The sequence below is a fragment of the Hordeum vulgare genome, chromosome 4H, assembly GCF_904849725.1.
Source record: "Hordeum vulgare subsp. vulgare chromosome 4H, MorexV3_pseudomolecules_assembly, whole genome shotgun sequence".
Lineage (NCBI taxonomy): Eukaryota > Viridiplantae > Streptophyta > Magnoliopsida > Poales > Poaceae > Hordeum > Hordeum vulgare.
The window spans coordinates 252,745,538-252,817,626 of record NC_058521.1 but is presented as its reverse complement, the minus strand read 5'-3'; the positions used below and the strand labels follow the sequence as shown (position 1 = coordinate 252,817,626).

General features: G+C 45.6%; 1 pseudogene; it reads right to left on the bottom strand.

The window, feature by feature from the left end:
- Window positions 1-36,314: 36,314 nt before the first annotated feature.
- LOC123450431 lies at window positions 36,315-49,623 on the bottom strand (annotated as a pseudogene).
- Between the last annotated feature and the right edge of the window lie 22,466 nt (window positions 49,624-72,089).

Genomic DNA, 72,089 nt, shown 5'->3' with positions numbered 1-72,089 from the left:
CATCTTTGATCAATGAGCTAGTCTAGTAGAGGCTCGCTAAGGACACAGTGTTGTTTATGTATCCACACATGTATCTAAGTTTCCAGTCAACACAATTCTAGCATGGATAATAAAGATTTATCATGAATAGGGAAATATGATAATAACCAATTTATTGTTGCCTCTAGGGCATATTTCCAGCACCATGATGTTGTGCGAGTAGTCTACCATAGACCTATGACTCCATAGCTAGTACCTAGAAGACTATCTATCTTTGTATGTTCTTCAATACAAAGTTCACTGTGATTCCCCTTCTGATCTATTCGATGTAGTCTTGTTTGTGGTGCATTTCTTGGGATCATATGAATTGTGGGTTTATGATCCGATTATTTAGGAAAATACATTAAGTCTTTGTTGGTTTCTTATATAAAAGATTGTTATAGCTTCGTATTTCTGTATGATCTATCGGTTTAGTTTGGCCAACTAGATTGGTTTATCTTCAGAGTCAGTGGTGCGTTGTGATGGGTTCGATCTTGCGGTGCTTATCCCATATTGGACATGTATTTGTATTGCTTCCATTAAGGCTAAAACGATGGGGTTAATTCATATTAGTTGAGTTTGCATTACTATATTTCATACATAACACTCTAGGTGCATGTTGGATAGCAATCGATGAGTGGAGTAATACTAGTAGATGCAGGCAGGAGTCAGTCTACTTGCTTATGGACATGATGCCTATATACAAGATCCTTGCTGTGAATAAATATTTCATAACTATGCGATATTCTCTCAATTGCCCAACATCAATTTATCTACCTATCGTATGCTATCTTTGAGAGAGACGCCACTAGCGAAAACTATGGCCCCCAGGTCAACATAAAATATATTACTAAAACCCTAAAACTATTGTTGCCATTTATATTTTTCAATTTTATTTTATATTTATCTTATCTATCGGTCACTATATAAAATTGCAAGTAATGAGTTCAAGGGGCTTGACAACCCTCTTGGGTGCAAGTGTTTCCTCTTTTATGTGTAGTTGTTGATGACAAGAGTTTGGATGATTCTCCTATTACTTATCTCTACTATATGCATCTTCCCTCCTCTTTACAAGTAGCAGGAAGAATTTTTGGCGCCGTTGTCGGGGAGACATCATCAAATTCTTATCAGGTCCCTTCATACAAATTATCATGCAGTTGTTCTACTTTTTACTTAACTTCATATTTGCTTGTATAAAATATTAAAAAACTAAATATTTGGCTTTGCTAGTTTATGTCGGAATCAGAGCTCTGCAGACCCGGAAAGGTTCGAACTCTAGTGTGATCTCGCCCTCCTACCTTATTCTACCTCTCAACTTCACTAATATTTTAAGGTGGCTTGAGCTAAGGGAAAAGAACAAGAACAGACAAGCAGTTTACCCACGTTCGGGCAAATTTGTGATGTAAAACCCTACTCTTGCTTGTGTGGATTGTTTGAGGTGGAAGACGAGTAGAAAGACGGGTTCTTGCCCTAGTGAAGATGGCGGGGATCCCTGCTACAAAGGTCGAGCCTCTCTTTTATACTAGCCTTGGTCCTCTTCCCCTCGAAAACACACTTGGTGGGAAGGGTCGCCACAACGGACATTTTGAAAGGGGCAGGATTGCGGCCTACCCTGACAAATGTGGTCTTCGCGTGCAAAAGCCCTCGCCATGACGTGCTGCTGGGCTCAGGGGTGACCTCCGTCCCACTAAGCCCCCAGCATTGGACCTCTTGCACCGATTGGGAAACCTTTGGCGGTTTCTTTGGGAACCCGCAGGCTGGCTCGGCTCCCAAAACACCAAAAGGGAAAGATTATCTCTCCGTGCCTGCCGGCACCGACCCTGGCGCAGTGCAGCGTGGCTCACGTCACCCACGTGAGGAAGTTGGACCATGTGACCCCGTCAGGCCACCCTTGCTAAGTCTGCCTCGCGGGGCGGCGTTAGGAGACGGCTTCTTGATGCGGGCCTTAGGGGGAATGACCTCGAGAGGGACTTTGTCGGTCCCCGACAACCTTCATTGGTCACAACCTCGCGAGGATGGGCCCTCGCGACGGTCTTACCCCTGGGCCTTGGCATGGAGCATTCACGGGCCCATAGCGCGCACCATGCCCTCGGCCACACGTAGGAGGGCGTGGATACCCTGGTCCGAGAGCCTCGATAGTAGCCCCCAAGCACGTGACGTGCACCACCTAGCAATCAGAGAGCGAGACAGTGCTGGCTCTCATCGTCTACGGTCGAGGGAGAACGTGTGGCGTGTGACGGGGCATAGGGCACCAAGCCTTTCCATAGTGCCTTGGCATCTGCCCCGACTGAAATAAAGTGGGCATGCAGGGTGAAGGCATCATTACCCAACTTCAAGCCACACCCACCTTTCTACATCTTCTTCCTCCGTGCAAGAACACGCCAGATCAAATCTCCAAGAGAGTCACCTTCTCGCTCCTCTTGCGGCTCGAGTCCATGGATGGCGCCTGCCTACAAGAAAGAGAATGTCGCGGCTTCTGCCACATGCCTTGCCGCCATTGGGCTAGCTCCCATGCCCTTCCGCATCTCCGAGGAGGAGGACTTGTCCTCGGTGCTCCCGCTGGTGGCCGGAGACACGAATGAGGGGGATCAACAAACATCTGGTCGGGCTAAGCACCGCGAAGCAGCACGGTGAAGACCGCCTACCCGTTATTCCTCCACGGCATTTATGCCGGACTCTTCCCTCCATTCTCGGATTTCTTCTACGCCATTCTTTCTCATTACCACATCCAAGCCCTACACCTTCAGTCCAACTCCTTCCTCCTCTCGTCCATACTCCCCTTTTACTCTGAGGCCTTCATGGGTGTGAGGCCCTCGGTACTGCTATTCTGTCACTTCTTCAGTTTGCGGTTCACAGCCCAGGGCCAGTGCTCCGTGTGTGTCTCCTTCGTTAATGTCGCGAGCACGGGCACCCGCGTGAAGGCCGGGAAGAAGATGGAAGGCTACCGGCACCACTGGGTCTTCATGGATGCGCGCCGGGAGAGCCCGCTCCTGGCGACCCCCTTGGGTCCGCCCAAGCAAATCTCCAAGTGGAGCCACAAGAAGCTCACTGACCCAAGGGCGGGGGCTGCCTTGGAGCAAATCTCCTCGCTCGCAGAGGCCTGCCTGACGGGAGCGATGATCATCAAGGAGTTCATTGGGCATCGCATCGCGTCGCTTCAAGGGCACTTGTGCCCCTTGTGGGAATTCGCCGATGGGGGGGCGATGCGTGTGCACGTCATTGGCCTGACGCACCATGTGCTAGATGGAGCCTTGGGGGCTCTTCTAGGACCCAGCCGTGAGGACCTCCCACAAACCACGCCGCCGATGTATGTGTGCGACGATGTGGAGGGACTAGTTACGGAGATGCCCCTCCTTGAGGAGTGAGGGTTCGTCGGGTCACACAAGGGCTCCCCCATTGCGATATCATCCTCGGGCGATGACGACAGCGACTAGGACTCGGAGGCGATGGAAGGGGAGGAGGACGCCAGCCGGATTCCATCGCCCAACCTCCATCTGACCTTTCGCGACCTCGGGGATGAGGTTGTTGTGGACGAGCGATGCTAGGTGATTCCCCCTGGGCCCGTGGCCTCAAGAGAAGGAATGGGGTCTGGGCCCGTGGTAGCAAACGCATCAGCGGCGGGAGCCTCTAACGATGGTGCGGTTCCTCCCCTAGCGACGGGCGTACCTCTTCGGGGGGCCACTCAGGCCCCCAGAGAGGAGGGAGGCCAGGGAGAACTTGTCGGGGATGGCGTCGAGCACCCCGGTGGTGGTGGCGGGGCGATGCGTGAAGGTGGCGATGACCGTCGCCCGCCATCGAGAAGAAGATGAAGTGGGTCGCCAAGGACGAGTAAGTACCTTAGCCCATCCTCATGCTACTCGCCCACGATCGAGGACATCCCTCCTTCGACGGAGGCACCCTGGCGGCGGGGTGGATAAGCAGAAGAAGGCCGCCATTGGGGCGAAGGTGACACGAGTCTAGAGGGCGCCCTCATCTCTTGGTCGTGGTCTCGGCGGGCGCTGAGGTGGCTCACGCCAGCCGGGCAATGCGCTCAGGCACACGAGTGCTACTACTACTCCAAGTGTCCCCTTCGTGCAGCGAGGGAGCGCGAACGTCAAGGTCGTGATGGCCCTGCCGCTAGTGCCACAGGCAAAGGATGCAGCGCTCCAGCCCTCAACACCAACCGTCGAGGCCACGGCAACCCCCCGGGGCCTAGAGGTTGATGCGGCGGCCTCCGCGAGTGCAACGCGGATGCCCAATGTGGGGTAGAACCCAGAGCCCCGTGTGCCTCAAGTAGAGGATGTTGGGGCTGCTCTAGCCATGGCAGCGGGCAACGCCAGTGCGGCGGCACCTCGGGAGGCCCTTGCCCTGGTGGTCCAGGATGCGTTGCTCATGCATGGGGCCCTGACCAACACCGTCGAAATTCTCGCCCAACTCGAGGTGGATTTCCGGGACGCCGTGGTATCCTGATCGTGGAGCGCGCGAGGTTGGCCGCGGGGTGACACCAACTTCGGGCCTCCTCCAATGAGGCCCAAGGCGAGGCCGAGGCCATTCATGTGGAGGGTTGGCGGGAGGCCGGCGAGGCAAAGTCCGCCCGTGCGAGCGCCCTTGCCGATAACGAGGCGCTCGCCAAGCGCTGAGAAGAAGCGGAGACCGGCTTCAAGGCACTTCAGGAGGCCGTCAAGGCTCGCGAGGCAAAGTTAGTGAAGGCGGTGGCCGAACAGGCGGCGGAGCGCAGGTGCCTGAAGGCATTACAATGTGAGGTGTCTGAGGCCCAGGACGCCCAAGCAAAGCAAGTCTCCGAGGCCAACGCCAAGCTGACCACCTGGGAGGAGGTGATCCGGGCCGCTGCCGATGCGATGGAGGCAGTGGACCATGTAACACTCCCCACTCTGGGTCTCAGGGGCCGCCAGGCCTTGATCACTGTTTGTAGGCTAGAGATCGAGTCTCCCTTCGCCCCTCAAGATGCCAGCTGCGCCCAGTTTTCCTCCGAACTCGTGAAGGATCTCGAGGGCATGTCCAAGAAGGTGGACGACATCCTTGAGGAGGAATTTCGCGACCTTTTCTCCATGGTGGCGACCCGCTTCTTCATCCATCTCCTCCTTCGTGATCCCCGCTTCGAGTTCGAGGGGGTGATGGGCCCCATGCCCGAAGAATCCTGTGGCGCCTTGGCAACTGCCATGGAGGGCCACGTGAGCATGCTGCTAGGGAAGTTCTTCTACGGCGATGGCATGAGGCCCGGTGAGGACCCCCTATTCCTGTCCTAAAATAGATTACTCTTGCCTCGACGAGGTGTCAGATGGCACCTTTATCGTATGAAACAATTTGAATTCTATAATAACTGTTTGTGATATGTAATTTCTATTTCCATGCTTGGTTTCCTCTTTCTTGCCTTTGTGCTCCGCGTCGGCAGGGCCTAGCCATGCGCGTCTCTGTGCCGCCACTAGAGGACCAGGAGGTGAGAGGCTACATGACTAGTGAAGGTTCCTGAGACGCGATGGTCAAGATCCCACCCTTAACGTGAAAGTGACTCGCTTGAGGGCCTTCGTGTTCACCGTCGGAAGCCTTCGCGCTCTGCGTCGGTAGGGTCAGCCCTACACGTATCTCAACCGCCAGTCAAACACCAGGGGGTGAGAGGCTACAGGAATAGTGAAGGTTCCTAAGACGCGATGCTCGGGATCCCCCCTTGACACACAAGCAGCTCGCATTCTGCAACAAGATCCTTTGTACTCTGCGTCGAGAGGGCCTGGCCTTGTGCATACCTCAGCCGTCACTCGAACGCTAACAGGTGAGGGGCTACAGGACCAGTGCAGTTTCCTGAGTCGTGCTACTCAAGAACCCCCCCCCTCTTGACACGCAAGCGGCCCTCATACGGACGAATTGGTCAGAGCACCATGCTCCCGCCTGCTTGTGCTTGGATGTCGCATGGGGAACTAGACAACAATGACCCCACAAGGTGACGTGCATGGGGGTGAGCCCGTGAGACAGAGCTCGACCGCTTAGATTTTTCAGCACTACAGGGACGAACCCGAGCACATGCACTGTGTCCTAGCCCCCGCTCGTGCAAGGTACAAGGGGAAGCTGGCGATCATGAGCTCTGACGATCCTCCCAAGTGTGATGTATAGGGCTTCCACTTGGGCGTGGGCGTAGTCGCAATTCTATAGTAATTCCACCAGCACGCAGCATGGGGACTTCCATTTGGGCATGGGCGGGAGACCTCCACCGAGGCCACGACGCGGCTTGTCGTGGGCTTCCAATTAGGAGGCTTCGAGGCATGTACTGCCGCAAACTCATTATTACATGAGAGTGTTATGGGTGGCGATTACAGAGGTTTCAGATACCATAGGCACAAGGACTAGGAGCTCCTAGTCTTAGTATTCAGCCGGGTTGCGCCTCATTCTTTGTGCATCAGCGTGCTTATAAGACCTGTGACACGGGGGCTATATGCGTCGGGTGATCGTCGTGAGGCCACCGCACGAAGATGTTTGGCACCGAGGGCCCGAGGAGGTAACGTATACGGGGGTAAAACCTTTAGACTCAGCTCAATCACTCAGATTTAGCAATGTTGCAGGGACGGACCCGAGCACAAATGTCGTGCGAGGTTCCTTCACGGAATGATCAGGGGAAAGTCACCCTCCGCATAGTGCATGAGGCGACGAAGTGCCAAACCAGTAGTGATGCATTTCAAGTGAACAACTAAAGTTTTGAAGGGAAATAACAGAGTTTACCACACGAAAAAAAGCAAGAACTTCGCGAGGGCGAGCCCTCACATATGAGGTTAACTCAGCCCGAAGAGTTCCCTCGATCTCGGACGAAATAGAATTTCACCTGGCGATCGCGTTGCCATGGGAGTTCCAGGTCGCTTGACGAAGCATGTCGTGAAGGACGGTCCCTCGGGGTTGGCTGCCTCCGACAGTCTTGGGGGCTCGCGAGGCCCCGGCGCCACACAAGGTGCCAGTGCGAGTTGTGCCGACCTTTGGAAGGTAGCAGCAGCGTTTTCTAGGCCAAAGGGCATGCGAACACGGTCGACAGCGGCGCCTCGGCCTAGCCCCATGCGCGAAGGCCAGAAGGAGCTTCGAGGGGGGACCCCATTGAGGCATCTGATGTCGACGCACATGCGCACCTCAACAGTCCTCCCGGGAGTGATGATCCTCCTGATGAATCGCCCAGGGCGATGCTCGTCATGCATGGCGTCTGCTTCCCGTAGCTTTTCGGTCTCCTCGGTGATGAACTCCTGTGCCTCCGGCGCCTGGCAACCTACCCTTGCTCGCGAGGGTGCGCATTCAGCCATGCCTCCAAGTGGTGCCCGAGCACCCCTCTTGATGCAACGGCCAGGTCAGATGCCTTCCAGGTGGAAGCCCTCGAGCCCGACCCGAGGGAGGCGTCGGGCGCACCTTCCTATGCCGGAAGAGGGAAATCACCCGCAGCATGCACGAGGCTTGCGGCCCTGGCCTCGTCCACCAGACCCTTCACCTTGGTGGAGTTGGAAGCGTGCAGCGACTGTTTCTTCCTTGGGGGCACGACCTCGCGAGGCACATCACCCCAGCATCATCAGAGCGCTCTGTAGCGGCGGCCCTGTAAGCGTGTTAGAGGGAGCAGACTGCATCCCTTTCATCGCAGGTGATGATGATAATGCCACTACAACCCTGACATATTGAGGATTTTGTAGCCGTGGTGGGTGCCTTCATGAACTTGGCCAGCTCTTGGTAGCCCAAGATGGCATTGTACGGGAGGCTGATGTGTGCCATGTCGAAGTCGATGTGCTTGGTGTTATAGTTGTCGTGCGTGCCGAAGGTGACCGGAAGGTAGACCTGCCTCAGCGGAATGGTGGAGCCATCGGTCACCCTAGAGAACGGCCTGGTCGGCATCAGCTGGTCGTACGGCACCTGGAGCATGTCGAAGGTTTTGAAAAAGATCATTTTGAGGCCCGCGCCTCCATCGATGAGAGTGTTGATGAACGCAACGTTCTTGATGGTGGGAGTGCACATCATGGGGAGTGTGCCCACCACGGCCGCGGACGTGAGGCTATCCCTGGTGTCAAAGCTAATGGCGTACTGGGACCACTTGAGGGGCTTTGTAGCCCCTGGCCTCAGGAGGGCAGCATTCACCTTGCGAGAGAGCTGCTTGAACTGGCGGTTTGATGAGGGAGTATGGGCTCCACCGAGAATGCAAGACACCACGCGAGGCTCCTTATAGGCCCCGACCTCCTTGTCGTGTTGGTTGTCATTGTTCCACCTCAGCGGCATTAACGCCATTGGTGAACACCACAATGACTACCTCGTCCGTGGCACGTGGGATCTTCTTGCGCACCTTGGTGAACTGCTGGATATAATTGCGGAGGGTCTCCCCAGGGTAATGCTTCACACGACACAGGTCATTAACGGAGAGGGGACGGCCGTGCGTGCCCTTGAAGTTGGCGACGAACAGCTCGTAGAGGTCACTCCACAAAGAGACCGAGTCCTCGGGCAGGTTCAGGAGCCAAGACCGTGCACCGTCTTTGAGGGCCATCAGAAGCCAGTTCGACGTGGCCTTGTCATCGCTGCCCTCCAATTTGATGCTCAGGGCGTAGAGTTGGAGGAACTCTACGGGGTCGAGGGAGCCGTTGTAGCATGGGGGCAGATCGGGCTTGAACTTGGCCGGCTAAACGACCCTGCATAGCTTGCGGGTGAAAGCCCGGCAACCCACGATGCTTGAGTAGCCGCTGCATGCGAGGACAGCCTAGTTGTGGCTCCCGGCCGCCGCGACATCCTGGGCGACCCGGTCCACGCGCTGACGTTGCTGCTCGAGGACCACGTGCACGTTAAATGGAGCCTCACATCGGACGATCTGGCGGTTGTCTCCTTCTACATGGGCATGCGGTTGTGGTTCGTGAGGCGGGTTCCTCGGGCGTGCTTCACGCCTGGGCTCAGTCTGGTCACTGCGTGCGGGAGAACGTGACGGTGCTCCCTGAGCCTCCTCTCCATCGCTAGACAGAGGGGCCCAGAGCGAGCGAGAGGGTGCCTGGGCCTCTCCGGCAGCGTGCCAACGTCGGTGATGCGGCCTAGCCACGAGTCATAGCCGGCATCTGCCGGGCGAGCGAAGCACCTCGTGCACCATCAGCAGCGCCGCCTGCGCGTTCACCCATTTGAGACAGTCGTCAGAGGAGGAAGTCATGGTGGTGCGGCCCTCCCACTGCATGGAGAGGTGCATGGAGGAAGCTTGTTGATCGCGGGCGACTAGGCAAGTGGCCGCCGCCTCGGCCCCGGCAGAGTGACGGAGGGCTCCAGGGCCCATAGGCGATCACGACAACCCGCACAGCTCTGTGCTGAGCGCGCACACGGCGAGTGTCGTCCATGGGGTGGGTGAAGCCGGAAGCAAAACTGGAGCTGAAGAAAGGCTGCACATCCCGATGTGGTGCGCTAAATGTACGAATTGGGGCTCCACAGACCCAGAAAGATTTGAACTCTAGGGTGCGCTCGCCCTCCCGCCATGTTCTACCTCTCAACTTTGTTGTGACTCTACGATGGCTCGAGCTAAGGGAAACGTACAAGAACACACGAGCAGTTTACCCAAGTTCGGTCCACCTTGCGATGTAAAAACCTACTAGTTCTTGTCTAGATTGCTTGAGGTGGAAGACGAGTACAAAGGCGGGTTCTTTCCCTGGTGAAGATGGTGGGGAACCCTGCTATAGAGGCTGGGTCTCTCTTTTATACTTGCATTTGTCTTATTCCCCCCAAAAACAAATTTGGCGGGAAGGGTCACCACAATGGCCATTTTGAAAGGCGACAGGACTGCGACCTGCCATGACAAAGGTGGTCTTCACGTGAAAATGCCCTTCGCCATGACGTGTTGGTGGGCTTGGGGGTGACCTCCATCCTACCGAGTTGCCATCCTTGGACCTCTTGCACCGTTTAGGAAACCTTTTGGGGGTTACTTTGGGAACCCATAGGCTCGCTTGGCTCCCTTCGCATTACAAGGGAAAGCTTATTTGTTCGTCCGGCTCGCATAGACCGTGGCGAAGTGCAGCGTGGCTCACGTCACCCATGTTAGGAAGTTGGACCGTGTGACCCCAACAAGACACCCGTGGTAAGTCCGACCCGTGCGGGCGGCATCGGGAGGCGGCTTCTTGATGCGGGCCTTAGTGGGGAACGGCCTCGAGGGGACTCCGTCGGTCCTCGACAACCTTTAATGATCAGTACCTCGTGAGGGTCGGACTCCTCGACCTTGGCAGGGAGCATTCCCGGGCCCACAACATGCACTGTGTCGTGGGCCGCAGGCAGGCGGGCATGGATACTCCCAGTCCCAGAGCCCCGACGGTTCACTTTCTTGCTATTATGGCTAGTTCTTCTCTTGTTCCGTGTACCCCCAAGAATGAAGTTCTTAATTTTAACAAAGGGGAGGAGAGAATTTAAACGATGCTTGGTATAGGATTTGCGATGCTCAAAATAGATCAACTCATAACAGATCAACTAATGTTCTTGTTCGTAATTTCTATGTGGGTTTCACTACTTGGTATAGATTTTTAACTCATACTATTACCGGTGCGAGTTTCTTAATGAGCCGTCCTTCGGATGTTTTAAATGGCATGGGAAATTTAGTAGGCTCACCACCTACCACTTTTAATGAAACAACTTTGACCTTGGAACATGTTATGCAAAGTGTAGAAATCACTAAAAACAAAGTATGTACCATAGGTAACATTGAGGATTTGAATAAAAAGATTGATAATCATATCATGCAATTTGGGTCAAAGTAGGAATTGCTTTGAAAACGTTAAAATAAGGAAACAATAATTAATGAGAGAACTGACCAAAGTCCCGTTAGGATTGATAAGTTGGAAGAAGTGATTAATAAAATGGGTTCCAATTTTTCCTCCACGAAAACTAATGAAAATACTTCTCCCAGTAAGAGTACTAAGTCTATGTATGTTTCTAAGCATGTGAGTGTCACACCTAGTAAAAGAAACAAAGATCTCAAAATGACTAGTGTGCACCCCAACTTCATAAACATAATAATGGGGCATATTGTCAAGCCTCCTTTTTTGTTCCTAGGAGTGTGGTCATTAATAACATATGCACTAAAAGTCCTAAGAAACATGGTTTGATTATTGAGGAGCTAGATGATATCACTTGATACTATGCATTATGCCCAGCTCAGGGCATAAAACGATAGTTCTTGTTGGGAGGTAACCCAATAGTTATCTTAAATTTTTTGTTATACTTTCTGTTATTTTGAGTTGACATGATCATTCCTACTATAATTATTGGGTTTTATGTTTTAATTAGTCTTTGTTCCAAGTAAAGCCTTTGGGATTGATTTGTATGATAATTCGTACGGTGCAAAAACACAAACATTTAAGTCGAGTGCGGAATTTTTCTGGTTTTTCAAGAAAGTCTTTTTGTTCTGAATTTTTTACACTCCATTGATATATAAATTTCCCATATTTTCCTAATATTTCAGAATTTTCGAAAGTTACAGAAGTATGGTTTCAGTGTTGATCATTATAGGTTGTTGTGTTTTAGACATATTCTGTTCTTTGCTTGCATAGTTTGCTTGTTTTGAAGATGCTATGGATAGCTTTCCACCATACCTACATATCATTGCATTTCCATAGCCATTCTGAGATATATGAACATCCAACTTCCACCGTTACATCACATGACTTGTGTGTTCTCTATCATATTGCTTTGCATGATCATGTAGGTGACATAGTATTCATAGCAAAGCCACCGCTCATCATTATTTACATGTTATGTTAGATCACTTCACATCCTGGTACACTGCCAGAGGCATTCATAGAGTCATTTATTTTATATCATCATTGAGTTGTTATATTGAGTTATAAGTGGATAAAAGTGTCATGTTCCTCAGTATTAGAGCATTGTCTCAGCGAGAAAAGGATGATGGAGACTATCATTCCCCCACAAGTAGGGATGAGACTCCAGACAAAAAATAAAAGAAAAAAAGAGAAATAAAAAAAGGAAAAAAGAAAAATAAAAAAGGAAAAGAAAAGGCGAAAATAGAGAAGGGATAGTGCTACTATCTTCTTTTTCCACACTTGTGCTTAAAGGGATCACCATGTTCTTCATATCGAGAGTCTCATGAATTGTCATTTTCATATGCTAGTGAGAATTTTTTTCATTATATAACTTGGCATTTATCCCATGACGGGCTTCCTCAAATGCTCGAGGTCTTCGTGTGCAAGCACGGATGCACACCCACTTAGCTTCATTTGAGCTTTCAGATATTTATAGCTCTAGTGCATCAGTTGCATGGCAATCCCTATTCCACATATTGGTATCGATCGTTGGGCATCTCCATGGCCCGTTGGTTTTCCTAGTTGATGTGAGACTTTCTTCCCATTTTGACTCATTTTCATCCCTACCACCGTACTCTATTCCACCCATATGCCAGATCCATGGTTCATGCTCATGTATTGAGTGAGGTTGAAAATGTTGAAGTGTGTTAGAACTACCATCCCATTACCTGACTTAACACTCAGGTGCTCATGATTGGTACTTACATGGTGTGGACGGAGTTGTGCCATGCTTATATCATAAAATGACTAGGGAATAACATTCTTTAAGGATCATTTATTTTGAATATGAATGATAATGCTATTTGTGTTTATGGCTATTATTATGTCGATGTTTATTAGTTCATCGTTCCTCAAAGATCATACCTAAAATATATTACATGTTGGGTAGCATGTCACATCGAAAATTATGTTTTTATCATTTACCTACTCGAGCACGCACAGGAATTAAGCTTGGGGATGTTGATACTTCTCCAACGTATTTATAATGTTTGATTGTTCCATGCAATTATATTATCATTCTTGGGTGCTTTAAATGCATTTATATGATGTTCTATATCATTTTTGGGAACTAACCTATTAACTAGTGTGTAGTGCCAGTTGTTGTTTTCTGCGTGTTTTTGGCTCTTCGGGAAACCATTACCAAATGAGGTCCAAAGGCCACTAAACTTACTGATGATTTTTTATGGACAAAAATTAGATCTGGAAGCTTTGGAGGGAGGTCATACACCACACGAGGTGGTGCCAAGGCAACAGACCGTGCCTTGGGACCACCCCTTGCTCTGTTTACCTTAACTCCACCTCTATATATTCTCTAAAATCGGGAAAACACTAGAGAGACACCCAAAATACTTTTTCCACCGCCGCAAGTCTCTATTATGTCGTGATCCCATCTGAAGCCATATTATGGTGCCCTGTCAAAGGGGGGTCAATTGCGGACGGACTCTACATCAACCTTTTTGCTCACATGATGTTGTGTGAGTAGTCTACTAGAGACCTACGGGTCCATATCTAGTACCTAGATGGATCTCTCTCTATGTTCTTCAATACAAAGTTCATCGTGATTCCCGTAGTGATCTATTCAATGTAATCTACTTTGCGGTGTGTTTCTTGGGATCCAATGAATTGTGGGTTTCTGATCAAATTATTCATGAAAATATATTGAGTCTTTGTTGGTTTCTTATATGCATGATTGTTATAGCTTCATATTTCTCTCCGAGCTATCGGATTAGTTTGGTCACCTAGATTGGTTTATCTTGAGTGTGAGGGGTGCATGTTGTGATGGGTTCAATCTTGCATGCTCAATCTTGCTCCAAGCATTACTCTGTTTCATACTTATTACTCGAGATGCATGAAGGATAGCGGTCGATGAGTGGAGTAATAGTAGAGGATGCAAGCACTCGTCGGTCCACTTGCTTATGGACTTGATCCCTATATACATAATTGTTGTTGTGAATAAATATTTCATAAGTGTGCACTATTCTAGAAATTTCTCAAGAGTAGTTTTGTTGGAGATATGCTCTAGAGGCAATCATGTATGATGATATTTCCTATGTTTTTATGAATAAATCTAGTCCTTGGACATTATCAATGATGTCTATTAACAAGTACGTGACTTGTTTGTGAGACTATGCATGGTATGTCGACTATCCTAAATGGTCCCTAGTCGAAAGAGTTGTGTGGACGCACAACAAATTAGACTAGCATATGATATGGTGGATGGTTCGGTCTCACTAACCATGTAGCAGTGGATGCTAGCCCGATAATATGGACCCAAAAAGATCTAGTCGGATTCGACATAGTCAGATCCGAGTCGACATAAGGTTTGAGTTTGACAGACCCAACTATGAGATGCAGCGATAGGTCCTTTGTGAATCTCTAATACAACATACGTTCTATGTCCTAAGACGTGAGTTGGCGCATGTACTCGGGATGGTGATAGACCTGCTTTGGCCAATCAAATGCTACTCCATTACTATGCAGTTACAAAGGTTGGTTACGGCTTGTCCAGACCCATGATGTGAGACATGGTCAAGCAAGATGCGATTCGCCTCCCCAATCAAAAGAGATATACTCTGGGGCCCTCGGATGATCCGACCTGCAAAAGAATGGCCATGCGATGAGGATTATGTGATAATCTGAAATGTTGGTTGGATTCACCAAAACAAGAAAGAGGTCGTGCTAAAACAAGGATGACCATGTTGCCTTGAGAACGACAACATATATCGTGTGGCAAAGGGAACATAAGTGTGAAGTACAAGTTCACCTAACCAGCTTCATTGGACTCTTGGAGTTCGCGCACTTTGCTAGAGGCCGCTACCGACTAGTCGAGACGGATATGATCTCACCCGCGACCAAGTGAATGAGAACCTAAGGGGTCGCTCCCTTAAGGAAAGGAACACGTGGGATTTAGGATCCGTGCGAGGCCCATGAGTTGAGACCGTGATGGATGCATGTATATAGTGTTGGTGCGTCACACTTATTCAGTTGATCGCTTCAGCGTCGTCATTAAGGCTTTGCATGTGTTGCAACTAGACACCTCCACTTGTTGTCGACTATGTGACCAGACCTGGCAGTCCACTGCATGGTGTTCCTCCTGCACGCACAGATACCGTTAGAGGCGGTGTGCTTGCGCTGCTCCGACGAACCTGTGCGTGTGATCTGGCGACCGGCTGTTCGAGGGAGATCGGACGAGGAGGATATGTACCTCGTGGATGTGCTACCACAACTCTACTTCCGCTACATGGCAGTGTGCGTCTAGTGGTAACAATCTGTGATCCATCTTCATAGCATGTTCTTGGTTCTTCTACACGTAGGAAATTTTTAATTTGCATGTGATGCACCTACGGTAGATCCCAACAAATTTTTCTACCCACTATATGCTATCTTCGAGAGACATGCCACTAGCGAAAACTATGGCCCATGGGTCTACATAAAATATATTACTAAAAGCCTAAAATTATTTCTTCCATTTATCTTCTACTATTTTATTTTATATTTATATTATCTATCTATCACTATTTAATGCTTAAAAGTAACGAGTTCAAGGGGCTTGACAATCATGTTGTCCGCGTTGGGTGCAAGTGTTTGCTCTTTTGTGTGTAGGTGTTGACGACGAGAGTTTGCATGATTCTCCTATTGGTTCGATAACCTTGGCTCTCACGTAGGTAAATAGTTATCTCTATTGTGCTACATCTCCCCTCCTCTTCGGGGAAAACCCAACGCAGTTTACAAGTAGCAAGTAGCAAGCTACCTCGCTCGTATCCGACGTGCTCAATGGTGCGACTATTGCCTGGTGTCTGGTCTCATTTAAAAATAGGGTGGACGGCAAGAGATTTCCCGGCATTGCGTTTAATACCGGACCACTTGTGATTAGATGTGTGGTTGGAGTAGGTTCTTCAGCTTCCACGTGGGTTTAATGAAAGCTTTTGAATGTTGCGATGAGGCATATTCTGATAGGCATGCATCGAGCGGCGCCCTCGGTCGGCGTGCTACTTCACTGGAGGAGGCAGTGAGAGGTCATGTTCGCCCTAAGCCGTTTTTGATGTGGAGCAGCATGCTCTACGGCGGCATGAATGTGGGCAGCTCGTGCGGGCAGGAACACGCGCGGGTGAGAGAAGAGGGGTTTGGGTGGGCCAAGGCGGTCACACGAGCGTGTGAGCGGTCCAAACTCCAGCAACCCCCCCCACCCACCCACACACATGTTTGTCTCTCATTTGCGGGACGAAGTACGATAGGACCAAGCCATGTATCGATTCACAAATGCGTTGGATGGCTTGTGCAGTCCGAACACATGTGGAAGGTTTGTGGGTCAACGTTGGAGATGCCCTAATATTGGCTCTAAGTCTAGTGATTTTTTTACATTCACTTTTATCTCATTTACACATTTTACCTAGGAGCACATGTACAGGCTAGAGACCACTTCCTTTCGATGGGCCTTCTTCATGGGGTTTAAGACTAAGCAGCTCTGAAGATTATTCACGCTACCCACCACTAATCTCAATCATGCCATGTAGGAGAAACGCCTAGCACTGGAACAATGAGGTCCACTAGGTCTAGCACATCCTAACTGTGAGGTAAAACTTGCATTCTTGTACTCCCTCCGTCTCGGTTTATAAGTCATCTTGGGTATTGCTCCGTGACCAAGACGGAGAGAAAAACTAGAGCAATTAATGTTAATTTGCTAATTAATACCATTGCATGCATTAAATTGACCACTGCATGTCGTGCTAGTTAGTCTCAAGTTATTAAAAACATACACGCCCCACGTCTTTTACTGGTTGATTTCTTTATTCATGTCAATAAACAAGAAACAAGATGGAAGTTCATGCACTGCGCCTAAGTGTTTTGGGATTATTTCGTTTTCATATGATGACTTATAAACCGAGACGGAGGGAGTACAAGCCTTTTCTTAATAATAGTAGTACTATCCCCCGTTCTCATATAAGCTTCTCCTCTTTTGTGAGTTGAGGACTCATCAAAGTAGTAGTAGAAGTACTAGTAGTCCATAACTGATTACTTTCCGATTTGTACGGCTCAATTTGAAAATCTCTCTAACCTACGTAGATGGTGAGTTATGGAATAAATTTTCTAGTTTGCAAAGTACTTCTTTCGGTCTCCTATACGATACCTGATTTTTTTTCATAAAGTTGTATGGGTAACACTCTGCGCCAGCGCGCCGGCCCGATTGTTGGCCCGCTGAACCTGCAGCCGTCAGATCTGCCCCTACTCAACCGTCGGATCCTGTCGTCCCCCACCTCCAGCACGTGCACCGGGAAAAAGGAAAGAGGCCCGCCTCGCACGCGCCTACCACCTCACCTCGCCTCGCCTCCTCACCGTCGGTCCACACTGCCCGCCGCCCCGGCTGCCCCGCGCTTTGGGACTGAGCTCGCCCACCGTTCGATGCCCCGCCACTCGCCGGCGTACTCGCCGTTGCTAATGCCCGTCGGTCGCACCTCACCCCTGTGTTGCAAACGCTGGGAAAAAAAATTTCAACCGTGTATAGAAAAAGCTTCAACCATTAAGAAAAACAGCTTCAACCAAAAACTTCAACGAGGGAAAGTTGCAAACGTCGACAGAAAATGCTTCAACCGTATATGGAAAAAGTTTCAAACGCCGCTCCGGCTGCAGCATCTCGCATGGTCACTCCTCAAAAAGTTTCAACCTTGTATAGAAAAGCTTCAACCGTTAAGAAAAAAAGCTTCAACCAAATACTTCAACGAGCAAAAAAGTTAGAAACGTTGACAGAAAAAGCCTCAACCGTATATTAAAAAAGTTTCAACCATTGCCCCGCTACAGCATCTCGTGTGGCCACCTTCGGTCACCGCCATCAGGCGCAGCGGCTGCCGGTGGAGAAACCGCAGCGCTCGCCGACAACGCCTGAGGTTGTAGGGGGGAAAGGAGAGAGGAGGGAAGTAGAAGGAGGAGGAGGAGGAAGGAGAGAGGAAGGGGGAGAGGAAAGGAGGAGGTGGTGGGCACACAAGATCCCCACCGTTAGGTGCAGCGGCTTCCGCTGGAGAAGCCATAGCGCTCGCCGACAATGCCTGAGGTTGCAGGGGGGAAATGGGAGAGGAGAGAAGTAGAAGGAGTAGGAGGAGGAAGGAGATGGAGGAAAGGGGAGAGGAAAGGAGGAGGCGGTGGGCACGCGAGATCTATCGATCCAAGGCCAGCCACGCGACCGGCCAAACATTTCGGCTGGCGCGCTGGCGGAAAACGTTTCCCAAGTTGTATTTACCAATGCATTAACTACAACGCATGCATGCATTACCAAGAACTTCTACATGCATCGGTGAGATTAATTTTTTTGTTTGAAAAAATGTGAGTTTGAATTTGATCCTTGAATGTGTTGAGTTCATGCACCTTCAAGTCTGAACATGTGATGGTAAAACAAAAAAATTGAGATGCTTTGTAAACCTGGAAAGGAGGGAGTACGACACTAGTACTAGTATAGTTCTTTTGCAAGGGTAGGAGTAGTCCCTCCCATTCACATGTTCACCATTCCAGCTTCACTAAAATAACGCACGCAAGAATTAATATTATACTAACCAATGCATCTATTCCCTCAACCCATATAGGGTCTAATGCATTTTTGAGGCTAACTTTAAGGACATGTTAGATCAAATATATGACATGCCACTTACACAAATCATGCAATCAAATTCGTACGTCGTCATTTTACTGTTAACACATGCATGCGTTGCAATTAATAGATGATAGTAAACACCATCTACTAGTTCATTGCTTTGTCTAGATTTTTGAAATGAACCCCATAAACCAGAAGAGAGGGAATATTATTTTCTGGAACCATCCCTAGACTTGATGTTTCGGGAAGGGTCATATGCTGATACGTCTCCAACGTATCAATAATTTTTTATTGCTCCATGCTATTATATTATCATTCTGATATGCTTTTTAGGCGTTTACTTGCTATTTTATATTATTTTTCAGCACTCACCTATTAACCCAGTGGCAAGTCCGAGTTGTTGTTTTCTGCATGTTTTTGACTTTTCGGATTTACAGTACCAAACGAAGTACAAATACCCCAAAACTTTCTGATGATTTTTTTCTAGACCAAAAAAAGACATGGAAGCTTCAGGAGAAGACTAGAGGTTGCACGTGGGCCCCACAAGCCAACAGGGCGTGCCCAGGGAGGGTGGTCGCACCCTGATGGCTAGTAGTCACCTTCCTCGGCCTCCGATACCCCTCTCAGTCCTATAAATCTAATGAATCCTAAAAACCTTAGAGGCACTCTTGAAACACTTTTTCCGCTGTCGCAAGTCTCTATTTTGTCGTGTGTCCATCTGGAGCCCTGTCCTTGTGCCTTGTCGGAGGGGGTCGGTCGTGGAGGGCCTCTACATTAACTTTTATGCTAGCATGGTGATGTGTGGATAGTTCACGTGAGACCTACATGGATGTCTCTCTCTCTATGTTCTTCATTTCCAAGATCATTGCGATTCCCATGGTGATCTATCTTATGTAATCACTTTATGTGATGTGTTTGTTGGGATCCGATGAATTGTGGGTTAATTATCAGATTATTTATGAAAAAGATTTAGTTCTCCTATGAATTAATATTTCCTTGTTATTTGCATGATCATTATAGCTTCATACTTTTCTTTGATCTATCTATTTTGTTTTGCCAAATGATTGGTTTATCTTCAGTAAGAGAGGTGTGTTGTAGTGGTTGCGATCTTGTGGTGCACTATATCCCACTGACAAAGTAGGGGACAAGACACGTATTTGTATTTCTGCCATTAAGGATAAAACAATGAGGTTCATTAATATTTTTTTGTATTTGCTTTTTCTACATCATGTCATCATTGTCCAAGCATTACTTTGTCTTACTTAATACTCTAGATGCATGCTGGATAGGGGTCGATGGGTGGAGTAATATTAGTAGATACAGGGAGGAGTCGGTTTACTTGTTTATGGATGTGATGCCTATATACACATGGTCATTGTCATGAATAAATATTGCATAAGTACGTGCTTTTCTATCAATTTCCCAACTGTCATTTTTTACCCACTGTATACCTTGTTCGAGAGATAAGCCTGTGGCGAACATTATGGCCCTCGGGTCTATTCAAATATATATTTACAAACGCCATTATTTCTTTGCTGTCATTATTCACTTTTTATTTATTTTCCAATTTATATTTATCCAACTATCGCATACACTACTCATTTGCTTGCAAGTAATGAGTTCAAGGGTGTTGACAACCCTCTTGTCCACGTTGGGTGCAAGTGTGTGCTCTTCCGTGTGTAGGTGTTGAAGATTGGAAGTTGTGTAAACCTACTATTGGTTCGATAACCTTGGTTCTCACTAAGGAAAATACATATCTATGATATGCTGCATCATCACCTCCTCTTCGGGTAAAAACCCAACGGAGATCACAAGTATAAGGAAGAATTTCTCGCATCGTTGTCGGGGAGTATCGTCTACTTACTATCAAGTATATTCTCATAAATTATCATTCACTTGTTATGCTTTTTATTTGCTGTTATATTTTTCTTTCTACAAAAAATCAAAAACTCAAAAGTATTTACCCGTGCTAGTTTACTTGTTCTGCTTGTTACAATGTCTACACCTTCAATTAATGTATCGCCTGATTTCTAAGTAATTTATTTTAAACAAAAAAGGTGAGAGTATGAAGGATGCTTGGTGCCATATAATTGAGTCTCAATGCAATGATTCTATAAGTAATGATATGAAGATCCGTCTTCATGATTTTTATATAGGACTAGGGATGTCCAATAGACAAATTCTTGAGTTCGCTGCAAAAGGAAATTTTATTGAATTGGATCCCAGTGTCACTTATGAAATAGTAAAAGGGATGGTAGGAACTCCTCCATTACCTAAAATATATTCATTTACAAATTAGCGAATCCAAATATTATAAAAGTAGGGGGATTTGCAGAAAAGTATTACTGCAATACAACAGGTTAACGAACCAATCAAAACTTTGGGCCCTAACCTTCATCGCACCTCCATTAAAAAACTTGAGTCACTTGAGAAATTGGTGACTTCACTTTCAGATGTTATGAATAAAATGAAGAGCCTCCGAGATCCAATATGGGTCCCGCTAAAGTTGCTAAAGTGGATGATATCACTTGAAACAATGCAACATGCCTAGCTAGGGGCGTAAAAGAGTAGCTCTAGTTGGGAGGCAACCCAATAGTTATCTTATTTTTCTTGTTATACTTTCTATTTGTGTGATATAACATGATTAGTTATACAGTAGTTATTGTGTTTCTATGTTTTATTGGTGTTTGTGCCAAGTAAATCCTTTGGGATGATTTGAATGATACGTAGAACATGGTTCAAAAATAGAAACTTTTGCATCCAGTGCAGAATTTCTCTGATTTTACTGGAATGTCTTTTTAATATGAATTTCTTACACAGTATTTACATACAAACTCCTCAAGTTAACCTAATTTTTAAGAATTGTTTGAGTTTCAGAACTATAGATTTTACGCACATCAGTACATATTGTTCTGTTTTAGACAGATTTGTTTTCTTGCATAGTTTGCTTGTTTTGACGATGCTATGGATTATATAGGGGGTATAAGTCGTGGAGAGTTACAATACAGTACCTTATGAAATAATAAAATATTAATAAATTTACAACAGTACCTAATGTGTATGGTTCGGCTATCCTACTAATGGATCTCACGAAGGTTTCTGTTGAGTTTTGTGTGCTGAAGTTTTCAAGTTTTGGGTATTATCACGATGGATGAAGGAACAAGGAGTGGCAAGAGCCTAAGCTTAGATATGGACAAGCCGCCCCAATCAAATTACTAGGAAGACCCAAGTGTCTAAGCTTGGGGATGCGACCGAAGGCATCCCCTCTTTTAACTCAATCCACGGTATGTCACTTGGAGCTATATTGTTATTCATCGCATGATATGAGTTTTGCTAGGAATGTCGTTCGTTTTAGTTTGGTTTTGTTTTACTTTCCACAATCAATGTTTGTTGTACACACCTACTTGAGAGAGACATATGTTAACCATGATTTGTTAGAACAATCTTTGTGCTTCACTTATATCTTTTGACCTAAGCAGTTGCTCTAGTACTTCACTTATATCTTTTAGACCACGGTGGCGTATATATTTTATAAAAATAATTGCACTCTATTTCTTCACTTAAATTTGTTTGAGATTTAATAAATAGTCATGTTAATTTGCATGGGTTATAAGACTAGTCCAATAATAATAGGTATTCAGGGAGTGCATAATCAAAACCACATGTAGCACATAAATGAGAAATTGTGGGTTAATGATATTGATGTGGTAATATGAAAAGGTGTGAGTGCATGGTTGTTGGTTAGTAAAAATATCGATAGTTAAAGGGTGTTAATTTTCTGTTCGTACAAATATTTGTTATGGCATGGTGATGATGTGTGAGCATCTTATTCCTTGTTGCAATCATGTGTCGATTAGGTCGGGGTGTGATGGTTAACTCCTACCAACCTCCGTCCTAGGTGCGTGCGAGTAGTACTTTGCTTCAAGAGAGCTAAAAAAACTTTGAAATAAGTATGTGAGTTCTTTATGACTAATGTGAATCCATGGATGTACGCACTCTCACAACCTCATATTTTCTAGCCTCTTCGGTATCGTGCATTGCCTATTCTCACCTCGAGGATCGGTGCATCCAAACCCGCGACATGATAAGCTTTGTTGCACATAAGCCACCTTATATATTCCTGAAAACAGCCACCATACCTACCTATCATGGCATTTCAATAGCCATAATGAGACATATTGCCATGCAACTTCCACCTTTATGTCTCATGACTTGTGTGTTAACAGTCAAATTGCTTTGCATGATCATATAGCTGACATAGTATTTGTGGTAAAGCCACCGTTCATCATTATTTACATGTTATGCTAGATCATTGCATATCCTGGTACACTGCTTGAGGCATTCATATAGAGTCATAATGTTTAGTAGTTTCTCATATCGAGTTGTAGTAAATAGAAGTGTGATGTTCTTCATTACTAGGATAGTGCCTCACAGAGAATAGGATGATGGAGACATTGATTGATGGGGTTGTACATTAGGGGTAGGCCTACGGACCTGCTTCCCTAGGCCCATCTAGGACCCCTTACGAACATTAGTGTCCTTAAAGTCACCGTTGTAGCCTCGACCTCACTCAGTTTAGCAACCATCACTCAGCCTGCCTGGAGTAACTCGGATCACCTTGTGTGAGTCGAACGCATTTTGGCACATGCACCACAGCAAGATTAAGGCACCGAAGAGGCTGCAATGGCTAAGGACTTAATCCATCACATGAAGTGTAGTGAAGGACCGCGTTACTAGTAACGCGGGAAGTTATAGCTGCTGTTTCTAGTAACTTCCATGTTTATTAGCATTAATTAGCTTGTAATGAAGCTAGGCTAGTCGTGGCAGCAACTATATAAGCCACTCTCGGGCTCTAGCTCAAGGGTCCAGCACCTTGTAATTTTCCACACCCCATAAGAAAACATCAGCCTCAAGGCTCGAGATGTAGAGATGTTACCACTTCCGAGTGGGGCCTGAACTCGTACATCCGAGTATATTCGCTGCGCATAGTTTCCCCCCTTCATTCGAAACCCTAGGTACTATTGTGAGGGTCATTCCTACGACAGTTGGCGCCCACCGTGGGGCTGTGCGTCCAGCAAATCCAGCTCAGTTGGAGATTTATAGCATTTTTTGTCAACATGATGACACTCGGCGGAGAGATCCTCTTCGGTTCCCTCAGCTTCATCATCGACGACTCGGCGTCGCTGCATGATGCGCCACTGGACACCGACGCCCTCCCTGCACAAGGTACGTCACATTTCAGCGAACTCGCGCACGGAGTTCTGATCCGGCAGCCGCCGGTGCCGTATCACTCGGCACCCCCACGTCCTGCTGATGTTCGCCGCAAGCGTTGTGGGAGCTCGCGGATGCAGTGGTGGATCAAGCACGCTATGGACAACCAGGCCATTTCTTGGAAGGTGGCCATGCTCAGCTCTCATGAGCCTACCGTCAGCCTCTTCCCTTCATCAAGCCAGGAGTCACTCAGCGACTCCGACTGCGAAAGCAGCAAGGGTGACTCCGAGATCTTGATGGCCGACACCAACAGGAGAGGCAAGACTGGTTACACCATGGAGAATTCTCTCATGCGTGAATGTGGAGAGCGTTACCATGGCGACAGCAGCCACCACGTTCCTCAGCCGCTCACTGAGTAGCAGGGGGAACTTCGATGGAGGAGCGATCAAGCTCTACGCACCCCCATCGCCGGGAACACCCGGGGGAGATCGCGCTGGAGAACGCGCTTTTGACCAATCTGGCCGAACGCGAGCGACTCCAGTTGACGCTCGAAGATCGGGCCTCGTGGGATTAGCCGAGCTCCAGCTGCAGTCATACGCAGTTGTTTCCAAACGACCGCCAGCAGCACATCGAGGTAATGCGGACAACTCTGTTGAAACTAGCCGCAACCACTCGGATTGCTGATTCAATTCAGCTGAGTGACAGCGCGACCGGAGAAGGCAGTCGACAGATTCAGGCTCTGCTGAAGACTATCATGCAGCAGAATTCCGCACTGTCGTAATTGCGGCATCGCATTCACAAAAAGTTTGTCCAGGCGGACACCATGCAGTTGGCTCATAGCCCGCATGTGCAGAGGCGACACCAAAGGTTTCCTCCTCATCTGAGAGGCCCGCATGGAGACTCGAGGGAAGGACACCGAGACCGAAGCAGGTCAACCCCTAGGGGAGTGGCTCACTCGGTCGCCATCCTCACGAACACAGGCCAATCCTCAATCGGTGTCGGGGTAATGAGGGCGATGACTATCGGTCCCCTGAGTTCAATTCTCAGTCTATAATCACGCAACACGTGGTTGATCAATCGCGAGTTGGCCGAGGAGTGTCCGGCCTCGAGTGCTTCGGCCGAGACATCTGCAAAGCAGAAATCCCCTCCAACTACCCGTTAACCACGGGGATCGGAAAGTTCAATGGAAGGTCGAAGCTAGGGACCTGGCTAGAAGACTACCGAGTGGCCGTCCAGATCGGCGGTGACGACGATTATGTCGCTATGAAGCATAATGCCCTCATGTTGGAGGGGTCTGCGAGGAGTTGTCTTAATCAGCTACCCTCGAGCAGCATCCACAACTAGGGCGATCTTGCCCGAGTGTTTGTCACGACCTTCAAGGGCACATACAAGCGCCTAGGCGGCCTGACAGAGTCGCAACATTGTGTCTAAAAGAGCAATGCGGCTCTTAGGGAGTACATCCAGCGGTGGACCACACTTCACAACACTGTTGATAACGTCACTAAGCACCATGTCGTGTGCGTCTTCAAAGTGGGCACTTGGTATCGGGTTCTCAAGTTTGGCCGATCAGGGGACCTGTCCCTCAATTGGGCCAAGGAGATCGCCAATCGGTATGCAAATGGCAAAGAAGAAGACCACCTCCGTAGCGGCAAAGGCCGAGCCAACAAAACCCCTCAGTTGGGCAACGCTGGGAAGAAGCAGAAGCGAAAAAGCAACCAATCGGGCAAAGACGAAGTAGCTGTTGTCCAAGGGCAGAGCCAAAAAATCCAAGAATAAGAAAAAGGACTAGGATGGCAAAAAGAAGCCCGAGTCCAAGAGCAGCGTTTTGGACCAGCCATATCCGATTCGTTCTCGCAAGGACGAGGAGGGCGAGACCATCCCCGCCAAGCACACATCTCACGACTGCCATCTGCTCCACAATGAGATGGGCGGAGAGCCCTCCGGGGACAAGCAGGATGAGGACGACCCAGCGGACGCCTCCGGGTACCCCGAACATTGAGGCGACCCTCATGATCTTCATTGACGTGGAGAGCAAGAGCCGATTGAAGGTTATCAATTGGGAGGTGAACATGGCAGCCCGGCTGTCACGAAGTACCTCGATAGGCGAACACACCCGTCACATTCGACCAGTCGGACCACCCCGCCAACATAGCCATCCCCGGGAGGCAGGCGTTGGTGGTCGATCCTGCGGTAAATCGGTTCCGACTGCGGAAAGTCCTCATGGACGGATGCAGGAGCCTCAACATCATCTACGTGGACACTCTCAAAGTCGTGGACATCCCGTTGTCCCAGCTGAGCAAGAGTAACATGCAGTTTCGCAGGGTCATCCCCGGGAAGAAGGCTGAATCACTTGGCCAGATCACTTTGAATGTCGTTTTTGGCACCGAGAAGAATTATCGGAAGGAGAGGATGACCTTTGAAGTGGTCGATTTTCACAGCACCTATCACGCCATCCTGGGTGGGCCGGCCTACGCATGTTTCATGGCTCATCCATGTTACGTGTATCTTAAGCTTAAGATGCCAGGGCTGAAAGGCATGATCACGGTGACTGGCAATCGGAAGGTTGCCGAAGAGTGCCTCCAGCAAGGCTCTAGGATCTCCAACGAGCAGGAACTTGCACTCGAGCTTGATAGGTACAAGAAGGAAGTGGACACCGCAGATCTACTCAAGTCGAAGTGGTCGGCTACTGAGTGTGCTTTTCATTCGGCCGGTGAGATGAAGCAGGTTCACATCCAGCCCACCGATCCGAGTGCTTGTGCGACCAACATCTCCCACTCACTCGAAGAGAAATAGGAAGCCGAGCTCATCTAGTTCCTCCGTTAGAACTGGGATATCTTCGCATGGAAGTCGTTGATACATCTCCATCGTAACTACTTTTCCAAACTCTTTTGCCCTTGTTTTGGACTCTCATTTGCATGATTTGAATGGAACTAACCCGGAGTAATGTTGTTTTGCAGCAGAATTGCCATGGTGTTGTTTTTGCGTAGAAATAAAAGTTCTCGGAATGACCTGGAAATTTACGGGGATTTTTTGTGGAATATATAAAAAATACTGGCGCAAGAATCAACCGGAGGCGTGGAGCAAGGAGCCCACAAGCCCAGGAGGCGTGGGCCCCCCTGGCCGCCCCTAGCAGGCTTGTGGGGCCCTCGGGGCTCCGCCGCCTCCAACTCCGGCTCTATATAGAACCTTTCGTCCGGAAAAAAATAAAGGAGGAGAGTTCATCGCGTTTTATGATACGGAGGCGCCGCCACCACCTGTTCTTCCTCTGGAGGGCAGATCTGGAGTCCATTCTAGGCTTCGAAGAGGGGATATCGTCGCCATCGTCATCACCAACCTTCCTTCATCGCCAATTCCATGATGCTCTTCACCGTCCGTGAGTAATCTCATCGTAGGCTTGATGGACAGTGATGGGTTGGATGAGATCTATCATGTAAGCGAGTTAGTTTTGATGGGGATTGATCCCTAGTATCCACTATGTTCTGAGATTGATGTTGCTACTACTTTGCCATGCTTAATGCTTGTCACTAGGGCCCGAGTGCCATGATTTCAGATCTGAACCTATTATGTTCTCGTCAATATATGTGTGTTCTTCATCCTATCTTGCAAGTTGTAGTCACCTACTATGTGTTATGACCCAGCAATTTCGGAGTGACAATAGTCGGAACCGCTCCCGGAGATGACCATAGTATGAGGAGTTCATGTATTCACTAAGTGCTAATGCTTCGTTCCGGTTCTCGATTAAAAGGAGAACCTTAATATCCCGTAGTTTCCATTAGGACCCCACTGCCACGGGAGGGATGGACAATAGATGTCATGCAAGTTCCTTTCCCTAAGCACGTATGACTATATACGGAATACATGCCTACATTACATTGATGAAGTTGAGCTAGTTTCATATCTCTCAGTGTTATAACTGTTGCATGATGAATGTCATCCGGCATAATTATCCATCACCGATCCAATGCCGAGTCTTTTCCTACTGGTCCTTGCTATGTTACTTTGCCGCTACTGTTGTCACTGTTGTCACTGCTGCTATTGTTACCGCTACTGCTGTCACTGCTGCTACTGTTACCATTGATACTGTTACTATCACACAACTTTGCTACTAATACCTTGCTGCAGATACTAACCCTTTCAGGTGTGGTTGAATTGACAACTCAACTGCTAATACTCGAGAATATTCTTTGGCTTCCCCTTGTGTCGAATCAACAAATTTGGGTTGAATACTCTACCCTCGAAAACTGTTGCGATCCCCTATACTTGTGGGTTATCAAGACTATTTTCTGGCGCCGTTGCCGGGGAGGCCTAGCTCTATTCTCTGAGTCACTTGGGATTTACGTCTGCTGATCACTATGAGGAATCCGAGAGATCGAAAAACTAAAGTCTTGCCCTCAACTACGAGGACAGGTAAGGAACTGCCATCTAGCTCTGCACTTGATCCACCTTCAGTTATGAGTAAGTTTGCGACACCACCTCCTGCTAGAAGTTTTTTGATGTGTCGCCTGCGCTTGATGATGCTACTTCTGCTATCCATAATGCTTGTGATGATGCTTTGCTTGATACTGCTTTGCCACTAGGTGCATTCCTTGATGCACACATTTCTAGAGTTGCTGCTGAATATGATGATACTTCTAAAACTGCTGAGATTATTGAAGTAGAACCTGCTATTTCACCTGTTAGAACTAGCTCTCCTAGATATGAATTGCCTGATATACCTGAGGGTTATGTTATGGAGGGAGAGATAGGTGAGGACTTTCTTGATTGTAAGGACAGCTATGATCTTGAGAAATTACTTCGCAAGTGGAAAGAAAAATCTTTGAACGCTAGGATGAAATACGACCCGAAGTTTACTACTTCGCCTATCTTTGTGACCGATAAGGATTCTGAATTCTCTGTCGACCCTGAGTTAATCACTTTGGTCGATTCTGATCCTTTTCATGGTTATGAGTCTGAAACGGTTGTAGCACATCTTACTAAGCTGCACGATATAGCCACCCTATTCACGAGCCATCACTACTATATCCTTAAGCTGTTTCCTTTCTCGCTAAAGGATGATGCTAAGACTTGGTTCACTTATCTTGCTCCTGGTTGTGTGCGTAGTCCCCAGGATATGATCTACTACTTCTCTGAGAAATATTTTCCTGCCCATAAGAAACAAGCTGCCTTGCAGGAAATATATAACTTTGTGCAAGTTCAAGAAGAGAGTCTCCCACAAGCTTGGGGGAGGCTTGTCCAGCTGTTGAATGCCTTGCATGATCACCCTCTTGAGAAAAATGAAATACTTGATATCTTCTATAATGGACTAACCGATGCTTCTAGGGACCACCTTGATAGTTGTGTTGGTTGTGTTTTCAGGGAACGAACTATGCAACAAGCTGAGATTCTATTGAATAATATCTTGTGCAATGAGAATGCTTGGACTATTCCCGAACCACATGTGAAGCCAACTCTGAAGAAAAGAGGTATTCTATTCCTCAGTCCTAAAGATATGCAAGAAGCTAAGAAATCTATGAAAGAGAAAGGCATTAAATCTGGAGATGTCAAAAATCTACCACCTATCGAAGAGATCCATGGTCTTGATAACCCGACACAGGTAGTAGAGATAAATTCTCTTTGTAGATTCAATGAGAGTGATATTCCTTTTGATCAACCTGCTAGCTTATGCCTAGATGAATTTGATAACTTCGTTGCCAAACAACAGAGTTTCAATGATTATGTTAGCAGACAATTGGAACAGAATGCTTGCATGCTTAGTATTTTAAGTGCTTCTGTGGGTAGAAATGTCAATGATCTTAAGCTCTTGAGTAAACATGCCTCTATGGTTACTACTCAGGTAGAACAACTACTTAAGGCTCAAAATGACTTGCTCAATGAGTTGAATGACAATTCTGTTAGAGTCGTCACTAGAGGTGGTAGAATGACTCAGGAACCTTTGTATCCTGAGGGCCATCCTAAGAGAATTGAACAAGACTCTCAATGAGATAGCACTGAGACACCTAGTCATCCTAGTAATAGGAAGAAAAATAAAGATGATAAGAACTTGCATGCCAGCAAACCTGCTGCTGTTACACCTGAGAATCCAAATGATATCTCTGTTTCTGATGCCGAAACACAATCTGGTGATGAACATGAGCCTAGTGATAATATTGATAGTGGTGTTCATGATGATGCTCAACCTAGCAATGATAAGGATGTGGAGATTGAACCAGTTGATCTTCATAACCCACAACCTAAGAATAGGAGATACGATAAGAACGATTTCAATGCTAAGAAGCATGGTAAAGAAAGGGAACCATGGGTTCAGAAACCCATGCCCTTTCCTCCTAAACCATCCAAGAGAAAGGGATGATGAGGATTTTGAGCGCTTTGTTGAAATGATTAGACCTGTCTTTCTGCAAATGATATGCTCAAGATGTCTCCTTATGCTAAGTACTGAAGGATATTGTGACTAATAAGAGGAGGATACCTGAGGTTGAGATTTCCACCATGCTCGCTAATTACACCTTCAAGGGTGGAACTCCTAAGAAACTAGATGATCCGAGAGTGCCCACTATACCTTCCTCCATTAAAGGCAATTTTAGAACTACTTTATGCGATCTTGGAGCCGGTGTTAGTGTTATGCCTGTCTCTCTTTATCGTAGACTTGAATTGGATAAGTTGACACCCACTGAAATGTCCATGCAAATGGCCGACAAATCAACTGCTTTCCGTATCGGCATTTGCGAGGATGTGCCTGTTGTGGTTGCTAACGTTACTATCTTAATAGATTTTGTTATTCTGGATATTCCCGAGGATGATGCCATAGCAGTCATCCTTGGAAGACCCTTTTTAAAGACTGCAGGGGCTGTTATTGATTGCAACACATGCAATATCACTTTCTATGTCAATGGTAATGAGCATACGGTCCACTTTCCGAAGAAACAATATCGAGTACATTGCATCAGTGCTATTGAAAAAACTGCATCGATTCTTATTGGGAGCTTAGAATGCCCTATACCTACTGTTAAGATGAAGTATGATTTGCTTGTTGGGGATACGCACATCCCAATTGAGGTAACCTAGTGACTATTCGACAATTCTCCGTTTTTACGCGATTCAAAAAAAGTTTGTCAAGGAGACTTGATCAACCTCATTGACGGATTTCTTTTGATGACCATGAGATGCATGAATCTAGGAGTCACAGCCCTGTGTCCAGATCTTTTACTTTCGGTTGTATAGAAGGAAAATGATAGATTTAGCTTTAGTTTCTCCTGTTTTCTACTTTTTGCGTTCCGTAGAAAAGTGTCCTGAAAATAAAAGTTATTCAAATAACCTCAAAATCAAGTATTATTTTTTTGGAATTTTTGAAAAATTCTGAGACGGAGAGCTAGTCAGGGGGATGCACCAGTGGGCCACAAGACCAGGAGGCGCGGGCACCCCCTGGTCGCGCCTACAAGGCTTGTGGGGCCCACGTGTCCCCCCTCCACTTATTCCAGCTCCCATCTCCTTCTCCTACCTCCAGAAAAGTTCATTCTACAAATCAAACCCGTGTTCTTGCTCTTCTTGCTGCGATTTTCGATCTCCATGTGCAAAGCCCCATTCACCAAACTGTTTTGGGGAAATTGTTCCTTGGTATGTGACTCCTCCATTTGTCCAATTAGTTTTTGCTCTAGTGCCTTATTCGTTGCATATTTTTGCTGCCTTGGTGACCCTGCTCTAGTGCCTTATCAACTTTGGATGTTTTGTTTACATTTTATATCTTTTTTGGGACTAACCTATTAACTCAGTGCCAAGTGCCAGTTCCTGTTTTTCTGTGTGTTTGACTCTTTTCAGATCGGATTTTGGAACGGAGTCCAAACGGAATAAAATCCCCGAAATGATTTTTTCCAGAACGGAAGAAGATCGGGAGGCTTGAGGGCCAAGCAAGTGCGCCCACAGGGGGCCCACAAGCCCTGTTGCCGCGGCCATGGGGGGAGGCCGCGGCAACCAAGCTTGTGGCCCCCCTAGCGCTCCCCTCCCCTAGGTCTTTGGCCTATAAATTCCCTAAAAATCCAGAAAAAATCGGGGCATCCACGGAAACACTTTTCCGCCGCCGCAAGCTTCCGTTTCCGCGGGATCTCATCTGGAGACCCTTCCCGGTGCCCTGCCGGAGGGGACTTTGGAGTAGGAGGGCTTCTTCATCAACATCATCGCCCCTCCAATGATTCTGAGTAATTCACTTCAGACCTACGGGTCCGTAGTTAGTAGCTAGATCGCTTCTTCTCCTTGTTGGATCTTCAATACAAATGGAGATCTATCCGATGTAATCCTCTTTCGCGGTGTGTTTGTCGAGATCCGATGAATTGTGGGTTTGTGATCAGATTATCTATGATATATATTTGAGTCTTTGCTGATTTCTTATATGCATGATTTGATATCCTTGTAAGTCTCTCCAAGTCTTGGGTTTTGTTTGGCCAACTAGATCTATGATTCTTGCAATGGGAGAAGTGCTTGGTTTTGGGTTCATACCGTGTGGTGACCTTTCCAAGTGACAGAAGGGGAAGCAAGGCACGCATCGTGTTGTTGCCATCAAGGGTAACAAGATGGGCTTTTATCATAGATATGAGATTGTCCATCTACATCATGTCATCTTTCTTAAGGCGTTACTCTGTTCTCATGAACTTAATACACTAGATGCATGCTGGATAGCGGTCGACGTGTGGAATAATAGTAGTAGATGCAGAAAGTATCGGTCTACTTGTTTTGGACGTGATGCCTATAGATATAATCATTGCCATAGATAACGTCACGACTTTGCGCGGTTCTATCAATTGCTCGACAGTAATTCGTTCACCCACTGTCTACTTGCTTTCATGAGAGAAGCCACTAGTGAACACTACGGCCCCCGGGTCTATTCACACCTATCGTTTCCACTTTCGCTTTTACTTTGCTTGTTTACTTTGTTGCTTTCAGTTCTCACTTGGCAAACAATCTATAAGGGATTGACAACCCCTTCATAGCGTTGGGTGCAAGCTCTTTGTGTTTGTGCAGGTACTTGTGATAATCCTTCACTGGATCGATACCTTGGTTCTCAAAACTAAGGGAAATACTTACCACCGCTGTGCTACATCACCCTTTCCGCTTCGAGGGAACACCAACGCAAGGCTCTAAGGCCACGGGGAATCCTTTGCATATTTGCCAAGGAAGTCCCTAAAGGCGTAGCCGTAGCAGAAGGATTCCTGGTGCCGTTGCTGAGGAGTATCAAGACAAGAATAGTCTCTCGTCAGCACGCTTGTTTCTGGCACCGTTGGAAGGTCTTTTGTTGCAGTAGCAGAAGTATTTCTCGCGCCGTTGCCGGGGAAGGAGAGATCTATGCAAGTAGGTCTCACAAACTCATCTCTTGCGTTTACTTTTTTTGCTAGTTGCCTCTCGTTTTCCTCTCCCCCACTTCACATTTGTCGTTTTCATGTTCCTTTCTCCTTTGCCTTTTTATTTTGCCTTGTTGTCGTTTTCCTTTGCCGGTTTTCTTGCTTGCTTGTGTGCTTGTTTGTTTGTTGAAGTCATCATGGCTGAAAACACCAAACTTTGTGACTTCTCGAGTACCAATAATAACGATTTTATTAGTACTCCGATTGCTCCCGCCAGTAGTGCGGAATCGTATGAAATCAACGCAGCTTTGCTGAATCTTGTTATGAAAGAGCAATTCTCTGGCCTTCCTAGTGAAGATGCCGCATCCCATCTCAATACCTTCATTGAGCTTTGCGATATGCAAAAGAAAAGAGATGTGGATAATGACGTGATTAAGTTGAAGCTTTTTCCTTTCTCGTTGTGAGATCACGCAAAAACTTGGTTCTCTTCTTTGCCTAAAAATAGTATCGATTCTTGGGATAAGTGCAAAGATGCTTACATATCCAAGTATTTTCCGCCGGCTAAGATTATCTCCTTACGTAACGATGTCATGAATTTCAAACAACTTGATCATGAACACGTTGCACAATCTTGGGAGAGGTTGAAGTTAATGATTAGAAATTATCCCGCTCATGGCTTGAGTTTGTGGATGATTATACAAATATTTTACGCTGGTTTGAATTTCGCTTCTCGCAATATCTTGGACTCTGCCTTAGGTGGAACGTTCATGGAAATTACGTTAGGAGACGCTACAAAACTCCTAGACAATATCATGACTAACTACTCTCAGTGGCACACTGAAAGGTCACCTACTAGCAAAAAGGTACACGCTATAGAAGAAATTAACTCACTTAGTGCTAAGATGGACGAGTTGATGAATTTGGTTGCTAGTAGAAACGCTCCTTTAGATCCTAATGACATGCCACTATCTTCCTTGATTGAGAGTAGCAACGCTAGTTTGGACGTTAATTTTGTTGGTAGGAACAATTTTGGCAACAACAATGCTTTTAGAGGAAACTATGTTCCTAGGCCTTTTCCTATTAACTCCTCTAACAATTATGGCAATTCCTACAACAACACTTATGGAAATCACAACAAATTACCCTCTGATTTAGAGAGTAATATCAAAGAGTTCATCAACTCTCAAAAGATTTTGAATGCGTCCATAGAGGAAAAACTACTCAAAATTGACGATTTGGCTAAGAGCGTTGATAGGATGTCTTGTGATATTGATGCTTCGAAAGTTAGATGTGCTCCTCCCAAGGTCAACTTGGATGAAACTTTGAAAGCTATGCATGTCTCCATGAATGAGAGCAAAGAAAGAACCGCCCAAATTCACGCTAGGCATGAATGGTTTAAAAGGGTGCGTTCTAGTGATGCAAATCACGAAGATCTTAAAGTGCTTGGTGTGACTCCTCTTGAATCTTTGTTTTCGCGTGTCAAACCTATTGATGAAGGGGCTGGATATGAATCCATTTGGTTGAAAAACGCCCCAATGATTCGGAGTCCACCTATCTTGATGATAAACGTGTGGAGAATGGAGTAGAAGAAATAAAAATTTTGGGTAGTAATGAAACTCCCACTTTGGATTTCAAGGAATTCAATTATGACAGTCGCTCCTTGTTTGAATGCATTGATGCAATCCATTGCAAACTCTCCACATGCTTATAGCCAAAGCAAAGCCTTTATCGCGCATATCGTAGATGCTATGATGAAATCTCTTGAAGAGAAGCTCGAACTAGAAGTCTCTATACCTAGAAAACTTCGTGATGAGTGGGAACCTACTATCAAAATCAAGATCAAAAACTACGAGTGCAATGCTTTGTGTGATTTGGGTGCTAGTGTTTCCGCGATTCCAAAGTCTTCATGTGATAGTCTTGGTTTTCATGAGATTGAAGAGTGTTCTCTTAATTTGCATCTTGCGGATTCTACTGTCAAGAAATCCATGGGAAGGATCGAAGATGTTCTTATTGTTGCAAATAAGAACTATGTACCCCTGGATTTCATTGTACTTGACATAGATTGCAATCCTTCATGTCCCATTATTCCCTGTAGACCTTTCCTAAGGACTATTGGTGCTATCATCGATATGAAGGAAGGGAATATTAGATTTCAATTTCCCCTAAAGAAGGGCATGGAGCATTTTCCTAGAAAGAAAATAAGATTGCCTTATGAATCTATGATAGGGGCTGCTTATGGTTTGAGCACCAAAGATGACTATACGTGATTCCATCACCTTTTGCCTAGCTAAGGGCATTAAACAATAGTGCTTGTTGGGAGGCAACCCAACGAATCTATCATTTTTCTTTCTGTTTTGTGTTTTCCACACTTTCATAATTTTGTTATGATTGTGTTTTTTGTGTTTCTTTTTGCGTTTGTGCCAAGCAAAACCGTTATGATTAGTCTTGGGGATGATCGTTTGGTCATGCTGGAAAAGACAGAAACTTTCTGCTCACGAAAAGAATTTTCATTTTTTCTGTAAAAGCTTTTGAGTTGATTCTTTTTGTTGCTGATTGCTACGCAAATTCTTCAGACTATCGTAATTGTTCAGAAGTTTTGAAGTACCAGAAGTATACGAAGTATACAGATTGCTACAGACTGGTCTGCTGTTAACAGATTTTGTTTTTTTTGTGTTGGTTGCTTATTTTGATGAAACTATGGATAGTATCGGGGGTATTATCCATGGAAGATTGAAAATACAGTAACCTAACATCAACATAAGTACTCCCTCCGTCCCGAAATATCTGTCGCAGGTGACAGAATTTTTGAACAAAGTACAATTTTTCATTTACACCCTTTACATTTTAAATAGCTAGCAATCCAGTATTAACATCGTCGTGATCCCCAGACTCCCCCTTTCCCTTCCGTGATCCAGCTCGCCGTGATTCCAGCTCACCATGATCTCTGCACCTACCCATGATCCCACCTCCCCGTGATCTCCACACCTGCCCGCGATCCCACCTCCCCGTGATTTCCGCACCTGCCCGCGATCTCACGTGAGCTTCATGGTAAAGATCTCAATCCTCGCCGGATCTCCTGCTCGAGGCCCTCCGCCGGCGCCGGAGCCCCTGCTCGAGGCCCTCCGCCGCTGCCGACCGGAGCTCCTGCTCGAGGCCCGCCGCCGCTACCGACCGGAGCTCCTGCTCGAGGCCCGCCACCGCCGGCCGAAGCTCCTGCCCAGGCCCATCACCGTCGGCCCACCTCCGTCCCTCTGCTCCAGACACGTCGCCTCACCAAGCTCCTCGACCAGCGCCTGGCTGAGCTCCAGTGCCTCTCGAAGCTCCTTGAGCAGCGTGACTAGCCGAGCTGCAGCTCCTCGACCAGCACCTAGTCGACCTCCGGTGCCTCGCGGAGCTCCTTGACTAGCACCTAGGCTGCAGCGCCTCACCAATCTCCTCGTTCGGTGCCTCGCCAAGCTCCTCATACGGCGCCTCGCCGAGCTCCTTGTCCGGCAGAAACTGAAGAATAAGAACCTCATAAAAATGAACCTGAAGAGTAGTGTTAAACCAACAAGAACCTAAAGAAAGTCACTATTGAGGTGAGACTGCTGAAAGTACAGGTTTACAAATGTCATGTTTTGATTCTTGGATCATGCATATATTTTGCCATTCCAACTCAGTTTAGACTAATGTAGTCTTTTTGGCATGAACATTTTTGAAGTGTTGATAGAAATAGCATTGGCCAGAACTGAAAGATTATAGAGCCTACAGGACATGTATTTCCAGGAGTTCAATTGCTTCTACTACAGTTGCATTAAACTTGATTCTTGTATCATAGTGATGCCCAGGAAGAAGCGTCGGTGCAGAGACCACCAAGTATGCACAGTATTTCGACAGTTTTGTTGCAATACTAAAATGTATTTCGACAGGCTAAAGCAGAAGAGAAAGAGATGACGATTTGCGACTCACTAGTGGATAAGGAGCCTGGTGATCTGCGCCGTGGGATTGGGAAGCGTGGCAAGCCATGATCTGAAGCTTATGGCGCCCTATAGCGTTGTCCAGGATGATGTCCGCGACCGTGTAGTCTTCTTCCTGGTTTAATGACAAACTTCTCATGAGACATCACTAAAGATTGCAGCAATTCATGAGGTCGACAAGTTGTTCAGAAGTTTTGTGACCCTACAAGCGGTTATGGTTGAGGTCATGAGAAACAAAGGAGGAAATAATTACAACCTCCCACACTTGCACAAGGATCGGCGTCAGAACGAGGGAAGGCCAATAATCTTTCTATCTTGCAGTGCTGAGCTAGTTGCTGAGACTCGGGCCCTTATAGGAGAAGGGCAATAGAGGGGATGTTTATGTGTATGTCAACTCGAGTATGTGTGTGTGTGTCAACTCGAGTATGTGTGTATGTTTATGTGTATGTCTTGTGTAGAAAAGGAAAAGAAAGGAATTCGGATTAATTTGAATTTTTTCGTATTTATATGATTTTTTGGAACTTATTTGAAGTTGTTGGAATTTATTTGCATGTTTTTCTTCATTTTTTAAAACATCCTTAAGGTTTCTAGAGAGACTAGGCTGCGAATTTTCCTTTTCATCAATGTTCTGATCTGATCTACGGACATCTCTACACCTAGCGTAACTCTTTCCTAATGATTTTCTGCCCAACAACCAGTTTAGCTTCAGATCACCTTCTAGCATCTGTACAACAGGCATAATGCAAATACCAACTAGTTCTATTCAACTCCTTGAACAGATAACAGTCCATACAACTCCCAGCTCCTAACTGAACATTAGTAGCAGTTGCACAATACAACAGTTTTGGTAAACTCCTAACTGAAGATTAGCAGCAGTTGCAGAATACAACAGTTTCAGTAAACTCCTAAGTAAAGATTATCACTGTCTTCCAGCACAAGCTTATCAGTGCTCCATTAAAATAAATCCCAAAAGATCATGTCAATGCAACAAATAATATCGACCTGTGCATATGTTGCAAAATTCATTTCCTGCTGAATGACTGAAACTTAAAACGGCAGCGCTTACATCTAAGAGAAATGCACCCAGCAGCATCGAAGTAGCAGCAAGAATAAAACCACAACCATTACAAACTAATGCCATTGCAGTAATGAAATGTAAAGCAACTTAAGTTACTGCATTCTGCATAACACTAATGGAGTATTTGACCAAAACGAGAGCAGTGCAGTGTAGATGAAAGAAAAGAAGGTGACTTGCAGAAGGGAAGGGAGCAGAGGCACGACCTCGGGCTTGCAGGCCTTGCAGAGGGAGCCTAGGGAGTTGGCGAGCACGGAGGCATCCTCCCCGCGGGCGCCGCTGCCGTGCAGCAGGACGTGGAGCAGCGTGAGGAAGTGCCCCCGGTTGGCGACGTGGGTGAGCGCCCACATCATGGCGTGCTTGGCCCCGTAGCTCTGGTCCACCACCACCATCACCCGCTTCCTCCCAACCGGCGACCGCCGCGGCATCCTCCGGTGCCTGGCAGAACCCGCCGCCGCCGCAGCCGCGCCAGTGGCCCCTCGCCCGCACCTCCTTCCTCGACCACCTCCTCGACCCCCGCCTGCCGGTGCCGGTGCCGGCTCCGCACTCCCACTCCTCCGGATGGCGCGGCGCCGGTGCCAGCGTGCTGCCGCCGTCGCTGGAGCTCAGCTGGCGCAGGAAGGGCCGCACCCACGCCTCCAGCTTGTCGTCGTGCGGCAGCGCAAAGAAGATCCTGTCTCGCTGACGCCAGATCCGGCGATTCGTCGCCGGCTTGGAACAAAAGGTTCCATTTTTGGTGGAACGCAGAAGCAAAATTACCAGCTGCGATGTGGCGGAGAGGCAAGGGGAGAGGCAAGATCTGAGAGGAGGACGTCGGCCGGCGATGGAGAGGTGAGGGGAGAGGGGTAGCTGAGAGGAGCCCGGAGGCTGGTGACGGCGACGGCGAGGCGATAGCTGAGAGGGGTGAGGAGAGTGAATGCGGGGAGCTCAGTGACAGAGACGAGTCGGGAGTGCGGGTTGAATACGGAAAAAAGCGAGGTTGTTTCTACAAAATGACCAGATGCGACAGATATTTCAGGACGAAGGGAGTAGAATTTAAGTTTTCTACACTACCTAAGGAAGTGGTGGTTTGCTTTCTTATACTAATGTTATCACGAGTTTCTGTTTAAGTTTCGTGTTGTGAAGTTTGCAAGTTTTGGGTGAAGTTCTTATGGACAAAAGGATAAAGAGTGGCACGAGCTCAAGCTTGGGGATGCCCAAGGCACCCCAAGATGATTCAAGGATGCCATAAAATCCTAAGCTTGGGGATGCCCCGGGAAGGCATCCACTCTTTCGTCTTCAATCCATCGGTAACGTTACTTGGGGCTATATTTTTATTCACCACATGTTATGTGTTTTGCTTGGAGCATCTTGTATCGTAGGAGTCTTTTATTTTTGTTGTGTCACAATCATCCTTTCTGCACACCTAGAGAGAGATGCATGCACTCACCGTGATTTTTTCGAGCTTCACTTATATCCTTTGGTTAGACAATTCAGCTCACATGTGCTTCACTTATATCTTTTGAGCTAGTTGCTTTTGTTATATCTTCTAGAGGACGGTGGTGCGTGGCTTGGTAGTTGATCTATGCTTTGAAAGAAGTCTCAAAAGGGGTAGTTATTCAAAGGGATACGAAAACTTCCACCTTGATGTGCATTGAGTAGTTAGAGAAGTTTGATTCATCTCAACTAGTTTTGAGTTGTGGTTATGGTAATATTGAAGTTATATTAGTAAGGTGTTGTGGATCTAGAAATACTTGTGTTGAAGTTAGTGATTCCCGTAGCATGCACGTATGGTGAACCGCTATGTGATGAAGTCTGAGCATGATTAGTCTATTGATTGTCATCCTTTGTGTGGCGGTCGGGATCGCGCGATGGTTTATACCTACCAACCCTTCCCCTAGGAGTATGCGTTGAATGCTTTGTTTCGATTACTAATAAAACTTTTGCAACAAGTATATGAGTTCTTCATGACTAATGTTGAGTCCATGGTTTAGATGCACTTTCACATTCCACCATCACTATCTTCTTTACTTCCATGCAACTTTCGCCGGCGCACAAAACCCACCATTAGCCTCCCTCAAAACAGCCACCATACCTACCTACTATGGCTTTTTCAAAGTCGTTCCGAGATATATTGCCATGCAACTACCACCATGACATGTGCCACCACGTCTACATTGCCATTAAATGATCGTAAGATAGCTAGCATGATGTTTCCATTAATGTCCATGCCATGCTAGATCATTGTCACGGTACACTACCGAAGGCATTCCATATAGAGTCATCATTGCTCTAAGTTTTGAGTTGTAAGTGTGATGATCATCATTGATGGATCATTGTCCCATGTGAGTAAATAAAAGATGCCCACCAAAAAAACAGGCCAAAGAGCCCATCCAAAAAAAATGAGAGAAAAAGAGAGAAGGGACAATGCTACCACCTTTCCACACTTCTGCATATTAAGCACCATGATCTTCATGATTGAGAGTATCTCGTTTTGTCACCACCATATAGCTAGTGGGAAATTTTCATTACATAACTTGGCTTGTATATTCCATTGATAGGCTTTCTCAAATTTGCCTTAGGTCTTCGTGAGCAAGCAAGTTGGATGCACACCCACTAGTTTTCTTTAAGAGCTTTCACATACTCTTAGCTCTAGTGCATCATTTGTATGGCAATCTCTACTCATTCACATTGATATCTATTGATGAGCATCTCCACAGCTCATTGATATGCCTAGTTAATGTGACCATCTTCTCCTTGTTTGTCTTGCAACCTCCACCACACTCCACACCATTTATAGTGCTAAAACCATGGCTCATGCTCATAAATTGTGTGAGAGTTGAAAAAGTTTGAGAAAGTAAAGGTGTGAAAACAATTACTTGGCCAACACCGGGGTTGTGCATGATTTAAATTCGTTGTGCAATGATGATAGAGCATAGCCAGACTATATGATTTTGTAGGGATAACTTTCTTTTGGCCTTGTTATTTTGAAAGGTCATGATTACCTTGCTAGTTTGCTTGAAGTATTATTGTTTCCACGTCAATAGTAAACTATTATTTTGAATCTAATGGATCTGAACATTCACGTCACATAAGAGGAGTTACAAAGGACATCTATGTTAGACAGCATGAAAGCATCAAAAATTCATTCTTTATCACTTCCCTACTCCAAGACGAGCAGGAGTTAAGCTTGGGGATGCTTGATGGTTTCATGCTGTTATCTTGTCAACTTTGGATGTTTTGTTTACCTTTTATATCTTTTTTGGGACTAACTTATTAACTCAGTGCCAAGTGCCAGTTCTTGTTTTTTCTGTGTTTTTGACTCTTTTCAGATCTGATTTTGGAACGGAGTCCAAACGGAATAAAATCCCCAAAATGAATTTTTCCAAAGCGGAAGAAGATCGGGAGGCTTGAGGGCCAAGCAAGTGGGCCCAGAGGGGGCCCACAAGCCCTGTTGCCGCGGCCAGGGGGGAGGCCGCGGCAACCAAGCTTGTGGCCCCCCTGGTGTTCCCCTGCCCTAGGTCTTTGGCCTATAAATTCCCTACAAATCCAGAAAAAATCGGGGCATCCACGAAAACACTTTTCTGCCAACGCAAGCTTCCGTTTCCGCGATATCTCATCTGGAGACCCTTCCCGGTGCCCTACCGGAGGGGACTTTGGAGTTGGAGGGCTTCTTCATCAACATCATCGCCCCTCCAATGACTCGTGAGTAGTTCACTTCAGACCAACGGGTCCGTAGTTAGTAGCTAGATGGCTTCTTCTCTCTCTTCGATCTTCAATACAAAGTTCTCCATGATCTTCATGGAGATCTATCCGATGTAATCCTCTTTGGCGGTGTGTTTGTCCAGATCCGACCAATTGTGGATTTGTGATCAGATTATCTATGATATATATTTGAGTCTTTGCTGATTTCTTATATGCATGATTTGATATCCTTGTAAGTCTCTCCGAGTCTTGGGTTTTGTTTGGCCAACTAGATCTATGATGCTTGCAATGGGAGAAGTTCTTGGTTTTCGGTTCATACTGTGTGGTGACTGTTCCCAATGACAGAAGGGGCAGCAAGGCACGCATCGTGTTGTTGCCATCAAGGGTAACAAGATGGGCTTTTATCATAGATATGAGATTGTCCATCTACATCATGTCATCTTGCTTAAGGCGTTACTCTGTTCTCATGAACTTAATACAGTAGATGCATGCTGGATAGCGGTCGACGTGTGGAGTAATAGTAGTAGATGCAGACAGTATCGGTCTACTTGTTTTGGACGTGATGCCTATAGATATAATCATTGCAATAGATAATGTCACGACTTTGCGTTTCTAACAATTGCTCGACAGTAATTCGTTCACCCACCGTCTACTTGCTTTCATGAGAGAAGCCACTAGTGAACACTACGGCCCCCGGGTCTATTCACACCTATCGTTTCCACTTTCGCTTTTACTTTTCTTGTTTACTTTGTTGCTTTCAGTTCTCAATTGGCGAACAATCTATAAGGGATTGGCAACCCCATCATAGCGTTGGGTGCAAGCTCTTTGTGTTTGTGCAGGTACTTGTGATAATCCTTCACTGGATCGATACTTTGGTTCTCAAAACTGAGGGAAATACTTACCACCGCTGTGCTACATCACCCTTTCCGTTTCGAGGGAACACTAATGCAAGGCTCCAAGGCCACGGGGGAATCCTTTGCATATTTGCCAAGGAAGTCCCTAAAGGCGTAGCCGTAGCAGAAGGATTCCTGGTGCCGTTGCTGAGGAGTATCAAGACAAGAATAGTCTCCCGTCAGCACGCTTTTTTCTGGCACCGTTGGAAGGTCTTTTGTTGCAGTAGCAGCCGTGACACATCCATACTGTTTGATTTGTATGAAAAATTGTATACCGTGGATTTAGAGGATTTCAACAGAATTTGCAAAATACCTGATTGGGGTAGTCACAACGATCCTCCTAAGTCTTCGGTTAGAGATTTTAACTTTAGTATAATTGTCGGAGAAACTAGAGATCTTACGCAGGCTACCATGGGGAGCATTCATTCTCCTGCCTTGCATTACTTTGCCCTCTTCATAGGTAGATTCATTAACGACAAGATTGAGCATTGTCACCTCTGCGCACCTGACCTTAGTATCCTTAAGAGCGCAGTAACGGGTGATAGAAGTTTCAACATGAGAGCAATAATCGCGAGGAGGCTAAATAATAATGCTAATGAAGAGGATTTATTTGGTGGGATCTATGCCACTCGCATAGCAAATTTTCTTGGAGTACCCATCCCCGGAGGAGACCCCCCTCTCCATACAGCTTTCCTTGATCGCACCACTATGACACGCTATCAGTTCCTTGAGAGGGATAATGAATCCCTCCTATACCGATTAATATTTAACTGACAGCATGTTTTCCATATTACCCTTCCTATTCCTGCCTTCTTTGACTTTCAGGTAAAACGGGGATATTACATAACCAGAGGAGAGGCGGAGGAGTATGAGAGGGAGGCCAAGGTTGCTCGCCTCCATGAGGCAGCTATTCAGGCGGTAGCTGCCGCGCTCCCGTACAACCCCCATTATGATTTTGGATATCGCCGGACCAGCCATGGGAGTAGACCAACTTAGGCCAAAAGCCTAAGCTTGGGGGAGTACATGTTTCTCACCGACTTTATATTCATGCTCACACTTTCACTTTGTTAGTCGCTGTTCACACCTTGCCACTGTATCATCCATGCTAGTTTATTTCTTTTTCTCGCTTTCTTCTCGTGTGTTTGTCTAGTTTGAGAAAACCCAAAAATATTTCTCGTTCTTCTTTTGCTTGTTGGGAGCTTTCCCGTGTAAATAGTTTTCATTTTCTTTGGGTCAAGGTAGAAGACCATGGTTACAATGTTAGTGGCTCTCTCATGCATATTTGTTTATCTATCGAAGAGCCATATTACTTTGTCTTCTCCTTTGTGTTTGCTTGAAGATTCCAGCTTAGTCCAATGCACGAACACTCTTATTATTGTTCACATCATTCGGTCGTGCAAGTGAAAGGCAATAATGAAGATATATGATGAAGTGACTGAGCCTGGAAAAGCTGGTATGAACTCGATCTATTTTGTTTTTGTAAATATGACTAGCTCATCGTTCCTAATTCAGCTTTGTTGTGAGAGAAACATGTTTGCAATGACAACTTAGAGATCATAGTTTCTGATGCCATGCTTAATTAGCTAGGAGCTTATAATGGTTTGTCTTGGATGCCAACATGAATTTTGAGATGATTATGATGTAGTATGATAGGATGGTATCCTCCTTTGAATGATTCAAGTGGCTTGACTTGGCGCATGTTTACGCATGTAGTTGAAACAAATCAACATAGCCTCTATAATATTCATGTTTATGGTGATTTATGTCCTACTCATGCTTGCACTCAATGTTGGTTAATCTCAATGCATATTGATGACTGTTGTCACTCTCTAGTTGATCGCTTCCCAGCCTTTTGCTAGCATTCACTTGTACTAAGCGGGAATACTGCTTGTGCATCCACTTCCATAAACCCAAAGTTGTTCCATATGAGTCCACCATACATACCTATACGCGGTATCTACCTGCCGTTCCAAGTAAATTTGCATGTGCCACTCTCTAAACCTTCAAGAAATAATCTATTTTGCATGACCGAACCGCTCATGTGGCGACAAGGGGCGATCAGTATCTTCCATGCTAGGCGTGTTATCCTCGATGTGTGTTTATTCACTATCATTCACGAGAAAAGGGCTGGTAATTGGAATGCCCAGTTCCATTCTCAAATCGAAAAGATAATTGCAAACAAAACTCCCCCTCAATTGTTGTTGGTATGGATGGCACCCGAGTATTCGGCTAGCCGTGGAGTGTGATTGATCGGTGGTGGGGGAGTCAAAACTTTACTCTTCTGTTTGGGAACCGCCTATAGTATGTGTAGCATGGAAGATGGTGACAACTCTTGGTCATCGCATTGACAATGAAAGCATGCCACCCAAAATTATTTATCTCTGTTTTAAAAGCTTGAGCTCTGGCACCTTTGCAAGTCAATGTTTCCCTCTGTGAAGGGCCTATCTATCTATGTTTCTGTTGAGTCATCCTATCCTTATAAAAGCACCAACTAGAGAGCACCTCCGTCATTTTTATGCTTTGCTTTTAATTGTTATTGAGTATGACTATGACTGGATCTTCTTTGCCATGAATTACAATGTTCAGTCAGCTCTTGGTCTTTGAAGGTGCTCTGCATTTGTGTTTTGCGGTCTCAGAAAGAGCTAGCAAGATACCTTGTGTTCATATTCCTTCATGATTGTTTTGATTGAAGTGTTGATGTTTGAAACTTATTATTGCTCGCTAGTTGATTATGCCATTGATATGAGTTCCTCTTGAGACCAAAATGTCATTGCTTATGTGGTTAGCTTATGATCTTGCTGAAAATGTGAATATGAGTTAAACATAATTGCAACAACAAGATCAAACAGAGTTCGTAAAAGTTTTTTCTTTTGTCTCTTTCAGTTTGTCAACTGAATTGCTTGAGGACAAGCAAGGCTTTCTTGGGGGAGTTGATACGTCTCCATCGTATCTACTTTTCCAAACTCTTTTGCCCTTTTTTTGGACTCTAATTTGCATGATTTGAATGGAACTAACCCGAACTAACGCTATTTTCAGCAGAATTGCCATGCTGTTGTTTTTGCGCAGAAATAAAAGTTCTCGGAATGACCTGGAAATTTACGGGGATTTTTTGTGGAATATATAAAAAAATACTGGCACAAGAATCAACCGGAGGCGTGGAGCAAGGAGCCCACAAGCCCAGAAGGTGCGGGCCCCCCTGGTCGCACATAGCAAGCTTGTGGGGCCCTCGGGGCTCCGCTGCCTCCAACTCCAGCTCTATTTAGTCCCTTTCGTCCCGAAAAAATCAAGGAGGAGAGTTCATCACGTTTTACAATACGGAGGCGCTGCCACCACTTGTTCTTCCTCTGGAGGGCACATCTGGAGTCCGTTCTGGGCTCCGAAGAGGGGAGATCATCGCCATCGTCATCACCAACCTTCCTTCATCGCCAATTCCATGATGCTCTTCACCGTTCGTGAGTAATCTCATCGTAGGCTTGCTGGACGGTGATGGGTTGGATGAGATCTATCATGTAATCGAGTTAGTTTTGATGGGGATTGATCCCTAGTATCCACTATGTTCTGAGATTGATGTTGCTACTACTTTGTCATGCTTAGTGATTGTCACTAGGGCCCGAGTGCCATGATTTCAGATATGAACCTATTATGTTCTCGTCAATATGTGTGTGTTCTTGATCCTATCTTGTAATTTGTAGTCACCTACTATGTGTTATGACCCGGCAACCCCGGAGTGACAATAGCCGGAACCACTCCCGGAGATGACCATAGTATGAGGAGTTCATGTATTCACTAAGTGCTAATGCTTTGTTCCGGTTCTCTATTAAAAGGAGAACCTTAATATCCCATAGTTTCCATTAGGACCCCGCTGCCACAGGAGGGATGGACAATAGATGTCATGCAAGTTCTTTTCCCTAAGCACATATGACTATATACGGAATGCATGCCTACATTACATTGACGAACTTGAGCTAGTTACATATCTCTCCGTGTTATAACTGTTGCATGATGAATGTCATCCGGCATAATTATCCATCACCGATCCAATGCCTACGAGTCTTTTCCTACTGGTCCTTGCTACGTTACGTTGCCGCTACTGCTGTCACTGCTGCTACTATTACCGCTACTGTTGTCACTACTGCTACTGTTACCATTGCTACTATTGCTATCACACAACTTTGCTACTGATACCTTGCTGCAGATACTAAGTCTTTCAGGTGTGGTTGAATTGACAACTCAACTGCCAATACTCGAGAATATTCTTTGGCTTCCCCTTGTGTCGAATCAACAAATTTGGGTTGAATACTCTGCCCTCAAAAACTGTTGCGATCCCCTATACTTGTGGGTTATCAGCTGTCTCACATGCCGGGGGTTCCTAGGGAGCTGGCTGAGCATCGCCTCCGAGTGGACCCGAAGATCAAGCCTGTCAAGGAACACCTGCGCCACTCCTCCGTGGAGAAGTGTAAGGCAATCGACGAGGAGATCGCTCGGCTCCTAGCCATCGAGTTCATCCGAGAGGTCTACCACTCCGAGTGGTTGGCGAACGTGGTCCTGGTGCCAAAGAAGAATAGTTCACTCCGAATGAGTATTGACTTCAAGCACCTCAATCGGGTCTGCCCGAAGGACCACTTCCCTCTGCCTCGCATAGATCAAATCGTAGATTCGACTTCCGGATGTGAACGTGTTCTGTTCCTGGATGCGTACTCCGGGTACCCCCACATCCGAATGTATGGACCTGATGAAATAAAAACAACCTTCATCACCCCATTCGGGTGTTTTTGTTACATCACGATGCCATTCGGTCTCAAAATCGCTGCAGCTACCTTTCTGCGTATGATTCAAAAATGTTTACACAAACAGATCGGTCGAAACGTCGAAGCATACATGGACGACATTGTGGTCTAATCCAGGAAAGGTTCCGACCTCCTGGCCGACCTCACTGAAACCTTCGCAAAACTTCGACGCTTCAGTATTAAGCTCAGTCCAGCCAAATGCACCTTCGGTGTACCAGCAGGTAAGCTACTCGGTTTCCTTGTTTCCGAACGAGGTATCGATGCCAATCCCGACAAGATCGGAGCCATCATCCAGCGAAGACGACCGGAGCACATCCACGATGTGCAGAGGCTTACACGCTACCTCGCAGCCCTGAGTCGCTTCATCTCAAGACTCGGTGAGAAGGCTCTGCCTCTTTACCGATTGATGAAGAAATCCGACAGGTTCGAGTGGACCGAGGAAGTGTAGGTCGCATTCGACCAACTTCAAGATCTGATTTCCACCTAGCCGGTGTTGGCTACTCCGAGCAGCCAAGAGCCCTTGCTCCTATACAACGTTGCCACTAGCCAAGTGGTTAGCACCGTACTCACCGTAGAGAGAGAAGAAGCGGGCAAAGCGTACAAGGTACAAAGGCCCATCTACTACATTTCCGAAGTGTTGACTCCTTCCAACCAAAGGTATCCACACTACGAGAAGTTGGTCTATGGGATATACCTGACTGTGAAGAAGGTGGTCCACTATTTTCAAGATCACTCGATCACTGTCATTAGGGATGCTCCCCTAGTGGAAATTCTACACAATCGGGATGCAATCGGCCGAGTGGCCAAATGGGCGATTGAGCTCCTACCACTTGAGATATAGTTTGAAGCCAAGAAAGCAATCAAGTCTCACGCCCTGCCAGATTTTCTTGCCGGGTGGGTAGAGGAAGAACAACCGGCTCAATTCGTCCCCGAGCATTGGACCATGTTCTTCGATGGATCCAAGATGCTCCATGGCTCAGGGGCTGGAGTGGTTCTCGTTTCCCCCAGGGGAGATCACTTGAGCTACGTGCTCCAAATTCACATCGATTCGTCCAACAATGAGGTCGAGTACGAGGTCCTCCTGTATGGGCTCCGCATGGCCATCTCACTGGACATCCTCCGATTAATGGTTTATGGCGACTCAGATCTCATTGTCAAACAAGTCATCAAGGAATGGGACATCCGAAGCCCAGCAATAACAGTCTACTGCAACACGGTCAGAAAGCTGGAGAGAAACTTTGAAGGGTTGGAACTACACCATGCACCCCAAGCAAAGAACCAAGCGACTAACGACTTGGCAAGGATTAGGTCCACTCGGAAGATCGCTCCAAAGGGTGTGTTCCTCGAGCACCTACGCGCCCCTCTATCAAGGAGGATCCCTTCACTCAAGATCCCCCAGAAGCAATTGGTCCATCTAATCCGACTGAGATCAATGTCTTGGTCGTGGTTGACATCGTCCACGAGATGCTGGTCATCACTCCCGAATGGACTCAACCTTATCTAGCTTACTTGCTCCGGCAAGAGCTTCCCAAGAACAAAGAGGAAGCCTGTCAGATCGTTCGGCAGTCTAAAGCTTTTGAAGTACTCAGAGACAAACTGTACAAGAAGAGCATTACAGTAGTCAGCCAGAAGTGCATCTATCCGGGGGTAGGACTACAAATCATCCACGAGATCCACTCGGGAACCTGTGGACACCATGCGTCCTCTCGGACCTTGGTGGCCAGGGCCTTCCGAGCAGGTTTTTATTGGCCCCGAGCAAATGAGGCAGCAAGGGACTTGGTGGACCTGTGTGTCGGGTGCCAGTTCTAAAAGAATTAGTCGCACAAGCCTGCATCCGCACTGAAGAGGATTCCGATCACTTGGCCATTCACCGTATGGGACCTCGACATGCTCGTCCCTTTGCGCATTGGGTCAACTAGATTAACCCACCTGCTAGTCGTGGTGGATAAGTTAACCAAGTGGGTCGAAGCTAAATCCATCAAAAACTTGGACGCGGCGACTGCCGTCAGCTTCATTCGGCAAATTATCTTCAGATTCGAGTCCCTCACGACATCATCACCGACAACGGAGCCAACTTTGACTCAGATGAGTTCCACGAATTATGCCACTCCGAGGGCACTTGGGTTAACTATGCCTCCGTGGCACACCCGTAGTCGAATGGGCAGGCAGAATGGGCGAATGGCATGATACTTCAAGGACTGAAGACACGGCTGATGAGATACCTCAAATATGCCGCTGGCGCTTGGTTCAAAGAATTACCATCCATCTTGTGGGGTATGCGAACGACTCAGAATCGTTCAACCAGGCGTACTCCATTCTTCATGGTGTATGGGTCGGAAGCCGTCCTGCCGAGTGACTTACGTAACAACTCTCCCCGAGTGGAGAACTACAACAAAGCCGAAGCTAAAGCATCACGCCAAGACAATTTGGATCTTCTGGAAGAAGAGAGGGAGCTAGCCCTAATTCGATCCATGGCGTACCTGCAAGACCTTCGACGCTACAATGACAAACAAGTCAAGGGTCGAGCATTTCAAGAGGGGGATCTAGTCCTCCGACTGGACCAACAGAAACCCCACAAGCTGGCACCTCCCGTGGCAAGGGCCATTCGCCATCTCCAAAGTCTTGCACAATGGAGCTTATCAATTGTACAACATTGATAACAACACAGACGAACCCAGAACCTAGAACGTGGAGCTCCACAAGTTATACACATCGAATTTTCCTTTTTCGTTCCTATAATGAATCCGAATGAATAGAAGAATAACGTGCTTACTTTCTTCAACTATCTTCACACAGTTCACTCCGGTGAAACACACCCCCGGTGGGTGGAAAATCCTTAACTGCGAACCTTTTTTTGCTTAAGGTAAAACCTACCTCGAGTGCGTACAATCTCCTCACTCGGGGGCTTAGCAACGAAGCGGTTTTTGCCTAAGCCATGTTCATAAGAACAGAACCATCTTGGTAGAGAACCTGTTTCGCCTAAGGTAGACCCTTCCCCGAGTGATCTTGGAAACCTGCACACTCAGAGGCTTAGCTGCAAACCAACTTTCGCCTAAGTTAAAGTGGTTCTAAATGAAGGCAAGATCTCCATTCGGGTGCCAAGATGATTAAAACAAACATTTCTTGGTAGTGAACCTGTTTTGCCTAAGGTAGACCCTTCCCCGAATGATCGTGGAAACCTCCACACTCGGGGGGCTTAGCTGCGAACCAGCTTTTTCCTAACTTAAAGTGGTTATGAATGAAGGCAAGATCTCCATTTGGGCGCCAAGATGAAGAAAACAAACATTTCTAGGTAGCGAACCTATTTCTCCTAAGGTAGACCCTTCCCCGAGTGATCGCGGAAATCTCCATACTCGGGAGCTTAGCTGTGAACCATCTTTCGCCTAAGTTAAAGTGGTTCCGAATGAAGGAAAGATCTCCATTCGGGCGCCAAGATGAACAAACCAAACATTTCTTGGTAGCGAACCTGTTTCGCCTAACGTAGACCCTTCCGCGAGTGATCATGGAAACCTCCACACTCTGCGGCTTATCTGCGAACCAGCCTTCGCCTAAGTTAAAGTGGTTCCGAATGAAGGCAAGATCTTCATTCGGACGCCAAGATGAACAAAACAAATATTTCTTGGTAGCGAACCTGCTTCGCCTATGGTAAACCCTTCCCCAAGTGAGGACTTTCTCCACACTTGGGGGCTTAGCCACGAACTAGCGTTTGCCTAAGTTAAAGTGGTTCTGAATAAAAAAAGATCTTCATTAGCATGCCAAGATGAACAAGACAATCATCCCAAACTGCGATTCCGCTTTCGCCTAATGGGAAACGATCCTGAGTGAGGACAACCTCCACACTCGAGGGCTTAGCCGCGAACGAGCTTACGCCTAAATCACAAACGATACCGACTGAGGATAACATCCACACTCAGGGGCTTAGAAGCGAACCATCTTTCGCCTAAGCTACAAACGATCCCGAGTGATGACAACCTCCACACTCAAGGGGCTTAGCCACAAACCAACTTTTTCCTATGTTACAAACGATCCCGAGTGAGGACAACCTCCACACTCAAGGGCTTACCCGCGAACCATCTTTTTCCCAAGTCACAAACAATCTTGAGTGGGGACAACTTCCACACTCAGCGACTCGGACACGAACCAGCTTTCGACCGAATATAAACAACCCCAAACAAAGATGACCAAGCGAATAAGACCAAAAATAAATTGCAGATAAACGGGATTAAGTTCAGCTAAAGGTACGCAAAAGAGAGGGCCCAGATCCCACTTGAAGTTTGAGGTTACATAAAATCACTCGGCATCCCGAGGCAAATTAAAGCTTAAATGTTTTTCCTCCGAGCATCACTCGGAGGCCGAAGATTCCACCGCTTTGACGAAGGTGTCAAGATCGATTCCCTCTAAGATCCGCATGGCCGCCGCCATGAACATCTCGATGAAGTCTTCAAACTTGGCGCTTTTGCGCTTGATGACCCGAAGATTCTTTAGCTTCACTTCATCCACCCCCTCGCAATGGATGCGGGCGAGCGAAAGGGCAATGTCAGCTCCGACCCTTGCTGATGACTTCTTCCACGACTTGAGTTCATTGGGAATGGCCTTCACACAGTTCACAACAGGCTGGAAATCCTTCATGGGAGCATCTTCAGGCGCATTCTCCTGGTCAATCTCTCCAACGGCCGAATGAAGCAGCTCGAAACAAGCCATTACATAATCAACGCGATCCTCCAGCCTGAGGAGAGACAAGGCAACGCTGTCCTTCAGAATCCCTCTCTTGGGATCGAGCTCCTTCTCTATTCGCATTGTCTCTTCTTCAACATCAGCAGCAAAGGCTACACTCAATGGAAATGGAGGATGAGAAACGTCAATCAGAAATTTCAGAATGATCATGGGGAAGTATTCGGATGCTCAACATACCTTTGACCTTCGCACAGAGCTCCACGATGAAGTCCTCGACAAACTTCTCCAGCTCAACTTTCTTGGCGGTGGCTTTCTCGAGGTTGCTTTACCACTCGGCGTAATTCTCCTTCAACTCGGCAACCTCCACCATGGTCTTCTTCACACCGGCTTTCACAAGTCGATTCTCTTCCTCCAAAGTGCCAAACGTCTTGAGCTTGGCCTCGGCTGCAAGGGTTTTCTTCTTGACATCCTTCCAAGCGGATGCGAGTTCTTCATCCCTCTTCTCGAGGGCTTCCTTCATGGTCACTAGAGAAATGGAATTCTTCAGCCTCTCAGAAAGGCGATCTAACAAGACATCCTTAGTCGGATAAGAAAAGACAACCTAATGGAGTGTCCGTCGGATGGCGAGGACATACATTCAGTTGTTCGCTTTTCCTGCTCCAGTTGCTTGCTCTTGGCTTTCTCCGCATCGAGGCTCAGTTGCAGCTCCCGCAGCTCTTCTTCCATGGCATCATCAAGGCCCATGGGCCCACATGCAGTCTACAGGCAATAAATATGTAAGTGCATCTAGTGCCCCTTAGTGATTTTGGTGGTTTGAAGACTTATAGGTTAAGTATCTAATGTGTTTGTGAGTATACACAGGATCTATAAGTCATTGAGGAGTTTGAGATATTTGAAGAATATCGACCCCTAAAAATATATGTCTTTAGTTGAAGAAATTGGTCTGAAGCTGAAGAAATGGATCGCGAGGAATCTGCGATGAAATTGATATTCCTCATGAAGATACTGATATTGAGAAGTCCGGTGGTTCCTGAAGAAAATCATTCTGAAGAATTTGAAGCATGAAGATTTACACTTTCTGTTTTACTTTCTTCGCATTTGAGTAATAGGAACACCGTACTGTTAAAGGGGGTCGAAGTTACACTATGGAATGAATTTCCTCATGATGCTCAACCCAAGCCTAATACTACCAAAAGCCTCAAGTGAGGAATATGAGTGACATGAGGACTCTCATGGTCGAGGGTTCCGACCGTTTTGATAACCATGCCAAGTCATTGGTCTTATCCATTCCAACGGTCATATTATTTAAGGGCATTAGTGTCAAATCATGTCGGGATGCTCCCAGGCTATAAATAGCCACCCCCACAACCACTAGCTGGTTGGCTGCTCCATTAGAAACTGACAATTGTCATAGGAGCAACCCAAATTCCTGAGAGCCTTCAAGAGTAATTCATCAGTGAGGAAATACCCCAAACACGGAAACCACAAACCAAACCTAGTGATTGAGCATCACTGAATAAGTTGTTCCTGTCTGGGACTGAAGCCTTTTACCTTTGAGGACTGTGCATCCTCCAGACGGTTAGGCGTCATGGTCTAGAGCAATCCAGCAGTCAATTGTGGATCGCCGGGTGACCAAGTTTGTGAGGGTTTGGAAGTCTGCCCTGAAGACTTACCACGAGTGTTGGGCGAGGACTGTGTGTCCTTAGCTCAAGGAGAATACGGTAGGGACTGTGTGTCCCGGGACTGGGTGTCCTTTGGTTTCAATACCAAGCCACTCCAAACCAGATGTACAACTGTCACAGCAGTTGGAACTGGGTCATCAACAACTGTCTTCACTGAGAAACGGGTTCTAATTCCTCAACTCTTTACTTTCCTTGCATTGTATGTTGATGACTTTCACTATGACTGTTTGAAGAATTTGCTGAAGACTTTCTCTGAATTTCCTCAACCCCAAATTCTTCACGATAGTTAATCATCATCTGAATTTGGACAAGAGCTTGCAATGCTCGTGAGGAAATTCCAGAGATTTACACGACGTGGCCAGTTCGGTAAATCTTCAAGAAGAGACATGAGGAAATCAGAATCTTCATCTGAGGACTACAAGAAACAAACTTGTCACAAGTGCAAGAAATCAGGTCATTACATTGCTGATTGTCCTCCTTGGGGAAAGGAATCAAAGAAGAAGAAATACAAGGATGACAGTTCTGATGACTCGAAGAAGAAGAAGAAATCTTCAAAATCCTCATCTTCAAAGCCCTCATCGCACAAGAAGACTAGTTTCAGAAAGGCTCGGGCACTTATTGGCAAGGAAATGGACTCCGAGGCAGAATCAGAGGAACGTGATGAAGAGGAGAGTTCTGATGAAGACTTAGAATCCGGACAGGCTAGTCTTGCACTAGCAACCACTTTCGTCAGCAAGTCAATCTTCAATCTTGAAGAAAATGATTGCACCATCCATACTGATGACTATGTTGATGACTTCTCTCCAACCTATTGCTTCATGGCAAAGGGTTCGAAGGTACCAAATAATGCCTCCTCCTCTGATTCAAGTGACTGTGAATCTAATGATTATAAGAAACCCAGTTACAGTAAACTTGCTATCATTGCCACTAAACAACAAACTGCTCTGGAAAAGCTTCAGAAACTGCTAGACAAAAGTGATGATCTGTTGAATGACGAAATGAACCTTACCCAAATCCTCACTGATGACATGAAAAGTCTTTAGTCTAGATTTGATAATCTTCAGGATCATTATGATACACTCCTCACTGATCATGAGAAGCTTTCCTATGAATTTCTTCAAAGGAAGCTTGATCTTGAGAAGCTGAGGATGTCTCATGATGATCTTCGTATGGAAAATGATTCATTACTAGCTCAACAGATCAGCGCTAGTCAAGTTGAATTTATTCCTCCATGTCTTAAATGCATTGAACTCGAAACTGCTAATTCCTCACCAGAATCATCAAATGCTACCATTGCTACAAATTCTTCAACTGCACCTGTTGTGTCTATTTCCTCACTTGAGGAAAACACAAATGTTACTGATGAAAATGCAGGGTTGAAGGAATTGTACGTGACAGGCATGTACAAAAGCCTCAAAGGACATCAAACCCTTTGTGATGTGCTCTAAAAGAAGATCTTGAACAGGAACCCGAGGAAAGAAGGAATTGCCTTTGAGAGGAAATTAAATGCTGATGGATCTTATTGGAAACCTGAGCAGTATCCCAAAACCTCACGGGTTGCTGCTACTGGGCCTCCTTTTGATCCATCTAATCTAACTGGCTTTTCATGTGAATTATCCTATTCCTCGGATGAGTCATTTGATTCCAACTATAAACTGTTCAAAAATCAATCTGGTGAAGTATTTGCTCGATATGTTGGAACTAACTGCAGGAATGGCCCTCCTCTGAGGAAAATCTGGGTTCCCAAAAGCTGTCTTGAAAATCTTCAGGTGAATGTCCTTATGACACCACCACTGAAGAATCTGAACCCCAGATCAAATTCCTCAGGAGGACCAAAGTCTTCAAGAGGATCAAAATCCTCAACTGGTCAAAACTATGCTCGTACCCGTGCTTATGCGTCTAACATGCAGGGAAACTACAAGGAATATGAATATGAGTGTTACTCCTCAAATCATTATGTTCATAAATCCTCAAACCAGTTCTCTGCATATTCATATGAGTACTTTAATCCCCCTACTGTTAGGAGAAGTGCATTAGCTTCAATGCCACCTTTCTCATATGGTGGTCGCAGGATGATGAACGCTTTGCCACCCCTTCAGATGTGGGTGGTGAAGAAATCAAACTAATCGCTTCTCCAGGTCAGGTCTCCAGATGAAAATCATCATCCGAAGAATTTGCTGGAGACCTGAAGAAATGCTTGATAGGACGCAAGCTAATGATTGATGAAACAGAAATATTTCACACGTCCTTACATTTCTGTTATGATGAAATTACTGATCTGATGAAATTAGTATCATATTCTTCAAATATGAAGCATATGAGATGGTAAGCTGTACTAATTCATCTACGGGATGACAAACCCAAGAATACTGAGTGGGTTCTTGATAGTGGCTGCACACATCACATGACTGGTGATAAAAGCTTACTGATGAATATGCCACTAACTCCATCACCTCTGAAGCAAATCACATATGCTCACAAAGGTAAAAGCAAGGTATTGGGACTTGGCAAAGTGGCTATTTCCAAGGATAGGCACATGGACAAAGTGATGCTTGTTGAATCCCTTGGTTTTAACCTCATGTCAGCCTCGGTGCTTTGTGATCTTGATATGATTGTCATCTTTGGTAGATATAGATGTGTAGTCATCATGGAATCTGACAGATCCAAAGTCTTCGAAGGTGTAAGAAGAGGGGATTTGTACATTGTTGATTTTTCTACAGGTCCTCAACCAGCCACTTGCTTACTAGCAAAAACCTCAGAAGGATGGTTGTGGCACCGAAGACTAGGTCATGCAGGCATGAGGAATTTGCACACACTCGCGAAGAAGAAGCATGTCATCGGCATCGAATCAGTAAAATTCCTCAAGGATCATCTCTGCGGTGCTTGTGAATCTGGGAAAATGACCAGATCCAAGCATCCCTCTAAAACCATCATGGCCACTACACGTCCATTCGAATTGCTTCATATGGATTTATTTGGACCTACTCACTATGCCACACTAACCAATGCAGCATCTTTATATGGCTTCGTCATAGTTGATGATTATTCCAGATATACTTGGGTGCATATCATAGTGTATAAAACTGAAGTGCAGGAAATCTTCAAACGATTTTCTTCAAGGGCCTCGACGAACTTTGGCATCAAGATCAAACATATCAGGAGTGATAATGGAACCGAGTTCAAAAACACTGGTCTTGATGATTATCTTGATGAACTTGGTATTACTCACGAATTGTCTGCTCCTTATACTCCTCAGCAGAATGGTGTCGTCGAAAGGAAGAACGGGACTCTGGTTGAAATGGCTAGAACTATGCTTGAAGAATATCAGACTCCTCGTCGCTTTTGGCCTGAAGCGATCAACACTGCATGTCATATCATCAACAGGGTATATCTTCACAAATTCCTCAAGAAAACCTCATATGAACTCCTCACTGACAAGAAACCCAATGTAAGTTATTTCAAAGTCTTCGGTGCAAAATGCTGGATTAGAGATCCTCACCATAGCTCAAAATTTGCACCTAAGGCACATGAAGGTTTTATGCTCGGTTATGGAAAGGACTCGCACACTTACAGAGTCTTCAACAACTATCACAACAAAGTTGTTGAGACTATAGATGTGCGGTTCGATGAAACTAATGGCTCGTAAAGAGAGCAATTGCCTTCTGATCCAGATAAGCTGTCTCCTGAGGAAGCAATAAAGCGTAAGCCTACTGAAGACATTGTTCCCACTGAGGAAATTGGTGAAGAAACGATCCCCATCGCTGACAAAAACCAAGAAGATGCTCCTGAGGAAATTGCACCAGCACCACTTCCTTAGCCCAGACAAAATCCTCAACCAGCTCATGCGAGGATTGCAAACGAAGTAGAACTTGACAAAATCCTCAACGACATCAACGCACCAGGTCCTCTCACTTGCTCAAAAGCTTCACACTTAGTTAACTTTTGTGGGCACTTTTCCTTAGTATCCATCACAGAACCCTCAAAAGTTGCTGAGGCTTTTCTGGAACCGGAGTGGATCCAGGCTATGCAAGACGAACTTCTTCAATTCAAGCTGAATGACGTATGGGAGCTCGTCAAACGACCAGATCCTCGCAAGCACAACATCATCGGCACTAAGTGGATCTTTCGAAACAAGCAAGATGAGGACGGTCAAGTGGTGAGGAACAAGGCACGACTTGTAGCCCAAGGCTACACCCAGGTTGAAGGAATAGATTTTGATGAAACTTTTGCACCTGTTGCTAGACTTGAAGCTATTCTAATATTACTTGCTTATGCTAATCATCATAACATCACCTTATATAAAATGGATGTGAAAAGTGCATTCCTCAATGGTAAGCTTGAGGAAGAAGTATATGTTGCTCAGCCTCCAGGTTTTGAGGATCCAAAGAATCCAGACAAAGTCTTCAGACTCAAAAAGGCTCTGTATGGCCTCAAGCAAGCCCCTCGGGCATGGTATGATACATTGAAGGAATTCCTCATGAAGAAAGGCTTCAAACCTGGTTCACTCGATCCAACTCTTTTCACAAAATCCTATGGTAATGAGCTGTTTGTATGTCAAATATATGTCGATGATATCATATTTGGCTCTACTGACAAAAGATACAGTGATGAATTTGCCTACATGATGAGTGAAGAATATCAGATGTCCATGATGGGGGAGCTGAAATTCTTCTTAGGTCTTCAAATTCGTCAACAAAGCAATGGAATCTTCATATCACATGAGAAATACCTCAAGGATGTTCTCAGGAAATTCGGCATGCACGAATGCAAAAGTGCCAAGACTACAATGCCTACCAACGGTCACCTCGGCACTGATGAAAATGGTAAAGATTTCGATCAGCAGGTATATCGTTCTATGATTGGCTCTGCATCTAGGCCAGATATAATGCTTAGTGTTTGCATGTGTGCACGTTTTCAAGCAAAACCGAAGGAATCACACCATAAGGCTGTGAAACATATTCTTCCATACTTAGCTCACACACCAACACTAGGATTATGGTATCCCAAGGGCTCCAATCTTCATCTGGTAGGGTATTCTGATTCAGACTATGCTGGTGACCATGTGGATCGCAAGTTAACTTCTGGCACATGACATTTCCTCGGAAGATCACTAGTTTGCTGGTCCTCAAAGAAGCAGAACTACATATCACTCTCCACTGCCGAAGCTGAGTACATTGCTGCTGGTTCTTGCTGTGCGCAATTGCTATGGATGAAGCAAACCATCAAAGACTACGACATCAACATGAAGAATGTGCCTCTCTACTGTGACAATGAGAGTGCTATCAAGATTGCATACAACCTAGTACAGCACTCGAAGACCAAGCACATCCAGATTCGTCATCATTTTCTTCGAGACCATGTCCTCAAGGGCAATATCCTCATCGATCATGTGAAGACTGATGATCAACTGGCAGATATCTTCACTAAGCCCTTGGATGAGAAAAGGTTTTGCAAGTTGCGGTGTGAGCTAAATATCTTAGAATCTTCAAATGTTTTGTAAAAACATGCACACATCCTAACACTTATGCAAAGTTGATGACTTAGATGTGCAACACATGATGAATCGATTTTCTTCAACTGATGAAGAATGTCACTCTGAATGTGAAGAAATTAACGAAGAAATTGATTCTCAGGGCCCTACGACAATTGTACGCGGCGTCTGTAATCAACATTCTTATATGGTGGGTAACGCCACCGCCCAATGTGAACTTCCTCAAGTTGATTTTCTTCAAATGATCAATTTCCTCACAATGCGTTTTTCTTCAAAAACAGCTATTCTTCATTGTGATGATTTATTACAAAATCTTCAAAAACACTTGATGACTTTCATTTGACTAGATAGACTATGATTTCTAGTCCTCAACAGCATTCACTTATTGCTATTTCTTCAAGTTGATGTTTCTGCTAAGTGAATGTGATCGGACCCTACTTTCCCTCTATGCTATACTTATCCAGTCTATTCAATTCTTCATATGCGTTCTATTTAAAACTTTGTTCAAAATCCTCACTGCATCCTTGTCAGCTGATGATTTTGTAACGAAAATCCTCAAATCTTCAAAAATTGTTTTCTTTAAAGGCACAGTAACTGAACCCCCACTTCCCACGATCGGATAACCACGATCTCCACTATCTCCACCGCATCGTACGGGAGCTACACGTGTCCTGCGGAGACGTAGAGGCAGGGGCTATTTGGTCCGACATTTTCGCGCCAACAGTAACTTTTGGCTATAAATATGTCCTTATCCCCCTCGGCATCCTCTTCTTCGCCTCATCGCTCTCCTGCCACAGCACACTCCACCGAACCCTAGCGCCACCGCTGGTAGTCTCGTCGCCGGTGAGGAAGAGCTTCACTGCCTCGACTTCTTCGTCGCCAGAACCACGCCGGAGTCGGACCATCTTCGTCCGCCGCTACCGTAGATGTCCTCTGTCGCCGAGTTAGGGTGCATTGGACACTCGAACGAAGAGCCTCTCCACACACAACTTTCTGTGTTCTTCGTTCGCACCTTCCAGGGTAAATATATCCCATTTTTACAGCAAGTTAGATCTAAAATTTTACATCCTCTATGTGAAATCTGTTTCTCCTCAAGATACGATGCGCACTTGATTCCTCAAACACTACCTATCACCACAATCATTGATGAACTATACTAAGCATCTAAGATTATCACGAGATTCCTCAATTGTGCGAACTTTCGGATCTGTACAACTCTGGAACCCAAGAACAGTATGCTTAGGCAAATTCCTCAATCACTGGTTATATTCCTCAAACTGCCAAACTTTTCCATTTTCTTCAAATCTGAGAACGCATGTGACTTCTCCAAATTCCTCGCAACCATATTCTGTTCACAGGTACACACATGTCAGCTAATGAATCTCTCGGTTCTCATCACATTAACTCATTTGCAGCGTTTCTGGAAGAAACTCTTCAAGGCTCATCAGAATCCTCAAGAGTTCAAAATCATCAGCAAAATCCTCAACTGAGGAAAATGAAGGAAGACAGAAAACAGAAGGGAGGAAAGAAACTTGAACAAAACACAGCTGTTGATATCCCTGAGGACATTTACTTGGACTATTGTATGCCTGATGAAAATGAGACAATGGCCAAGAGAAAAATACGGCTGCAGAAGATTGAACGCCGATGGGCGAAGGAATGGAAGGAGGACAGGTTTGCGACTCCCAAATATGCGAAGAAATTCGCTTTGAAGCCTCCTGGCAGAAGGGCCCCACTTGAGGATCATCAAGTAGCACATCCCTCAAGCCTCAAGACCATTGATGACTATCCAGATGAAAAGGAAAAGCATCTGGCCAAGCTCAAGAGGCAGGCAGAAGCTGCAGTGAGGAAATTTAATGAATCCTCAGCTGCTGCCTCCGGTGCTGCTAATTCCTCAGCTGCAGAAACCTCAGGCTCAGAAATTCCTCAAATGCAGTCTGTGCCATCAAAGCCAAGGGCTCCAACGCCTCAAGAGAAGTCTGCTCAGGCTTCTGTCACAAAACCCTCAGCACCAAAACCCTCATTACCAAAACCTTCAACACCAAAACCATCAGCGCCAAAATCCTCAGCACCAATCTCCTCAGCATCAAAAACCTCAGCTCCACCTCCAAAGCCTCAAGAGAAACCAGTACAGAAGCAAGTCATGAAGCCTACGACCACCAGCTCCAGCTCCTCACTCCCAGCTGCAACTAGCTCGGAGACAAAGTCTTCAACACCTCCTGTGAAGACTTTGGCAACTGCTGAACGTGCACCTCTGCCCAGCCCCAGCAAAATCATCGCAGTCCCGTCTGCATCAGAGGGAAGTGATGAATATGATGATGAAACCCTGCAAGCCATCATCAGAAACAAGCAAGAAAGAGTAGCTCACGCATCAGGCAGTGCTATTCCTCTGGCCATGGACCCCAAGGTCCTCCTTGACTACATCAATATCTGGTATGAGGACCCAAACACTCCTATTGACGATTTGAAACTTCCCCTGACATCAACCACATGGTGGCCAATTTCATAAATGAAGCCAAGTGGAAAGAACAGCAGGCCAAGCAGGCAAAGGTTGCAAAGATCAAAAAGGAGAAATTCCTCAGGCAGAATCTCCTCAAACTGACTCCTGATGCACTGGTGACAACACAGGCAGAGCTGCAGAAATTGACTAACAAGTACGCCAAGCTGTCAGATCGCAAAAGCATCAAGAGCAATTTCATCAAGCTGGCCACTAGTGTTGTTGATGACTACAACAAGAGAACCGCACCCCCAGCACCAACTCCTCAGCCCTTGGTTGAGGAGCCAGCAGATGCATCTCCTCATGAGGAGGAAACTCCTCAAGCTGAGGAAGTACACCAAGAGCGCCGTATTGATGAACCAGCCATTGAAGAAATCATAACGGAAACTCCAACTGATGAAATTGTTGTCGCTGATGAGACTGCTCCTGATCCAGCTGCTTCATCAAAGCAGGCTGATGACTCTGTTCCAGCTGGTTCCTCACTACCAGCTCAAGAAACTGAAGAGAGAACCCCTTCACCAAAAGGTTCAAAGGTGAAGAAGATAATTCCGTCTGCATCAGACGTCAAGAAAACAAGGGCTGCTGAAAAGGAAGCCAAGAAGAGAAAATCCTCCTCAGCAGAAGAAGAGACAGAGGCAAAGTGCCTCAAAGAAATTGAAGAAACTGCTCCTCTGGACCCGGTGCCTCTCAGTGTCGCCCCTTCCTATGAGATGATCGTCATTGATGACCCAGCTATGAAGGCAGATGAGGAAATGAAGGATGTCGCCCCTGAGGAACACACTGATGAGGAAATTCAGATTGACAACAGTCCTCAACCTCTTATTCCTCAGACAGAAACTGCTCAAGCATCAGCTGCATCAGCTGATGAAACTGCTTCTGCCACAAAGCCAGCTGAGGAAGAACAAGCTGAAAATCCTCATGCTGACGAAATTCAACATTCTGAGAAGACTCCTCAAGATGAGGAACAGGCTGACCCAACTCCTCAAATTGAGAAAGAAGCAGAAATTACTCAGCCTGAAGCTCAGCCAGAGCAAGCATCATCTCCTGACCATGAAGTACCAGCTGATGAAATTCCTCACCCTGAGGAAAATGCTGAAGAAAATGCACCCGCCCAAGACAATGCATTCATTGTGCTTAACCCAGAGACTGCTATGGTTGTCTCCCCCCCCCCTATTCCTCAGCAAAATCTTCAGCCAGTTCAGCGTCAGCCATTCTCCAAGCATCCAAAGTTTCAGAAAGAAAATTTCTTTGAAGAACGCATGTACTTCATCGGAGAGAACCCTTATGACAAGCCTCAAATGAGGCATCTGAAGTTTTGGACAAGGACTCAGATGAACTACTATGCCTCTGTGCTCTATAGACGCAACAAGATATTCCAGCACAGGCATATTCCTCATGTTGAGCTTGAAGCAATACCTTGCCTGGAGCCAGTCCTCAGTGTTCTCCATGATGCAGGTCTGCTCCCAATGTGCTCAGACATATCAGACTGGAACAGCGAGCTTATTCTTCAGTTCTATGCCACTCTTCACATATCTGGCAACCCTGAAGACATCAACACTTGGGTGTTTGACTGGATGTCACAAAACACTCACTACAAGGCTCCTGCTTCTGAACTCCTCGGAGAACTGCCCGTACCAATTCCCTCAGATGGGGCAGTGAAGCTTTATGGTGAGCGTGATCTGCCAAATGGAATGATGGAAGTCCTCATGAAGCCTTTGGCTGCAGGCAAATCTTCAAGAACAACCTTCCTCGTCCACGAGCTGAAGTACACACCCCGGTCTGTCTACAAAATCCTCTGCAGTGTGCTCGCACCAATCAAAGGCCATGACGATGAAGAAGATGTTGTAGGCCTCATGAAGAATATCCTCTTAAACATCATTCATGGTATTCCTATCAATATCCATGATTTCTTCTTGAGGACTTTGGCCGACAATGCCATGTGCCCCTTTGATCACAACATATATGCCCCGTGGATCATGAGATTCATCAGGACAAGGACAGGCATCAACTTTCACGCTGATTGTCAAAACCATGTTGGTTATATGCCTCCTATCCGAGTCAACAAGAAGACTTTCGAGCCCATTGAAGGAAAAGGAAAATCTATGATTGAAGAAGGCAGTAGGCCCCTCGATGACCAGTTCAGAGAGCCAGAAGCTTATTCTTCATGGGACGATACTGAGACTCGTCCAGCAAGCCCCGTTCCTCCTCGCGTGCTGAATACCAGAGAGCTCCTCCTAAGTCTTCACCAGAAGGTGGATCGCAACCACAAATGGGTCAAACGCCAGTTTGGTGCCATTGTGAAAACCCTCACTGAGACACAGAACTCTGTGAAGATTAACCATCACTATCTGCATGAGGTTTTCGATCGCACCTGGGCTACACTTGCACATCTGAAGACTCGGACTGAGCTTGAAGAAATGAACTTTGAGCGAGACTTTGACTGGTCGTGGCCTCCCAAGAAGAAGTTCAGGCCCATTCCAGTGCCAGACCTTGAAGACAGCTCCTTTTCTTCATTCCGCACTGCTGAATCTGATGAAGAACAGCTCGACACTGCAACCGGCCCCATGAAGAAGACTACTCCCAAGAAGCATCGCGGCTCTTCCTCAACCGCCAAGAAATGGAGTCTTGACGGGAGTTAGTCCTCAGTTTGTCCCTTTTTGTCACTTGATGACAAAGGGGGAGAAACTCGAGAGTTAGTCTTCAAGCGGGATATTTTTGGGGCTTATAAACTATATTTAAGTTACAAACTCTTGGCTCTTCTGAAGTTTTTATGTAATGAGTTGTAACTTAAGCCTGATGGTACTCTAACGCTTTTGAACTTTTTTCTTCGCATGCTTATTCTTCAAGTTTTAATGCACGCATGCTGAAATTCGTCAGATACCATTTGTCATCATGCATCTTCATTTTCTTCATATGATATGTTACATATATGCATGATTTACAAGACTCAAGGGGAGATCTCCATGATATAAATCATCAATGTGCATTTGCTATAAAAGCAAAATCCTCAAGGTATGCACATATTCAGGTGGAGTCTCTCTGAATCTTGTTTTCAAATTCCTCAAATGAGTATTTACACTTCATATTTTTGATCCCTGTTGAAGACTTAACCTAATTGTCATCAACCACCAAAAAGGGGGAGATTGTAAGTGCATCTAGTGCCCCTTAGTGATTTTGGTGGTTTGAAGACTTATAGGTTAAGTATCTAATGTGTTTGTGAGTATACACAGGATCTATAAGTCATTGAGGAGTTTGATATATTTGAAGAATATCGACCCCTAAAAATATATGTCTTCAGTTGAAGAAATTGGTCTGAAGTTGAATAAATGAATCGCGAGGAATCTGCGATGAAATTGATATTCCTCATGAAGATACTGATATTGAGAAGTCCGGTGGTTCCTGAAGAAAATCATTCTGAAGAATTTGAAGCATGAAGATTTACACTTTCTGTTTTACTTTCTTCGCATTTGAGTAATAGGAACACCGTACTGTTAAAGGGGGTCGAAGTTACACTATGGAATGAATTTCCTCATGATGCTCAACCCAAGCCTAATACTACCAAAAGCCTCAAGTGAGGAATATGAGTGACATGAGGACTCTCACAGTTGAGGGTTCCGACCGTTTTGATAACCACGCCAAGTCATTGGTCTTATCCACTCCAACGGTCATATTATTTAAGGGCATTAGTGTCAAATCATGTCGGGATGCTCCCAGGCTATAAATAGCCACCCCCACAACCACTAGCTGGTTGGCTGCTCCATTAGAAACTGACACTTGTCATAAGAGCAACCCAAATTCCTCAGAGCCTTCGAGAGTAATTCATCAGTGAGGAAATACCCCAAACACCGAAACCACAAACCAAACCTAGTGATTGAGCATCACTGAAGAAGTTGTTCCTGTGTGGGACTGAAGCCTTTTACCTTTGAGGAATTTGCATCCTCCAGACGGTTAGGCGTCATGGTCTAGAGCAATCCAGCAGTCAATTGTGGATCACCGGGTGACCAAGTTTGTGAGGGTTTGGAAGTCTGCCCTGAAGACTTACCACGAGTGTTGGGCGAGGACTGTGTGTCCTTAGCTCAAGGAGAATACGGTAGGGACTGTGTGTCCCAGGACTGGGTGTCCTTTGGTTTCAATACCAACCCGCTCCAAACCAGATGTACAATTGTCACAGCAGTTGGAACTGGGTCTTCAACAACTGTCTTCACTGAGAAACTGGTTCTAATTCCTCAACTCTTTACTTTCCTTGCATTGTATGTTGATGACTTTCACTGTGACTGTTTGAAGAATTTGCTGAAGACTTTCTCTCAATTTCCTCAACCCCAAATTCTTCACGATAGTTAATCATCATCTGTATTCTGCGTGCCTGCTTACTGTGCAATCTATTTTCACATTCTTCACTCTGAAATACTGCTATTGTGAACGTTTGCACGTCTGATCCTTTACTGTTTCCGCTGTAAGTTAGTCATCAGTGAGAAATTTCCTCAAAAGGAATTTCCCAGTGATGAAATTCTAAAAATCTCCTATTCACCCCCCCTCTAGTCGATATAACGCACTTTCAAAATACAAGAAAGACATAACATTATGTCGCGACTCTAAGACTACCGCCGACTGCCACAGTCGACGGTAGCCTCGGGGACTACACCCAGCGGGTGCGCTTAGTGCGCCCCACTGGAATGATAGAGGATAAGGGATCCGTACCTGCTACTTCTCAAACAAAAGCGCCAGAAATTGACATGTTGATGGAGATTGGGCTTGCGTTGGTTTTTCCCTTGAAGAGGAAAGGGTGATGCAGCACAGGAGCAGTAAGTATTTCCCCCAGTTTGAGAACCAAGGTATCGGTCCAAAAGGAGGGTGTCGTCAAGTCCAGAGTACCTATGCAAACAGAAACAAGCTTGCACCCAACGCTTCAAAGGGGTTGTCAATCACTTCAATATTGTTTGCAAAGTGAGATCAGAAGGCGGAAAGTGCAACGAAGTAAAAATGTGTAAGGATGAAAATATGGTGTGGAGTAGACCATGGGGGCCATAGTGTTCACTAGAGGCTTCTCTCAAAATAGCAAGTATTACGCTGGGTGAACAAATTACTGTCGAGCAATTGATAGAACCGCGCAAAGTCATGACGATATCTAAGGCAATGATCTAGCATATAGGCATCACGTCTGAGACAAGTAGATTGATACTTTCTACATCTACTACTATTACTCCACACATCTACTTCTATCCAGCATGCATCTAGTGTATTGAGTTCATAACGAACACAGTAATGCTTTAGGCAAGATGACATGATGTAGAGGGATAATCTCAAACCAATGATGAAAACCCCATCTTTTTACCCTTGATGGCAACAACACGATACGTGCCTCGCTACCCCTTCTTTCACTGGGTGAGGTCACCGCACAGTATGAACCCAAAACCAAGCACTTCTCCCATTGCAAGAATCATAGATCTAGTTGGCCAAACAAAACCCACAACTCGAAGAGAATTACAAAATAATATGAAATCATACATAAGAGAGATCAGAAGAAACTCAAATAAGATTCATAGATAATCTGATCATAAATCCACAATTCATCGGATCTTGACAAACACACCGCAAAAGAAGATTACATCGGATAGATCTCCATGAAGATCATGGAGAAATTTGTATTGAAGATCCAAGAGAGAGAAGAAGTCATCTAGTTACTAGCTATAGACCCGTAGGTCTATGGTGAACTACTCACGCATCATCGGAGAGGTCATGGTGTTGATGGAGAAGCCTTTTGTGTCCGAATCCCCCCTCCGGCAGGGCACCAGGATGTGCCCCAGATGGGATCTTGCGGAGACAGAAGCTTGCTGCAGCGGAAAAGTGATTACAATGCTCCCCTGATTTTTTTGGGAATATTTGGGAATATATAGGCGCAAGATCTAGGTCAGGGGACCTCCAAGGGGCCCACAAGCCTGCATGGCACGGCCCCCCTGGCCGCGGGGTGGGGGCTTGTGGGGCCCCTGGGGCTCTTCTGGCTTGGCCCCCATGCTCTCCAATCTTCTTCCGTTCCAGAAAAAATCTTTTCGGGGATTTTCTTCCGTTTGGACTCCGTTTCAAAATCTCCTCTGAAAGGGGTCAAAAACATGGAAAAAACAGGAACTCGCACTTGGCACTGAGTTAATAAGTTAGTCCCAGAAAATAAATAAAGGGCATGCAAAACATCCAAAGTTTGACAAGATAATAGCATGAAACCATCAAAAATTATAGATACGTTGGAGACGTATCAAGCATCCCCAAGCTTAACTCCTGCTTGTCCTCGAGTAGGGAAGTGATAAAGAATGAATTTTTGATGTGGAATGTTACCTAGCATAGTTGTCCTTCGCAACTTTTTTCACGTGGCATGAATATTCAGATCCATATGATTCAAAACAATAGTTTGCTATTGACATGAAAATAGTAATACTTCAAGCAAACTAGCAAAGTAATCATGAACTTTCAAAATAACAAGGCCAAAGAAAGTTATCCCTACAAAATCATATAGTCTGGCTATGCTCCATCATCCTCACACAACTAATGTAAATCATGCACAACCCCGGAATTGGCCAAGTAATTTTTTTCGCACTCGTACTTTCTCAAACTTTTTATAACTATCACGCAATACATGAGCGCGAGCCATGGATATAGCACTATAGGTGGAATAGAGTGTGGTGGTGGTTGTGAGACAAAAAAGGAGGAGATGGTCACATTGACTCGGCATATCAATAGGCTATGGAGATGCCCATTAATAGATATCAATGTGAATGAGTAGGGATTTCCATACAAGAGAAGCATTAGAGCTATAAGTATGTGAAATCTCAAGAGGAAAACTAGTGGGTGTGCATCCAACTTGCTTGCTCACGAAGACCTAGGGTAATTTTGAGGAAGCCCATCATTGGAATATACAAGCCAAGTTATAAAACTAAGATTCCCACTAGCATATGGTAGTGACAAAGCAAGAAGCTCTCAATCATGAAGAACATGGTGCTATTATGAAGCACAAGTGTGGAAAAAGATAGTAGCATTGTTCCTTCTCTCTTTTCTCTCATTTTTTTTATTTGGGCTCTTAGGCCTCTTTTTTTCTTTTCTCTCCTTTTTGTGTTGGGCTCTGTGGCCTCTTTTTTTATTATTTTTTTATTTCCTCACATGGGACAATGCTCTAATAATGATGATCATCACACTTTTTAGTTACTCAAAGGTCAAAGATCACAATGATGATGACTCCATAGGAAATGCCTCCGGCAGTGTACCGGGATGTGCAACGATCTAGTATGATCATGCAATGGCAATATGAGAGTGACGGCACAAGTCCTGAGACGGAATGGTGGTAGTTGCATGGCAATATATCTTGGAATGCCTATGAAAATGCCATAGTAGGTAGGTATGGTGGATGTTTTGAGGAAGGAATTTGGTGGGTTTGTGCACCGGCAAGAATTGCGCGGTGCTAGAGAGGCTAGCAATGGTGGAAGGTGAAAGTGCATCTATACCATGGACTCAACATTAGTCATAAAGAACTCACATACTTGTTGCAAAAAAATTATTAGTAATCGAAACAAAGTGCTAAACGCATACTCCGAGGGGAAGGGTTGGTAGGTGTAAACCATCGCGCGATCCCGACCTCAACACAAAGGATGACAATCAATAGATCAATTATGCTCCGACTTCCTAACATAGCGGTTCACCATACGTGCATGCTACGGGAATCACTAACTCCAACACAAGTATATCTAGATTCACAACACCCTACTAACATAACTCTTAATATTACCGAATCCATGTCTCAAAACTAATTGAGAGGAATCAAACTTTTCTTTCTACTCAATGCACATGAAGATGGAGGTTTTTGCATCCTCTTTGGGTACCTAGCACATGGGACTACTTTCATAGCATAAGCCAACTACCAAATCACGCACCGTCGTTCTCTAAAGATATAAGTGAAGCACAAGAGCAAAAGTATCTAGCTCAAAAGATATAAGTGAAGCACAAGAGCAAAAGTATCTAGCTCAAAAGATATAAGTGAAGCACAATGAGCATTCTAGCAAAATCACGATGAGTGCATGTCTCTCTCTCTCTCAAAAAGATGTGTAGCAAGGATGATTGTGACACAACAAAAAAAAAGACTCCTATGATACAAGACGCTCCAAGCAAAACACATATCATGTGGTGAATAAAAATATACCTCCAAGTAATGTTACCGATGGATTGAAGACGAAAGAGGGGATGCCTTCCCGGGGCATCCCCAAGCTTAGGCTTTTTGGTGTCCTTTAATTTGGCTTGGGGTGCCTTGGGCATCCCCAAGCTTGAGCTCTTTCCACTCCTTATCTCTTTGTCCATGAGAACATCACCCAAAACTTGAAAACTTCACAACACAAAACTTAAACAGAAACTTGTGATAACATTAGTGCAAGAAGACAAACTACCACTTCTTTTGGTACTGTAGCAAACTTGAATTCCATCTATATTGATTATGGGCTACTGTATTCTAACTTTTCCATGGCTAGTACCCCTCGATACTAACCATAGTTTCATCAAAACAAGCTACCAACTCAAGAAAAACAGAATTTGTCAAAAACAAACCAGTCTGTAGCAATCTCTATACTTCGTATACTTCTGGTACCTCAAAAAATCTGAACAATTATGAAGGTCTAGGGAAAAAGCATATAAATCAGCAGCAAAAAAATCAACTCAAAAGCTCATTCTGAATAAAAATGACAAATCATCTCGTTGCGAAAAGTTTCTATCTTTTTCCAGCAAGATCAAACAACCATTACCAAGACTAATCATAAAGGTTTTGCTTGGCTCAAACACAAAAAGAAACAGAAAAAACACAATCACAACAGAATTATGAAAGTGTGGACGCAACAAAACAGAAAGCAAAAGATAAATTCATTGGGTTGCCTCCCAACAAGCGCTATTGTTTAACGCCCTTAGCTAGGCATGGTAGCGATAGAATCACGTATCGTCGTCTTTGGTGCTCAAACCTTAAGTGGGTCTCATCATAGATTCATAAGGCAATCTTATATTCTTTCTAGGAAAGTGTTCCATGCCCTTCTTTAAAGGAAATTGAAATCTAATATTCCCTTCCTTCATATCGATAATAGCACCGATAGTCCTTAGTAAAGGTCTACCAAGAATAATAGGGCATGTAGGATTGCAATCAATGTCAAGAACAATGAAATCCACGAGTACATAGTTCCTATTTGCAATAATAAGAACATCATTGATCCTTCCCATGGGTTTCTTGATAGTAGAATCAGCAAGATGCAAATTAAGAGAACACTCTTCAATCTCATTAAACCCCAGAATATCACATAAAGACTTTGGAATTGCAGAAACACTAGCACCCAAATCACACAAAGCATTGCACTCATAGTTTTTTATTTTGATTTTTATGGTAGGTTCCCACTCATCATGAAGCTTCCTAGGGATACAGACTTCCAATTCAAGTTTCTCTTCAAGAGCTTTTATCATAGCTTCGACGATATGATCGGTAAAGGCTTTGTTTTGGCTATAAGCGTGCGGAGAGTTTAACATGGATTGCATCAAAGAAATGCATTCAATCAAGGAGCAACTACCATAATTGAATTCCTTGAAATCTACGGTAGTAATTTCATTACTACTCAAAGTTTTAACGTCTTCTACTCCACTTTTAATGCTTTTAGCATCAAGATAGATGGACTTCGAATCATTGGGGCACTTTTCAACCAAAGTGGATTCATATCCAGCCCCATAATCATTAGGTTTCACAAAAGAAAACAAAGATTCAATGGGAGTCACACCAAGAACTTTGAGATCTTCGTGATTCTCATCACGAGAACATGCCTTTTTAAGCCATTCATGTCTAGCACGAATTTGGGCGGTTCTTTCTTGGCTCTCAATCATGGAAACACGCATAGCTTTCAAAGTTTCATCCATGTTGATTTTGGGAGGAGCACATCTAACTTTCAAAGCATCAACATCACAAGAAATCCAATCAATGTTCTTAGCCAAATCGTCAATTTTGAGTAGTTTTTCCTCTATGGACGCATTCAAAAACTTTCGAGAGTTGATGAACTCTTTGATATTACTCTCTAGATCAGAGGGTAATCTATTGTAATTTCCATGGGTATTGTTGTAGGAGTTGCCAAAGTTATTAGAGGAGTGACTAGGAAAAGGCCTGGGAACATAGTTTCCTCTAAAAGCGTTGCTTTTGCCAAAGTTATTCCTACCAACAAAATTTACGTCCAAGCTAGCGTTGCTACTCTCGATCAAAGAAGACAAAGGCAAATCATTAGGATCCAAAGGAGCACTTCTACTAGCAACCAAATTCATTAACTCATCCATCTTAGCACTCAACGAGTTAAGTTCTTCTATAGCGTGTACCTTCTTACTAGTAGGTGACCTTTCAGTGTGCCACTGAGAGTAGTTTGTCATGATGTTGTCTAAGAGCTTTGTGGCT